General features: G+C 44.0%; 1 protein-coding gene across 1 annotated transcript; it reads left to right on the forward strand.

The window, feature by feature from the left end:
- The first annotated feature begins 18,414 nt into the window (after positions 1-18,414).
- On the forward strand, positions 18,415-57,284 carry S1PR2 (sphingosine-1-phosphate receptor 2). The gene is made up of 2 exons (XM_033923093.1): positions 18,415-18,783; positions 55,761-57,284. The coding sequence occupies exon 2, from the start codon at positions 55,927-55,929 to the stop codon at positions 56,974-56,976; it is 1,050 nt and encodes a 349-aa protein (XP_033778984.1). The 5' UTR covers positions 18,415-18,783; positions 55,761-55,926; the 3' UTR covers positions 56,977-57,284.
- The last annotated feature ends 235 nt before the right edge of the window (positions 57,285-57,519 follow it).

Genomic DNA, 57,519 nt, shown 5'->3' on the forward strand with positions numbered 1-57,519 from the left:
TGGAAGAGAGAAGGAGGCAGAAAGCTCTAGCCCCCATCTCTTGCTTCAGGAGCACTGAAGATTTATCACCCCATATCAGAACAATTTTTGAGGAATTTTCTGGTGTTATTAAAAAAAAAAAAAAAAAAAAGCACACCCTCCCTACTACACATATCCACATTCTCCATCTCTCTCTTTCTCACACACACACACTCCCTACACATGCATTTCTGGCCACTTCAGTACACATATATCCCTTCCATTCCACACAGTCACAGCTCAATCTTCTCACCACACACTTTATCAGTAACTTACCTCCTCCCCCCATACACACATACCACCGCTACACAAACACACAGAATTTTGTGGAAGCTCCTCCATTCCCTCTCTCCTCTCCACTACCTGGCATGGCTCCGGGTACACAAGATGTTGCAAGAGAGCCGGAGGGATGTGGGGGAGAAATGAGTTCGCGCAGAACTCACTAGTCTGTTCTGTCATAATAACCTTTGCAGTTTGTCCAAATTAAATGGCTTCAGCTATTTCACTCTTCCCCTCCCCTTCAAGTTCTCTTTCAGCTGTGTTTGGCCAGGGAGGCACTTTCTCACGCTGATGACAGAAGCTGAGATTGAGTGGCTACCTCCAGGGAAGGTCTGGAGGCCGCTGACTGCACATGGGGTGGCTTGTTCACACTCTGTGCCTAGCCAAGAGGGTGCCTCACCCTCCAGCTTTTGCCCAGATGGAGACCTCTTGTTTCTTGCTCTACAGAGCCTTATATCAAATTCTATAATATAAGCCTGATTCTGGTTGCCATGCTGTTAAAACCTAGCGGCTATGATGTTTCCTCCCTATTTGCTGGTTTCAGATAAGGGGTCTGTGGCTGGAAGTTGTACAAGGCTAGGATTGGGGGAGTGGCCGGCCTCCACTTTTCTGTGTTCCCACTTCCAGCCAGGAAAGTGGGAAAAAAGGAGGGAAAAAGACACTGAAAATAATTTGTATCTCAGCTAACGATCTGGCAGAAGAAAGAAGATGAGGAAATACTTGGGCCTGAGCTCTGGTGTCATGCAGCATATTATTTTTGGAGATATCCAGGGCTTTCTTCCTCCTCTCTGTCTCCTGGGGCAGTATAGCCGATGCCGGACAGACTTTTACAGTCTGTGACCCAAGACAGGTCAGAATGGAATGGAATTAGCTGTAAGAATGGGGCAATGTAGCTGATGCCGGACAGACGTCTACGGTCTGTGTCCATATGCGGCAAGACAGATCAGGAGCATGTATGTGTATTTGATACCACGTTCATATCATCTGAATACAGGGCTTGAAGCACACCACTGGTAACATCCCTTTCCTCAGAGCGATCTCCATTGGCCACTACCCTCTGTCATCTTCCACTCAACCAGTTCCTGACCCAACCCGTCACTTTGGGACCATCCCGAGGGCACTCAGTTTATTTATTAGACGTCTATGTGGTACACTGTCAAAGGCTTTGCTAAAATCTAAATACACCACATCTAGTGCACTCCCTTCAGGGGGAGGGGGGGACATCTTATAGTGGAACTTAGCAAGTAAAATTAATAATTACTAGATTGTTGATTCAATATAACCCTGATAATGAATGTGACTGTTGGGTGGATTGGAGGGACCATGCACAATGGCGTAGCGAGAGGCACCTTGGGCAGTGGCATACCTCCCTGCCCTCTTATCCTCCCCCACCCCCATCCGCTCCTTCCCTGCCTCCTCCTGCTGCATACACACGCCCCTTCCCTTCCCCCATACCTCTAACATTTACAGCACGAGCAGCAACCTCAGCCTGCTGCTTGCGCCAGTGTAGGCTCTTCCTCTGACATCACTTCCTTGGCGCAGGTCCAGGAAGTGACATCAAAGGAAGAGCCGCTGCCACTGTGAACATTAAAGAGGTACAAGGGAAGGGGCAGGGAAGGAGTAGGAGCCAGAGAGGAGGACAAGTGCTGGCACCCCCATGCAGGTCTTTATCTGCTGTCATTTACTATGTTACTATAAGGACAGGGTTAGAAAAATCCCTAGGTTATGTAGAGTTAAAGAAGAATGGTGTGGGATGTCAACTAGAATCATAGAGACAGGGCTGCAAGAGACCTCAAGAAAGCATCTAGAATCATAACAAGATAAGGCTGAAAAGGACCTAAATAAAGCATCTAGAATCACCAAGAGTTAAGGCTGCAAGGGTCCTCAAGGAAGCATCTAGAATCATAACAAGATAAGGCTGAAAAGGATTTAAAGAAAGCATCTAGAATCATCAAGAGATAGGGCTGCAAGGGACCTCAAGGAAGCATCTAGAATCATCAAGAGATAGGGCTGGAAAGGAGCTCAACAAAGCATTTAGAATGATAAAGAGATGAAAAGGACTTAATAAAGCATCTAGAATAACAGAGAGCTAGGACTGTACTGCTCTGTCTTCCCTTGGGACTGGGCATTAGGACCTATACCTTTGGCTGCATTTTTAAGCCCTCAATGTTTGGAATTTCCCATTTGGAAAGTGTAAAAAAATGCACAAGGCGTGTTTGTGGCATCTCATTCACTGAGGTTGTTGCTAGAAGGCACTAGACAGGGCTCCACCCCTCCTACTCCCCAACACTGCTCCTGTGCATTCAACATACATGTGCACAGACGCACATATAGACACATATCCCAATAGATTCCTCTGCCAGTAAGATGGGGAAGTGAGAGACAATGCTGGATCCTTGGCCAGGGGAGTTTCTGCTCCTAACCAGGGGCCAGAAAATTCAGATTGTTTTTTTACCAAACAATACTCATAAGAACAGCAGAACCCTACATTTGGATGTTGTTCTGTTCTGTCCCTGAAGTTGGGCGTTTGAGACAAGCCCAGCTAGGAGTGAGACTGAAGGATGTCACACTAACGTACCACACCGCAGGTTGCTAAGCAAGATGAGTTCTAGAGGATTGGGCGAGACATTGACAAAATGGGTTGGGAACTGGCTTGGAGGTAGGCTTCAAAGGGTAATGGTGAACGGGTGATCAGTGGAGTGCCCCCTAGGCTCGGTCTTGGGCCCGATCCTATTCAATATCTTCATAAGTGACTTGGCAGAAGGGCTCCGAGGTAAAATAACATTATTAGTCGATGATGCCAAGCTAAGCAATATAGTGGGCAAAAGCAAACGGACAAAAACTCAATGCCCGACAACATGATGCACGATCTACTCCTACTGGAGCGCTGGTCTAGGACCTGGCAACTCAGTTTCAATGCCAAAAAATGCATAGTTATGCACCTGGGTAGCCAAAATCCATGCAGGACTTATACCCTTAATGGTGAGATCCTAACAAGAACAGTAGCAGAGCGAGACTTAGGGGTGATTGTCAGTGAGGACATGAAGGCTGCCAATCAAGTGGAGAAAGCTTCATCCAAGGCAAGACAAATCATGGGTTGCATACGCTGGGGTTTCGTCAGCTGTAAACCGGAGGTCATTATGCCATTGTATAGATCCATGGTGATACTATGTGCAATTCTGGAGGCCGCATTATCGCAAGGATGTGCTGAGGATGGAGTCGGTCCAGAGAATGGCCACCCGGATGGTCTCAGGACTCAAGGATCTCCCGTACGAGGAACGGTTAGAAAAATTACAGCTATACTCGTTCGAGGAGTGCAGAGAGAGGGGAGACATGATCGAGACGTTCAAATATCTCACGAGCCGCATCGAGGCAGAGGAAGATGTCTTCTTTTTCAAGGGTCCCTTGGCAACAAGAGGGCATCTGTGGAAAATCAGGGGCGGGAAACTGCGAGGTGACACCAGGAAGTTCTTTTTTACGGAAAGGGTGGTTGATCGCTGGAATAGTCTTCCACTTCAGGTGATTGAGGCCAGCTGCGTGCCTGATTTTAAGGCCAAATGGGATCGACACGTGGGATCTATTCACAAGGTAAAGGTAGGGGAGGGTCATTAGGGTGGGCCGACTGGATGGGCCGTGGCCCTTATCTGCTGTCTATTTCTATGTTTCTATGTAACAGAAATGGCAGCAGAAGGAGTTTGGGGTGCAATTATTTATTAATTGGATTTAATGACTGCCTTTATGAAGATTTACCCGAGGCAGTGTAAAGCAACTACAATTTAATTTAAAACTTACAATTTTGTGTACAGCATAACAGTAGTCAAAAGACCAAATATAAACATCAATACAATGAATGAGGTAAAGTCAAAATCAGTAAATTCAAACTTATTAATAGGACTACTATGAAACAGCTTCAAAAACAGCACTGAAATTCAAATGAGAGAGAGATATTATACTTATGAAGCATCTAATAAGCCCAAATCAGAACCATCAAATAACAGAGATATGACGCTAGTGCTTTTCTATAATACAGCTTTTCCTATAGCTGAGGGGGGACAAGATGGGTGGTACAGAGTGCCTTGGGATAAACTCAAGGCATGTTGTGTATACAGTTAAACAAGGTATAAGGAACAGATTCCCCCCCCCCTTCCTTTTACAAAAACGATGGCCGGCACGCTATATGCTCTGCAGTGCTCCGACGCTCATAGGAACTCTATGACCTTTGAAGCAGCGCAGAGTATTCAGCGCACTGGCCTTCTGCGCTTTTGTAAAGGGGGAGGTTAGATAGTGTGTGTGGCACTGCATTGTTTGGATTTGAAAAGTGTATGTTTGTGGGGTGACTTTGGGGTTCTTTAGGTCTGAAGTGCTGATGTTAGCTGTGGCTCTTCGGCCTCTCCTGATCCATCACTGCATTGTGGGCAGGTGGCATGAGACGACTTTTTCTGTCACCCCTATAGCGCTGAAAGATGTACGCAGCGCTGTATATGTTGACATTTCTAGACGGTCTCTGCTCAGAAGAGCTTACAATCTCACTCGGACAGACATGGGTTGGGGATGCAGAATCCAAGGAGAGAGGAGTTAGGAGTTGAAAGCACTCTCAAAGGCCTTGAACACTGCCTGAGACGGAGCCCGCCGTAGGGATTCGGGTAGCGCAGCAAGGCCGAAGGGACGGAGTCTGGAGTTGGCAGAGAAGATGAAGGGCACAGATAGGAGGGATTTAAAAGCTGAGTGGAGCTCATGGGGGAGGGAAATGAAGCAGACACTGGATGTATTGCTGGTTCTAAAATGTGGAATTGCGACTGTGTGAAAACCGGTTTCAATGTAAGAAACGGTTCAAACCTCAGTTTGTTACTGAGGAAAAGAATCCGCTTAACCATGTTTGCTATTGGATTCTTGCGATTTATCAGTTGACATCTGAAGAGAAGAAATTGTTTAATTATGTCGATTTTGTGATTATGATTTATTTTTAAATGATGAAAACCGTTTTGTTTTTTGGTAAACGGTATAAAAATGGTAGAAGCAGGACCTGCAAATCGCCCCCAGCCTGTCATGAAGAAAGTGTCACCCTATGGGAACCACAAAATGACCCTGTGAGTCTATCATTTGGGGGAAATTTAGCAAGAAAACAGTTCATGACTTCAGCCATACATGGATGCACAAGCAGCACCCCCCCACCCCCCCAGCCTCTACCCCTCACCACTGCATGGCTACGGGTTGGAGCCAAGCAAAAAGCTGAAAGGAGGCTTCTGTCAGCTCAAAAAACCCGTGGAGGGATTTTCAGCCAGGGACTTTTTTGTTCATGTCCCCCCCCCCCCCCCTCTTCTCACAGTCTGTGTGGTTTTCTATCCTGAGACACTTTAGACCTCATTGATAGCAAACGATTTCCCCCACCCACCGCCGCTTCCTTTCCATGACCTTCTGCAGACACTTCCACCTCCTCATTGCCTTCTGACACTTCGCCCATGCCGGGAACAGCTCTGTTTTATTTATTGATTTTCTGTGGAAATATCAACTCCCCCAGAAATACCCGACACGGGGGAAATGTAAGGTGATCACGACTCAGATACTCTTCCTATTTTCAACTTGGTGCGTAAATGTTTCAAGTTTGTGGCAAAACAAAAGCAGGTTAAGTAAATGTGTTCTCAAGGATCACATTAGCAGGCTTTCTTTCTCCCTTCAGCAGTTCCTGTAGCCTTAGTAAGCTCTTCTGAGCAGGTACCGTCTATTGAATGTTAAATGTACAGTGTTGCGTACAGTGCTCCTGCTATTTTCCTCGTGCTTCTTTCTTCCTTCAGCAGTTCTTGTATCTCAGGTTAGTGTCTCTGCTCCTCTGCATTCCCCCTTATACCCCTCTCCTTCTTGCATCTCTGGTTAGTGCCTCTACTTTTCTCCTTCTTGTTCCCCCTCCCTCACCCTACTACTACTACTTATTTCTATGGTGCTACTAGACATACGAGTACACTAGTACACAGCGCTGTACATCAAAACATAGACAGTCCCTGCTCCAACGAGCTTACAATCTAATCTTGTCAAGACAGACAAACTGGCCAAAAATCAATACACAATACTCAGGTGGGGGAACCATATACAGCTGCATTATGATGTCATCAAGAATTCTGGGTATAACCCAGATGCATTGTGATGTCACGGAGCGTTCAGACAGCTTCTACTACTAATCACTTCTATAGCGCTATATGTCAAACACAGAAGAGACAGTCCCTGCTCCAAAGAGTTTACAATCTAGTCAAGGCAGACAAACTGGCCAAGAATCAATACACAATACTCAGATGGGGGAACCATATACAGCTGCATTATGATGTCATCAAGACCCAGATGCACTGTGAAGTCATGGAGTTCAGACAGCTTCTACTACTAATTATTTCTGTAGTGCTACTAGATATACGTCAAAACGCAGAAGAGACAGTCCCTGCTCCAAAGAGCTTGCAATCTAGTCAAGACAGACAAACTGGACAGGAAGGTGCATCTCAGGTGGAGGAATTACAGAGGGAATGATAAGACAGATATTGGTGTTTAGAAGGTGGGCTTTGAGCATGGATTGCATTGGTTACCTGTTAAATCTCAGAACGTATTCAAGGTGTTAGCTCTGACATTACATCTTCCACGTCGATCTTTAAGATCGGAGGTCATAATGCGCTTATGTTTCGATGGGATACAGGAAGTGAAATATGCCAGTACAAGGGCTACGGCTATATCCGTGGCAATCTGGTTGGAAATTTGAGAATGATTACAAATATACAGTTTCAAAACATCTCTTTTTTATAGAGGCTTTCTGAGTAAATGTGAAGTAAGCAATTAATTATTATGTTTTCTAGGATTATGCATTTTCTAATCCGCTTAGGCTTACGCAGGCTATAAGGCTTTTAAATAATATTTATATAAAATATTTATTTATTAAAAAAATTTCTAGCCCGCTTAAACCTAAGGGGGTCAAAATACAACAACAGACAACAAACATTCATCTAAAAACTTTCAAATAATAAATCAATCTTTCAAGAAAACGCCTCTACAAATAAAGTTGTTTTTACATTTCTGGACGCCTGAAAGTAACCTGAGTGGTCCTGTCAGATTGTTCCACAGTAATACCCCTGCCGCTGAAATTTTCAAAGCCCTTATTTTTTTTTTTTTTTTGCAAAGATTGTAAATCCTCTAGGAACAGGAAAATACCTTCTGTGCCTGAATGTAACCTGCCCTGAGCTACTTCTGACATGGTCGACCCTTACTGCCACATAACAGAAAAGGTGAAGGCTAACTCCAAAATCTAGCTAGCTCCCTAAATAATTAGCCTGCTGGATCTTGCTGAAAATCAGCTCCTTGACAACATAAGAATAGCCTTCACGGAAGCCAATCCAGGTCACAAGTACCAGACAGAAACCCAAAGAGTAGCAACATTCCAGAGCTGAGATTGTGATGTCATAATGCTTCATTCCACCAGTGGCTAAGAGCCAACCTCAGCAGTGATGTCACAATGGCTTGACTGTCCTTTCCTTGTTTCACATAAGAATAGCCTTCTGGATTAGACCAATGGTCATCCAGCCCAGCCTCCCGTCTTCACAGAGGCCAATCCAAGTCATAAGTACCTGGCAAAAACCCAAATAGTAGCAGCATTCCATGCCACTTTTCCAAATCTGTTTTAAAATCAGCTACATCGGATATATGAAAGATTTTCTCCCTCCTTGTATGGATGGGACTATTGCTTTGCACTTCTGGCTCTCAGTTCTTCTCAGATTCTTAGCTCATTGCAATCATAAGACTGGGGAGGGGGGCCTAGCTGATAGGTCTCAGATGACCCATCCATATGCAGTGACAAGGGCCTTTTGTGCTGTTTCACACAGACTGGGCATGAAGCTCTGGAGATGTCATTAGAGGCAGTTCCAGACCATTTCCTTCCACCGCTCTCTGCTTTCCACTTAAATATATATTCCTTGCTTCCCACCTCCCCCCTCCACAGCTGCTACGACCATGACATTTTTTTCAGAATGTAGTCCAGAGATGGGCAGGGAGGGGTGGGGGGTAAGGGGAATAGGAGTCTGAGACCGCAGACCCAGCCAGGAAGGGCTTCAGATGCCTGCTGGACTTTGGAAGCCTAAGGACAAATGCTGCTGAGTCTGACCTTGGAAATATGACCCTGAGGGAGCTAACGGTGACAGACAAACCCATGCATGTAGGCCTCTTGAACGCCCCAGCTGTAAAGCTTCAGGTATATATGTCCTTGTTCAGCCTTTTGATCTTGCTCAGAGGTCTCCTTTCTTTTTGTAGAAACAGATAATAGCTGCAGTTAAGACCACACAGCTTATCCAGGCAGTACGCCTTCCTTTCCCTCAGAGATCCCTGTGCCTATCACCCCCCCCCCCCCCAATTCCATAGAAAGGTATTTCCTTAGACTGCTCCTTGCCTTTTTGACCTAATACATCTGGTTCTTATAGTACACATTTTTCTGATGATTGGGGGTCACGTCTGTTTTCTTTGAATGATCCTCTTGCTTCAGCTGTTTTTACATTTTGAACTAGATTCAATAAACGGTGCCCAGCTTTGGGCACGGAAAAAATGTGCATCAAACGCTATTCTATTCCTGATGCTCTGAGCTGGCTACTGTGCCATGGCACAGTGATATACCCTGAAGAGATTCTGGGTGTGCCAAGAGCGAATGACATGCACGTCGCATATGCAAGAATCTGTTAATGTTATGAGAGTCTTTGTGTGTAAAGATACCACCACCCAGCCAAGCATCATTTTTTGACGTGATTGGTCCTTGAAAACTAACAGAGGGATGAGATGATTTCCTGAAGGAAAAGGGGATTGAAGGGTATAGTTAGATGGTTACCATACAGGATATTAAATGGTTAGGGAATAAAATGTTTTAGGTAAAAAGATCACTTACAGGTCATGGACCTGGGGGAGGCCACCGTGGGAGCGGACTGCTGGGCGTGATGGACCCATGGTCTGACTCAGCAGAGGTGACGCTTATGTTTTTAGTTTTATTTTTTATGCAGTAGTTATCCTAACTTGAGCAACAAAGCAATCAAGGTAAATGGACAATACTCGGACTGGAAGAGCATCACCAGTGGGGTGCCGCAGGGCTCGGTGCTTGGACCCGTGCTCTTCAACATCTTTATAAATGATCTGGACATAGGTACAATGAGTGAGGTGATTCAATTTGCAGACGATACGAAGTTATTCAGGGGGGTTGTGAAGATCTGCAATGTGACATAATCAGGTTCGAGGAATGGGCATCGACATGGCAGATGAGGTTCAACGTGGATAAGTGTAAAGTGATGTATATCGGTAACAAAAATCTCCTGCACAAATACAGGATGTCCGGGGCGGAACTTGGAGAGACCTCCCAGGAAAGAGACTTGGGAGTTCTGATCGATAAGTCGATGAAGCCGTCTGTGCAATATGCGGCGACGGCGAAAAGGGCAAACAGAATGCTAGGAATGATAAAGAAGGGGATCACGAACATATCAGAGAAGGTTATCATGCTGCTGTACTGGGCCATGGTGTGCCTTCACCTGGAGTACTACGTCCAGCACTGGTCGCCGTACCTGAAGAAGGACACGGTACTACTCGAAAGGGTCCAGAGAAGAGCAACTAAGATGGTTAAGGGGTTGGAGGAGCTGACGTACAGCAAAAGAATAGAGAAACTGGGCCTCTTCTCCCTCGAACAGAGGAGATTGAGAGGGGGCATGATCAAAACATTCAAGGTACTGAAGGGGATAGACTTAGTAGATAAGGACAGGTTGTTCACCCTCTCCAAGGTAGGGAGAACAAGAGGTCACTCTCTAAAATTGAAAGGGGATAGATTCCATACAAACATAAGGAAGTTTTTCTTCACCCAGAGAGTGGTAGAAAACTGGAACGCTCTTCCGGAATCTGTCATAGGGGAAAACACCCTCCAAGGATTCAAGACAAAGTTAGACAAGTTCCTGCTGAACAAGAACGTGCACAGGTAGGGCTAGTCTCAGTTAAGGCGCTGGTCTTTGACCAGAGGGCCGCCGTGTGAGCTGACTGCTGGGCATGATGGACCACTGGTCTGACCCAGCAGCGACATTTCTTATGTTCTTATAACTATGAATATGGGATGATATGTAGGAAGGAGCATTGCCATAGCAAGCCAATGATGATGAATGAAGAAAGAAGTAATTCACTCTTACCAAGAAACACGAGAAAGTAATCTGATTGCTGTTTTCTGAATGGAATGAAGCCTGTGAAGTAGACATTCAGGCAGTCAGTCCAGAAAAAAAAAATGCTATTACAATCAAGCTTAGACAAAATGAGAGCATACAAACCAGTCTTTTGAGAAGAATGATCTAAAAGAGAACAGGCTGATCTAAATTGTCTCAGACTATAGAACAAAGTCTTTGCAAGAGCTGAAGTGTGAGAATCAAAAATAAGAAGTTGATCTAAAATAACACCAAGATATCTAAAATGAGACAGAGTCTACAAGGAGAGGGCAACAGTTGGTGACGGATGCTTCCCAGATATCCAACAAGCTAAGGATTAAGAAGAGGTTGGTTGTTAGATAACCGATTTGAAACCAGATGAAGAACTGAAGTTAAAGGTGAAATATCTGGGGCTAACGGATTAGACTCATGCAACAGCAAAATATCATCTGCATAGATGAATGCATTAATTCCTTATTCCTGAATAAGAAGTGCCAGTGGACTCAAAAAATATTAAAAAGAATAGGGGCAAGTACTGAACCCTGAGGGACACCATAGGTGATAGGAAAAGTATTGGCTTGTGAGCCTGAAAATTAAACCTTAAAAGAATGATTATTAAGAAAACCAAGAGAGAACTGAGCCAGAGATACCAATATCTTGGAGATGAGAAAGAAGAATAGGATGATCTACCAAATCAAAAGTGCAAGTGAGATCTAATAAAACGAAGACTGTAAAAAAAATCAGAGACACTCACATTGTCTCACAGCTTTGCCCTGGGCAAAATCTGGACTGACGAGGATGGAGAACATTTTTAGACTCAACAAAATCTAAGACTAAAAGTTCAGTAAGATTTTAGAGAAATGGGAGATTTGAAACAGGATGATAATTAGAAGGAGAGTCTGTGACTAGTGAATTTTTTAAAAATTGTGGAGCTAAAGCATGTTTCCAAGATGTTGGTATTGAGCCTATCATTAGACTATTAATCACCATTGATGATGAGCTTCCAAAATCCAAGGGGATGGAATAGGCCCAACAGAGAAGGAAACACAGCTAAAATTCTGAATTAATGGGAAGTGAACAAGATGACCATTTGGAAGAAACATCTATCAGGATCTCAGTGCTAAACTAAACTAGGGTGTATTTTAAGATTGTGAACTCTTATGCTCTAGTCCTGCCCATTTTACTGTGTTGCCCACCCAGCTGCTAATGGTTTCCAGCTGTTTTCCCTCTCCCCTGACTTTCTCATATGAGCCTTTTCTCCAGATGTTCTTGAGACATATCCAAGGGACAAGCGGAAAATTAATAGTCCAAAAGCCAGTGGAAAAAGAATGCTGATCCTCAACCAAGAACAAAAACAGGCTTGTCAAGCAACTTTGGAAGGCATATCTGGTAACGCTTCAGACCTCAACTCACCCTGCTCTCAGCCTAGACTCACCTGCTACTCAGCTCCGAGCCAGACCTATGCCCTCAAGAGGTAACTTTATCAAGGAAAGAGAAGGTGCATCCTAGCTAGCAGGAGAAGGGATGAATCTAATGGCTCATAAATAGCCACCCTCACAGCAGAGGGTTCAGAACCACTGCAAACGGTGAAGGGTCTCTATCCAAGGAGCACATTGACAAGATTGTTAGTGAAGGGGTGTGAGGAAGAGGATGGGGACATTTTTTCCCCCAGCTTCTTTTGCTACACGTCTGAGTTTGCAATTCCATGAAAACATTCTCATTCTGCCAAAGAAAACAAGCCGCCTTAGCTAAAGGGTCTCCCAGAGGAGTCTGTGTCCGAAACATGCACCTAACGTTTCACTTTCAGATTTGTTTCTGCTCTTTGAAAGTTTGGATGTTTCTAGGCCCCTGGGAGTATAACTATGTCTTCATTTTTTTATATTTATATTTTTAATTTGACTTAAAATAGCTTCTCACTCTATCAGGAAAGTACACATTTTTTTGTCCCTTACTGCCTGGTATATGTATGTAGAAACATTTTTTTGGTGCAAAAATCTAGATTATCTGTATGGAAAAGAGGAATTCTAAGTGAGAGAGAGTGGGCATGCAACCCTCCATACCACAGCACCTCTCAAGGATACACTATTCCTGCCCCACCTCTACTCAGCTCTTCCTATTGTGACCCAATTCTCATTCTGTGCCCAGTCAGTCAGACTACTCTGCTTCTCACCCTTCCCCACCATTCTCTCCCTCTTCACTTCAACTCACCTGGAGGAATTAAATCCTGCCCCCTTCATAGGCAGTGGAATGGGGTGGTCCAGAGGGGTTATGTCCCCCACTTGTACTTTGCTCAACCTAGTATCAGCAACTGGAGACTGCAGTTTGATTCTTCGGAACAAAAAGATATCCCACTGCACTTTTAGCCCCCACTGCCCATTCTTGCACCCGTTGAATTCAGCTTTCTCACTCCCACCCTCCAGCATCTCTCTGTTATGAATTACATCCCCATTCTGTGTTAATGAGAACGTTCCTACTCCCCTTACAGACTTGCAACATCCAGCAGCAGGGACATGATCTGACTTTGGGTCAATGAATTTCACTCCCCTCCCCCCCTAAAAAAAAAAAATAAAGTACACCAAGGGCCAGTTGCAAAGAGCCTCAGGGACAAAGCTTCTCTCTCAATAAGAACTGCATTTGGCCCAGCATACCGGCAATGGAGAAAAGACTCCTTTGTTCCCACATCTCCCATCCCTCACACTCACTGATTGAGACCCCTGTTACCCCTAGACCTTGCTCGGATTTTGTCCTTATGCAGTTGTTTTTTTTTCTTTGACAGGCATAGTTCCCTTAGAGGACATGGCAGGTAACAAAGCAACATGGGTCAGAGATTAAAAAAGAAAGAAAGAAAGAAAGAAGTAAACAATTGGATGACAATATGCTGTGATGAGGCAACAGCCTTCTGAAAACCAGAACTGGGAAGCCTTTTGAGTCTCTACTCAGGTTTATTCCTACTACTGTTGCACAGATACCCAGCTGATCTCCATCCTTTTCCTCACAGCTAGGGATCCTGTGAGCTTGTCTTGAGCTTTCTGTCCATTGGTTCCTCTCATGAGTGGCTTGTCCATTCATACTTCTGATGATCTTAATCTGTCCCCTTTGGATCTTCATCCCATGATTTCGAGTTCTGGAGCACTTTTTCCTCTGAATAAATGTTGTGTTTTGTGCACTATTTCTACTGTTGAAGGTCTCTCTAGGGCTTCCATATTGGGTCAATAAATCTTATCTCATAGGATTTTGGGGACAGATTCCTTCTTTCATAGGTACAGCCTCCAGAACTATACCCCAGCTTTCCAGGTCAAATCTAAATAAATTCTACACAGGGGGGCATTAACAACCTCTTCCTTTCAGTGCGCCCCAGTATCTCCTGGCTCTTGCTTGGGTTTAGCTCATACCTTTTTCAGAAGTGTTCAGGTACTTCCCTGACACCAGAGGACTTCTAGGTCTGTTCCTGAGGTAACAAGAGGATTCAGTGACTTGCCTACTGTCACAAGGAGCAGCAATGGGAGTTGAACTGGACTTCTCTTGTAATCATCCCAGTTCTATAACCACTAGGCTACTCTTTGTGCCATTTTGTCATATGGCTTCAGTTCTTTGTGATCCTCAGAACTGATCTGGACTTGTTTGGGGATCGAGCTCTCTCTCTCTCCTGTATGAAATATCTTAGCTCGCAGACCATCACTGACATGTTCATTCCCCAAACAGCCTGTGAGTTACATTTGAGATTTAAGTAACTTGTTGAAAATCACACATGGAGTGATGGATCAAGCAAGGGATCAAACAGGACTCTCTGGGATTCTCCCACTCCATCTGCTGTCTCCGTTGTCCCCACTGAACTATCTTCTTGCATGATATTTTTATGCAGTGCCTTTATGGGATTCCCATGCATCCTAATGGACAAAGAACCCGGCTGTTCAGAAAAGGGTTACACAAGACAATGCCCGAGTAGAGATGAGGTGACATCCTTTTAGCAGACCCTGTGTTTGCCTCACCAGCTCTTGCAGCTTGTTATTATATGTACCTTGTAGAAGGGGTCTCTTAAATCTCTGGACATATTATTCAGGCACTCAAAGCCAGAGACAGCGGAACAGGGTAGCCACCAGGACCATGACACTACCAGTTTTCTGTCCCAAACAGCATCAGCAACCAGGGAGAGGGGGCAAAAAGATGTTCCGCTGGTATTAAACACACAGACCCCAGCCTTCCCCCAGCCTGTAAATCATTAAGGAGAAAAGTTTGCAGAAGGCAGGTGTAATGGGAATCCATTTCCAAAGGTAAAAGTACTAAGGCTTGGTCCATTTCCCTGATCAGTGACACATGATCTTGAGAAGTTTACTGGAGGAGGGGAGGGCTTAAGCAATTTCAAGAGCCTTGGGAAAAGGCTCCACAACTTCTCCAACATGGCCTTGTCTGACTGGCGCCTATTGGTCCTTTGAGCACCCCCAACTCCCGGATAAGAAATACTGGAACTTACGAAACCACCCTCCCCAACACACATAGAAAGCACACACCCACAGACCTAAAATGTAGACCCCCCCCTACTTCTCTTATGAGGGAAGGAGGGGGATGTCAGAAAGAAGGACTGGGCTCAAATTTCACATCAGAAACCAGAGTCACTGGGAAAAGCTCTTAGGGGAAGGAGGGCGGTCCTTCCTTATCCTTTCACTGGGGCCCAGGTTAATCATTCAACACTTTCCTCCTATGACACTTATCAGGTTTTTGAGTAACCCTGCAAATACTGCCAAGCAATATTCTAATAAAATCTGCTAATGTCCTCAACCTGGACAAAAGCGGGGGTGGAAGGGAGAAGAGAGGTTTTAAAAGTCCCCTTCCTGGACTGGATTTTTCAGTTTGAACATACTCCAGGCAGTGAGTCAAGAGAGGGAAGGCTTTGATTAAAAGCAGAACATGGAAGGAGACCCTGGCAGGACACAAATGGAAAGGGGAGAATGTAGTGAGAGATTGTTTTAAAAAACAACAACGTGCAGTCGAACCTAGACTGGAATTACAGCTGCAGACTTCTGCAGGGGAGTCTTTGAATCAGAGGCTTCTAATGCCTGAGAGACAAAGTTGTGGTTTAAAACCAGGAAACAGAAAATACGAGGGACCAGAGGATAATGAGGTCCCTCCAGTTTCCTGCCTCGTGAATGATCATAGAACATGGTTCATCCCTGGGTTTCTTTACATGACATGACATATAGTATTCCCTCAAAGGGTTCCTAGTGGTTTACATCAAGAACATATGAGCATAGGAAAAATGAAGTATGAACATAGGGGCCTGATTCTGGAAACGATGCCTGAAAAATGGATGCCTACTGCATGTCAATCACCGGTAGGCGCTGTTTCCAGAATTGCATCTATTTTCTTCTACAGATGCCTTAAATGTAGGCCAGCATTTCGCAGGCGTACATTTAAGGTATCTGGCTCACGCCTATGAGAAGCATCTAGGAACGCCTACGGAGGGCTAAGGCCACTTCCAGTGTAAACCGCCCATAGGCATGCCTCCTTATGAACATGAACGCCTAAATTGTAGCCATCCTTTGCACCATCGATTTAAAAAAAAAAAAAAAAACATGTGCGTCCCGACTGGTCCATTAATAATTGTATTCTTATATACCGCCAAAGCCGTAGAAGTTCGAGGTGGTTTACAGCAAGAAGCGCTGGACAATCAGCGAAGAGGTTACAATCTTACATAATGAAGGAATATGAAAGCTAGGTTACTGGTTGAGTAAGCAGAGCTGAGTAGATTCTTAGTTAACAAATCGATTGAACAAGCTCGTTTTTACCCGTTTTCTAAAATTGAAGTAGGATGATGAGAGCGCGAAAACGTTACTAAGCCAATCGTTCCATTTGCCTGCCTGGAAGGCAAGAGTTCTATCCAAGAATCTTTTGTAGTGGCAGGTTTTTATTGTCAGATAGGAGAACAGATGTATTCTTTGTGTGGGCCTAAGATAACTTGCCAGATTGAAGTGAGAAACCAGGTAAGTGGGAGCTAGGCCAAATATTGATTTGTAACACAGACAGGAAAACTTTAGACGGTAGTGGGATGCCCTACAATAGGGATGCTGCTTTTAGAATTAGGCCCATAAAGCTAACATAAATATTCAACCTATTCCATTTATAAAGAACAAATTTCCAAAATGAAAAATCTTAGGAACTTGTAATTAATTAAGCGTCTCAAAGTAGCTGGTAAAGAATTCCACCAGCCAGCTGCTTGATAAGCAAACATTAAAGACAAGTTCTGGCCTTCTTTTACTAAGCTGAATTCTACGAGTGTCGAAGCATTTAACCCTTCAGGCCATGGTAGAAACCTCTACCACGGCTTAATAAAAAAAAGGGGGGGGGGGTCTATTAACACGTGGATAGTGAAGTAAGTTATCGTTAGAATGTTTCCCTAGTTTTTTAACTGCTAAATTTATCAGTGATTATTTATTTGCTGCCTTTTTGAAGGAGTTCACTCAAGGCAAGAATAAATCAAACATAAGCAATAGATGACATACTACTACTTATCGTTTCTATAGTGCTACTAAACATATGCAGCGATGCACATCAAGACAAGAAGAGACAGTCCCTGCTCAAAGGAGCTTACAATCTAGCCAAGACAGATTCTCTCAGGCGTTCTGCTTTTGATGTAGCCTTTATCAAAGTTTTGCATCTAACTTACTAGTGCTTATGTTGCTTCTTCTTTTCTTCATTTGGATTCTTTTTCCATTTTTTAAGGATTTTTTGTTGGCTCTAATATTCTCTTTCAACTCACTTTTTAAACATGTTGGTTGATGTTTGCTTTTCTTTCAACCTTTGTTAATAGTTGGAATACATCTGATCTGGGCTTCCAAAATAGTATTTTTAAATAATGTCCATGCCTGATTTAAAGTTCTAACCTTTTTGGCTGATTCTTTTAGCTTCTTTTTAACAATTTTCCCCATTTTATCATAGTCACCCTTTCAAAAATGTATTGTCGCTACAGTAGAGACGTGGCGGGGCCTAATCAAAAACAACATCTAAGTCCCCTTTTGGCCTAAGGCCCTAAGCACACAAAGTAGGCAGCAGAGAAATGTCCATTCTCGGAAAAAACCTCCTAACTCCTCTCACCTTGGGTTCTGCATCCGCAACCCTATATGTCATGTCTGTCTGTCCAAGTTAGATATTAAGCTCTTCTGAGCAGGGACTGTCTATAAATGTCAAAATGTACAACGCTGCATATGTCTTTCAGTGCTATATAACTGATGTCGTAGTAGTAGCCAACGACGACCTACTTGAACGTATAATTATGTCTATGTAATTATGACCAAACTGTATTAATAATTGGACTGATCTACCTGTACTTCCAACTCTATTGAATGCTGTGTCAAACTGTCCATTGTAACTTCCTGGGTAACTGACCCAACCTCTTGTAATGTAACCTGACCTTGAACTGAATAGACTAGAAAACCTGATTAACATAACATGAGTCCCTACCTTAAAGAGCTTACACTCTTGAGTGCCAGAGCCAGTGGGGTACAAAGCAGTTTGCGAATGGCACTGGCAGAGGTAGGAGTGGATCTCAACTCACAGCCCGCGATGTTAACTAGCAAGCTAGTGCCACCCACTTCTGGGGACCGGCAGAACCAGCGACCTTCTGGGGACCGAAGCCAATCTGCACGTGCTCAGAGAGAAAAAAAAAATCTCTCTGAGCTATTGGAGAGCTTATCCGCAAATTGGGAGCTGTTGGGACAACACCCATATGTGGCTGACTCATCCTGCTTGTCCTAGGGGACCGAACGCAATGAACCTCATGCCCAGCTGGTCCCATGCATGTTCTCTTGCCTTGGCCTGTTCTATCTTTGCACATTGAAGTAGCTTCTGGGGCTGCTTCCTCTCAGGTCATCCTTTTGTGTGATTGTGTGGTATATCAAAAGTTGCAAGACTAAAGCGAACGTTGAACTTTGTCACCACAGACGTCAAAGGGCTGGAGAAGTGCTGCTGTTTGGACAGAGACCTTTAGCAAGATGCAAGCTTTATTTGGGGGTGGCAGGAGAGAAGGGGGCTGAGGGGCTCCTAGTGCTCGCAATGTGCCGGGATGGGAGGAGACAGACCTGGCGGGGGTGGAGCAGCTGATCGGGCTCCTTCGGAGCCACCAGCAGCGGCAGCTGTTCGTCCTGGCTGCCTTTGCGGGAGCGGCCACATCTGGATCGCAAAGCAAGGGAGCCGAACCACCTGGAGACCCCTCTCCCCGAGAAGAATGAGGGGGGGACCCTGTGCCCGCGGAAAGCCGAGTGAAGGCGGAGCGGGCTCGCCGACCATTCAAGGCGGCTTCTCTTTCTTCCACCTGGTAAGGCTGACTTTTGGGCTTCTCCCTCCTGATTCGGTCGAAGAGTTCGGCTTTCAAGCCCGAAACGTCCCGGTCTGGGGCTTGTGTGGGCTGCTCTCACTGCAAGGCACAAGGTGAACTTGGCAGAACCACTTGGAGCCAGTTTCGAAGCTATTCTTAGACTGCAAAGTTGGGGTGGGGGGGCCTTAGCCCTCTCATTCATAGACGTCAGACTGGAGGTATTTTGGGAAAGTTGGGTGAGACAGGAAGTCGAAAAGGTCTTTTTTTTTTCCCCCTGCAAGAATAAACCCCTCATTGTCCACTCCAAAAGAATATGTGGAGGGAGAAGAGGTGTTGTTGTTGGGGGGGGGGGGGGGGTTTGAGTTGGATCTCTTTTATTTACTGGCTTGTGGACTCTGTGTCTTCCCCTGGAATACTTATTTTTCATCCCAGTAGGATTTTGAGGGTTTCTAATGCAATCGGATGCTTTCACTTCTAGTATTACTGAGTTAGTCCTTTTCTTCCAGTTCTGTGTATTATTAACATGGCAATCTGGTGTTCCTTGTGGGCCCTTAGCACTAGCCCAGGGGGTGTCAAAGTCCCTCCTCCAGGGCCGCAATCCAGTCGGGGTTTCAGGATTTCCCCAATGAAAGCAAACCGGGGAACTTCGAGGAGGGACTTTGACACCCCTGGTCTATGGGAACCCTCCAAGGAGCTCCTCTCTCATCACTATTTAATCTTTTTTTTTTCATGTTAATTTTTTGTCCGCCTGCCCCCCTCCCCCGATGTGCAGTGCTGTGTACATTTTGGAACAGCTGTCAGCGGCAACAAGGGGGCATCCGTGGAAAATCAGGGGCGGGAAACTGCACGGGGACACCAGGAAATTCTTTTTCACTGAAAGGGTGGTTGATCGCTGGAAAAGTCTTCCACTTCAGGTGATTGAGGCCAGCAGCGTGCCTGATTTTAAGGCCAAATGGGATAGACATGTGGGATCTATTCACAGAGAAAGGTAGGGGAGGGTCATTGGGGTGGGCAGACTAGATGGGCCGTGGCCCTTATCTGCCGTCTATTTCTATGTTACATATATTTTCTAAACTACCTATATTTTGCATGAAAAAAGTAGCTCCAGAAAAAGCAGACCCCGTAACACATATATTCTGATATCCAACATTAATCATCCCACAGCATAGAGGTACTACTGACCCCTAGGCACTTGAGCACCCAAAGTGTTGGATCTGTCTCTCCTCTCAGCCGTTGGGGGTCCTGGAGACGGAAGAGGATCCAGGCTGGCATTTCCATGGAAGAACAGTTCCAGATGTAACGGGTGCAGTCAGGGCTGGCTCAACCTATTGACCAGCTAAAGCCAGGGCGCCAATGATAAAGGGTGCCCAAAATCCACTCCAACCTACCTTCAAACTGTAGAAGGATGGATGCCCTGGGCCAGTACCTCACCTGGTCACCACAGGCCCCTGAATCTCTAGGCTCCACCCAAATTTGACAAATAGTGAGAGCGTGGCTTGGTGACTTCCATACAGTCACAGGATCTCAGATGCATTGCTTCGGGATTGGAATGGAGGCTTGGGTTTGAGATAGGCTTCTTGACTTATGTATTTTGTTCAGTTATTTTGTTTTAAAAACTGATTGTGAACTGCTCCGATGCCCATGTCCATGGATGGCTCCTGTAAACCCACTGTTTATTCCTCCACTGCCTGATTTCAGCTTTTTGGCCCTAACTAGCAGTATATACAGTTTTTAATAAATAAATTAGGGCTGGTGTTGAGGGGGAGTCATCAGGATAATTGCTCTGGGCTCCGCTGGGCAGGCTCTACCTAAAGCCTACTGGAGAATTTTGGAGGGAAGTAGATAAAAGTTGTATCTTCTCGGAACAGAGTACTGTAATTCCACCTTAAATAGTATGCACATCAGCTTTAACTCGGTCTCCACAGCACCTATGCATGCCAGATCCTGCAGATTTAAACAGCTTTGCGATCTGGATCTGTTTGGCATCACATGGCCTGGGCCAATCACACCCCCTCCCCTCTTCTGCTGCTGCCTTAGGTCCAGATCTGTCTCATTCTCATGCTCCGGATCTGTTTGGTATTGCAGCTTTCCAGTCTCTTGTGGCAATTTTTGTGTCTGTGTAAAAGCTGGATCCTCCAAGAGGCTTTTAAGGTGGAAATCATAAGAACAGAAGACTAGCCTTACTGGGTCAGACCAATGGTCCATCAAGCCCAGTAGCCCGTTCTCACGGTGGCCAATCCAGGTCCCTAGTACCTGGCCAAAACCCAAAGAGTAGCAACATTCCAGAATCCCAAAGAGTAAGAAAAGATTCTGGAACCCCGAACAGTAGCAACATTCCATGCAGAATCCCCAAATAGTAACAACATTCCAGAATCACAGAGAAAGAGAGATTCCGGAACCCCAAAAAGTAGCAACATTTCATGTGGAATCCCCAGTAGCAAGATTCCATGCTACCAATCCAGGGCAAGCAGTGGCTTCCCCCATCTTTTTCTCAATAGCAGACTATGGACTTTTCCTCCAGGAACTTGTCCAAACCTTTCTTAAAACCAGCTACGCTATCCACAACCTCTGGCAATGCGTTCCAGAGCTTAACTATTCTCAGAGTGAGGATGCAATTTTTACCTAATCACATTTTGCAATCCCCTCCCAATTTCTACCCTGTGCACCAGCATGTCCCACACTGACCTTATCCCCTTCCAGCCCATCTCCCTGGTGTACGGATGGGGTGGAAGGACACTATAGCCACAACACTGCAAATTCACTTCTAATGCGTTATAAATGTGACATAATGAAATAGTTGTACTGTCACCTTCCTTTGCATACTGAGAGGGTTGTGTGGTAACGGATGTACAGCTGGTTTCAGCCATAAAGACTCTGATCCTATAGAACTCACTGGGGCCTGCCAGCTGCAAGTGCTTAGCCAAAGCTCTGCGTTCATCTTCTCTCTATTGTGTGTGTGCGCGTGCACTGTACATGGGGTGGGGGAGGTACATTTTTCCTCTTTTCTCCTTTGCCATGAGTCCTTTTAGGGTCACAAAATGATCAGGAGCAGCTGGGTGCACCCTTGCCTTGATGGTCCAGTTGGGGAGTTGCACATTTCCAAATGTTGTTGGCGGGGGGGGGGGGGGGGGGGGGGGGGGAGGGGGTTACAACCCGACCTGGATTCTGCTTGAAATCAAATGGTGAAATCCAGACTGGATCAGTCTTGTTGACTTGGCATCATTTTGAAACTCCATTCTCATTGCAAATATTGGAGACAGTTCCAGCCTCAATACTTTCCAGGAAGGAGAGTTCTCAAAAGCTGGATGATAAATGCAAAAAGACCACGCATAAGCTTTTGCTCTGTGTATGAAGAAATCACACATTCATTTTTCATAGGTGATCTTCACAATTTAAAATAACCTACTGCAAAATAATTACCATAGTGGATCAGACCAAAGGTCCAAGCGTGGTCAATCCAGGTCACACGTACCTGGCAGATTCCCAAATAGTCGGAAGATCCCCAGGTCTGCCTTGATAATAGTCTATTGACTTTTCTCCAGCACCCTGCCCAAAGCTTTTACTAAGTCAGCTGTTAACTGCTTCTACCACCTCCTCTGGCAATGAGTTCACATCTTAACTAAGTGATGAGTGACAAAACATTTTATCTGATTTGTTTAAGATGTGTTACTTAAGGTAACTTCATGTTTGTGAAAGAGTAAACAATTTACCTGTCTGATCCACTGCACTTAGGATTTGTCGACTTCTTGTCGTACCTCCCCTCAGCCATCTTTTCCAAGATGAAAAGTCCCAACCATGCAACATATCACCAGTAACTGGAAAAATGACAATAATCTTAGCTATACATTCTGGTGGAATTCATTGTGCCACATTTACAAAATGGAAAGAACAATCGCTATACAGAAAGGGAATTATAATAATTTTAAAAAGATTTGGCGGCCATTGATAAATTATTGTAATGATTAGACATCATTTTCCACTGACAGGATATTTATACATAGGGGGGGAGGGGGGATGGTATAAAGTTCTATTAAAGGTTTAATCAATAGATAAGAATACAATATTTATATGATATTTTTGATTGAAATTTTTGTGGGAAGGGTGGGTGGGGAAGGAATAAATTTATGTATTTACGATGACAACAGAAAGAAATTCAAGTGATGTGTAAAAGTTTTATTTATTTTTGGTATAGAACTTGTTTATTCCTGTATAGTGTTCTTTTTTTTTTAATCTTTATTCATTTCATATCTTAAAATCAAGTACAGTAAATGATGTTTAACAATTTAACATTTAAAAACACTTGAATTCTTACATTTGATCGTATCATTCTAAAATATTGTATAAAATATGTGTAAAAGTTTTAAATGATGTAATATTGTGTACTTGATGTAAGATGAAAAATGAATAAAGAATTTGAAAAAAAAAAGAAAAGTCCCAACCTCTCTTAGCCTTTCCTCAAATGAGAATTATTATTTTGGTCACTCTTCTCTGTAACTTGGAAGGGACATTACTTATTTCTTCTGCTTAAACTAATAGTGCATGGATTCCAATGAAACAGCATAAAGGCATCATTAAACCAAACGATACAAAGCTCACTGGCTTTATCACTTCCTGACACCAGGACTATAAAGTGGGTGGCAACATCAGAATCTGCGTCACCATTTGTGAAATCTCACCTGGAGTGTTGGGTCTGATTCTCCAGGCTGTAGACAGGGTGGAGACTCTTCAGACAAAGTCTCCCAAAACAAGGCACAGTCTGTACCTGAAGCCTTGTGAAATGATAGGAAGCCCCAGAGGAAAGCAGAAATGAGTGGACATTCAGAGATTGCAAGGACATGGACCTTTTATAGGGGAGAGAAAACCCAAATCAGTTGGGTTCACTGGCACTGTCCAGGGATGAACCGCGGGCAGAGATTGGATGGTGCAAACATTCCCCTATTTATTTATTTAAACCTAGGCAGTTTACAATCAACATTCAAAATAATTAAACTGTCCTGCTGCCAACCCACCTGATTATGCCTCTGTCGCTCACATAAACGCATCAAAAGTATCTCTGGTCTTACCTGAGCACAACTGACCTCTCAGTGCATTCTAAAATTTCACCCCTGCTACTGAAAACATCCAATTCCTAATGCATGCCTCACAATCCTCAGTCTCTCCATTGATAGTCTCAGAAGGTCAGATCGCTTTTCCATCAACGTCATTTTTCTGTTTTGGTTCAATCTATTCTATTATCCCAGTTAGATTATTGTAACGCCATTTATCTTGGCATCACTAAGAACTGCCTTCAAAGCCTACAATTGATTCAGAATACCGCCGCAAAGTTGGAAAAGAGCAAATTCGACCATGTGACTCCTTTGCTTTTCTCTCTCCATTGGCTCCCGGTTTATTTTAGAATTCGGTTTAAGTGTTTATGTCTTGGTTTTAAGATTTGACATGGTATCTTTGCTCCTCTTATTCCTCTGCTATGAAATGTTTATAGATTCATCGATTTGAACTTTCTCTTCCTTCTAGGAAAGGAATTCAAGGAGATAAGAATTTTAGCAGCTCTCTGGCATTTAAATTTCCCCAATTATGGAATGAACTTCCCCTATTTTTGAGGTGTCCCAGTTCCTTCCAACTTTTTCCATAAACTTCTAAAAACTTTTGAAAACTATCTCTCTTGTATTTCAGTTGACTTTATTTTTTTTTATTTATTGTTAACCGCGTCGAGCTTCCTTTGGTTGAAGACCCAGTATATAAGGTTAAGTTTAGATCTCAATGCCCTACCTGGGCACAGTGACTCTTCTGGGTATTTCATTGAGTGAGTAGTAATGGTCCAACTGCCTCCCTCAGCTCCTTTTTCTCCTTCCCTTCCATTGCTCATGCTTGCTCTGCCTCATCCCTCACATTTGCTTCCCCTATGCCCTTTTTCTAAAGTGGTTCGCTCCCACTTGGCCCCAAGCCATTGTTGGGACATGCATGGCAGGGAAGAACCCACCTAGGTACATTTGATTTAATAGCTTTATATATCATAAGAACAGAAGAATGGCCGCTGCTGGGTCAGACCAGTGGTCCATCGTGCCCAGCAGTCTGCTCACACGGTGGCCCTCTGGTCAAAGAACAGCGCCCTGAGACTAGCCCTACCTACGTACGTTCTGGTTCAGCAGGAACCTGTCCAACTTTGTCTTGAATCCCTGGAGGGTGTTCTCCCCTATAACAGCCTCCGGAAGAGCGTTCCAGTTTTCCACCACTCTCTGGGTGAAGAAGAACTTCCTTACGTTTGTATGGAATCTATCCCCTTTTAACTTTAGAGAGTGCTCTCTTATTCTCTCCACCTTGGAGAGGGTAAACAACCTGTCTTTATCTACTAAGTACCTTGAATGTTTCGATCATGTCCCCTCTCAATCTCCTCTGTTTGAGGGAGAAGATGCCCAGTTTCTCTTTCGCTGTACGGCAGCTCCTCCAACCCCTTAACCATCTTAGTCGCTCTTCTCTGGACCCTTTCGAGTAATACTGTGTCCTTCTTCATGTATGGCGACCAGTGTCAGACTCAGTACTCCAGGTGAGGGTGCACCATGGCCCGATACAGCGGCATGATAACCTTCTCCGATCTGTTCGTGATCCCCTTCTTTATCATTCCTAGAATTCTGTTTGCCCTTTTTGCTGCTGCCGCGCATTGCACAGACTGCTTCATCGACTTCTCGATCAGAACTCCCACTTAATGCAAACAAATTTTTCAAGCGGTTTACAATAAAAATTACTATTCAGTACAATTAATCATAATAACATAATCACATGAAAATAAATAAGTAGCATTTAGCAGTCTGGGAGTTTTCTTTTGCAACTTTGTCACTGGTCTGGAATCGATGCCACCATGCACAATGGGATTATAAAGAAACACTGAACTGTGCTCACACACATTCACACTGACTGTCACACTGATCTTTGCAAGCACTTACACTCCTACACACATATGAACTTGCACAAAACCAAGAGAGAGACTGGCAGAATGACATCTCCAGTGTGTTCAAAATACGGCTTCTGAAAAACCTCCATGCCCGCGACCTGTCTCCCAGGCTCTAACGTCGGCTCACTGATCTGTCTTCAAGGGCCTGATGCTAGCGTTCAAATCCTTGCATGACATGTCGCCAGCCTACGTGACGACTAAGCTTCCTCCATATGTGTCAAACCGGTCCCTCCGCTCCCAGGATGAAATATGCCTCAAAATGCCCCCTGGTTGTGCCCTTCAACTGTAAACCACAAAGCAATGTATGGTCCTACTCCCACTTCATGCCGAGCCACTGGAATCGACTGTCCCTGCAGATCCAATCCCTTGAAGGACTCCTCAGCTTTAGAAAAGCAATAAAAACCCTACCCTTGACCGATCCAAAGAGATGTATATTGGTACCAGAACCAGTATGTCACATAAGGATAACTTGCATCATACTCGTACACTGTAACTTTCTGTTTGTCAAATTAGGATAGAATTTGTACTGAAAACTTGCACCGTAAGGACAGCTGTAGCAAATTGTAACCAGTTAAAAGCATGATCAAACGATGGGCTCGCATGCCCTCAAACCCACCTGCACCACACTGAACAAATATTAATATTAGACCCTAGTATTCATCAAGTTAAGATAAAAACTGGTACAGAAATTAGAGATGTTAAACCTATAACCCGTTCCGAGCTCCTTAGGGACAACGGGATAGAAATAGAATTAAATAAATAAATGCAACGCTTGTAGAGAGAAGGGATATTTTCAGGACCCTCACCCTGGAGAATTCCAACTTTCTCTACAAATGAAGGCACTGGAGCTGTGTAAGATAGATTTATGCAAGTTTGAGCCATGATTTTAAGGATTTACAATCCCTTTCTCCTCTCTCCCCAACATTGGGAAATGCTGTCAGAGTTCTTGGTTGACGCTTGATTTGATTTGGTTTTAGTTCAAACCTTTTTATTTTATAAAACTTACAAAGGGAACACAAAAGATTGTTAATGTACAATCTAGACAATCAGTATACATGGTTCACAAATGAATTAAAACAATACTTATTAAGAAAATACAGCTGACGCTTGTTGAAGGAAACCAAAATCGAGAGCAGGCCTGTGGGCCAGAACTTGGCTCAAGAAGTGACTTTTCTTGGCCCACAAAAGCTCTGCAGTTTTTAGAGGGAAAGATTCTTGTTGCGGGATTCCTGCGGCTCCACTTCAACTCATCCATCCGCAAGCTTGAGTCGTGTGACGCTGGAAATTCAGGTTGGTCTTACAGTTAAGTCTCACTTTAAGGGCTCCTTTTAAGAAGGTGCGCTAGGGCCTTAAAAAGAAGCTAGATGCTACCGCCTCCTTTTGAGCGTGCGCTAAAAATGCTAGCGCACCTTCGTAAAAGGAGCCCTAAGTGTTTGAGGAAGGAACTGACGGGGACAAGTCATTCTCTTGAGCTGTTCTAGCTTCTATTGGCTTGTCCATAACTAGCCCTACATCCGCTGGATGACCCCTCTTCCCCAGGACAATAATTAAAGAAAGAAGCCAGTGTTAAGATCTTTAGAGGCCCCCGAGTCCTGAGTGTAAAGTGAAACCACCGACCACAGCCCTGCTTTGCCAGATTTAACAAAGGTCTCTTTCAGTGGCCTCCTTCTCTAATCACTGTTAAGAAATAAGAGGAGCTGGCTTTGATCTTAGCAGTAAAATTAAAGATGGCATGGAGAAGAATGATTTGGGGGAGTAATGTGTACATGGGGGGAAGGCTACCACTTCCCTCATGCTTCATTTGGGCTCAGTCAGAACTAGCATCCTTTGAGCTCTTCAGCACCATTGGCCTTCATTCATATCCTTCCCATTTCTTTCCAGTGATCACAATAAGGGCCATAGATGGTGGCTCTCTCCAGAACCCTGAGTTTGGCCTCTAGGTGTCACCGATTGATAGTGGATATTCCTCCTTCTCCGTTCCTTCCAGAGGCTTCCTTGGCCTGCCAGTGGGGCAAAAAGTCTAGATGGGGGACTGCACCCTGTTCACTCCTCATGGCATTGTGTAGCAGCAGCACCAGCGAGTCACTGGATCAGACTGGGAGGAGAGTGTTTTGTGGTTTAAACTAGGCCATGTAGTCAAAGCTACCAAGTTACTCAGTTCCAGGAGGAAGATATTTTGAACTCACACCCCATAACAATATGGGATATATAGCTGCTGAGTCTACTCATTGAACTTAGCATCAAAGTTCAATAATGCATCAGAATGGGGATGTCAGAAATCCAGGAATGGCCTAAAACCCTCCCTCCTGGGTAACTTGGCAGCTCTGGAATCAAATGTTGAAGGTTTGGAAGTTAGAAGGATGGCCCCCAACAAGGGACATGGCTTTATTTGTTCAGGGTTGTGCTGGTTTCATCATGCTTTTAACAAAGCCTCTGAAGTACGCTTTATAAGGGACTTGGCTGAGGGGCTTCGGGGTAAAATAACGTTATTCGCTGATGACGATGTAATATAATAGGTGAGAGCACAACAGACAATATGATACACGACCTACTCCTATTGGAGCAATGGTCTAGGACCTGGCAACTGAATTTCAATGCCAAAAAATGCAAAGTCATGCACCTTGGCAGTCAAAATCCATGCGAGACTTACACCCTAAATGGCGAGATCCTAGCAAGGACTGTTGCGGAACGGGATTTAGGGGTAATCATCAGTGAAGACATGAAGACTGCCAATCAAGTGGAGCGGGCTTCATCTAAGGCTAGGCAGATCATAGGATGTATACGTAGGAGTTTCGTCAGCCGTAAGCCTGAAGTCATTATGCCGTTGTATAGATCCATGGTGAGGCCCCATCTGGAGTACTGCGTACAATTCTGGAGGCCTCATTACCGCAAGGATGTACTGCGGCTTGAGTCAGTCCAGCGAATGGCCACCCGGATTGTCTCGGGACTCAAGGATCTCCCGTACGAGGAACGGCTGGATAAATTATGCCTATACTCACTCGAGGAATGCAGAGAGAGGGGAGACATGATTGAGACGTTCAAATACCTCACGGGCCGTATCGAGGTAGACGAGGATATCTTCTTTTTCAAAGGTCCGACGGCGACAAGAGGACGTCCATGGAAAATCAGGGGCGGTAAATTGCACGGCGACACCAGGAAATACTTTTTCACTGAAAGAGTGGTTGATCGCTGGAATAAACTTCCACTTCAGGTGATCGAAGCAAGCAGCGTGCCTGATTTTAAGAAGAAATGGGATCGTCACGTGGGATCTCTACACAGAGTTAAATAGGGGAGGGTCATTAGGGTGGGCAGACTAGGTGGGCCGTGGCCCTTATCTGCCGTCTTTTTCTATGTTTCTATGCACTCCCCTGCTATTATCAGAATTCTTGAGCATGTCCTTCTATGCCACCCCCTCACTTTTGACTCTTTCCAAAGGAGCACTCACAGACTCTTGGCATTTGCAATGCATCAGCTGGTCTGACACAGGTTTATAATGGAGAAGGAGAGATGAGGAAGGGAGCATACAACAACACATGCATTTTCATCCTATGACAGAATTGTAGACGCTTGTAAGAGGAGGATTTGGGGCAGTCACAAAAGTTAGCATTTGTTGTGGTCTCCCTCTACAAGAAGAGAGCAGTACTAGCATAAGCAGCAGAAGCCACACTGATGTCAGATAAAGCGTAAAGAGCTAATGTTGCTACATTACAGGAGGAAACTGCAGGCCATGGCACAGTAGTGGTGGTGATGGTGGAAAATGAAACAGGGAAGTAGGGAAGCAGAGCTGACGGCGCTTGCATGGTTTCACTAACAGAATAGTTAAGCTCTGGAACACATTGCCATTGTGCTAACAGCAGTTAGCATATCTGGGTTTAAAAAAATGTTTGGTAAAGGGTCAAGGATTTGCTATACTGCTTTTCTGTGGGCACAATTAAAGCGGTTTACATATAATATATGCAGGTACTTTTTTTTCTGACCCTAGTGGGTTCACAATCTGTACCTGGAGCAATGGATGCTGTGGGAAGCAGGATACTGGGCTAGAAGGACCTTTGGTCTGACCCAGAATGGCCATTCTTATGGTCAGCTTGTCCAGCAGTAGTTATGGCTATTACAACTCCAGCTACATTGACTCTAGGCCTGCAGGCAAGTTAATGGATGCCATCGGAAGGGAAAACCAGAGTCCAGCAGGCTGGTGCATTTTTGATAGAACAAAAAAAGTGGTGGTGTACGTGGGTTTTCTCCTATTGTATTTTCCTTCTATGTATTCTTTCTATAAAAATTGTGGTTCTCCCCTCTTTTCCCATTGTTCATGTATGTCTAATAAGTTAAAATATTTATCTTCCAGCTATTTTTAAATATTTTGTACAGCGCTTTGTACTTCTGGATAAGCGTTTAATCAAAAACTTTAATAAAGATAAAAAGATAAAGGTATCCACACAACTGACATCATCAACTGATGGTGCCAGATTGAACCTGCTCCTAGCGCACAACTCTGGAAAGTCTCCTTGGTGCACGTCATAAGTGCCATGAAGGGAGTGGGGGTGGGGGTGGGGGTGGGGGGTTTAAAATTACTAGCAGACCATGCAAATGTGTTTTTTAAAAACTTCCACCTCATGTAATTGGCAGCCCCAGACCTGCCGATATATGGTTTTAACAAAATGTGCCTGAGAAGTGCTTTTAACACAAGCGTATAACAAGATATATATGCTTTTTTTTGGTGCCCTCCAACCCTATAAAAGTATAATTAATGCAATCGGCAGCCCCAGACCTGCCGGTATACGCTTTTAACACAGGCGGTTCAATGCTACTGGCATCTCCAGACCTGGAGTGTTAAAGATTGGTGCCTTATTTTGTGCATTATCCAGCAATGTCTGGGCTCGTACTTCGTGTCCATACTACTCTCGGAGGCTGAGCCATTTTGTGCATCGGAAGCTAGAATGCTTGTACGCTAAACCGGTTAGAACTAGTTTAGTGATGAACGTTAAAGGCTTGCTAAGTTTTGAGCCTCAAAGTCCAAATCAGATGAGAATTTTCAGAAACAAGGCTGAGTGAGCCATGATCACAAGATAAGAAATGCAACATGGAACCTGAAGGTGACTCACTGTCTGCTTTGTCCTACTTGGGTTAAGTGGGACTTAAACAATGATAATTTTCCATTTCTGTATCCATCACATCGGCAAAAACTTCCTTTGCGCAGCCAGTAAAGAGACTCTGAGGGAGGAATTTATACACAAATGTCTTTGTCTGGGAAAGCTTTTAAGTCTCTGTTCTGATGCTGGGCTCCTCCGTATTAGGAAAAGGATTTAGGTGCCATCATGGACAGTATGTTGAAATCTTCTGTTTAGTAACCAAAAAAGGCAAACAAAATGTTTGATATTATTAGGAAAGGAATAGAGAATAAATCAAAGAATATCATAATGCCTCTGTATCGCTGTAAGGCAGGGGTGTCAAAGTCCCTCCTCGAGGGCCGCAATCCAGTCGGGTTTTCAGGATTTCCCCAATGAATATGCATGAGATCTATTTGCATGCAATGCTTTCAATGCATATTCATTGGGGAAATCCTGAAAACCCGACTGGATTGTGGCCCTCGAGGACCGGAGTTGCCCATCCCTGGACTATCTCGTACATGGGTGGCTCTATGGCAGAGATCTCAAAGTCCTTCCTTGAGGGCCGCAATCCAGTCAGGTTTTCAGGATTTCCCCAATAAATATGCATGAGATCTATTTGCATGCAATGCTTTCAATGCATATTCATTGGGGAAATCCTGAAAACCCGACTGGATTGCGGCCCTCGAGGAGGGACTCTGACACCCCTGCTGTAAGGTGAAACTGCACCTTGAATGTTGTGGGCAATTCTGGTCACTGGAAAAGGTGCAGAGAAGTGTGACCAAAATGATTGAGGCGATGGAAGGACTCATAGGAGAAAAGGCTAAAGAAGGTAGGGCTCCGAGAGGTCTTTAAAATACTGAGTGGAGTGAGATAGGTTAACATGAATTGACTGTTTACTCTTTTAAAAAGTATGACTCGGATGGACTTACTTCGATCATTAAAGTCGCAAACTCCTTTTTCAATTCACGCACAACACAACGCTACAAAGTGTCATTCCCCTTTCCCCATCAGAGACGAAGAAAGAAGATATTTGAATCCATCTTTGAGTACCAAGGACCTCACATTTGGAACAAACTGCCGATATACCTAAGACAACCCATCAACTACTTCGAATTCTGAAAGACACTAGAGACTTATGTCTTCTCTTTGAACCCTCCACTCTCCTCATAAACTAATGATCCTGCTGACAATATAACTTAAGAACCTGATCCAAATCTTATTGTAAACTGCATTGATTCCTAGCAGAAACGGTATTGCATTGACATTCCATTTATGTAACTTCATGTGCTTTTATTGAAAACAGACAGAACATATTTTTTCACTCAGTGTGTAGTTAAGGTCTGGGACTCATTGCTGGAGCAAGTGGTAAAAACAGTTAGTGTAACTATGTTTAAAAAAGGTTTGGGCAAGTTCCTGGAGGAACAGCCCATAAACTGTTATTCAGGTAGACCTGGGGAAAGTCACCACTTATCCCTGGGATTGGTAGCATGGAATCTTGCTGTTTTTTTGGGATTCTGCCAGGTACTTGTGACCTGGACTAGCCACTGTTGGAAGCAGGATACTGGGCTAGAAGACCCATGGTCCGATCCACTACAGAAATTCTTATGCGACAGCATCCATCCCTCTTTCAGAACCATTTAGATGTGACTGATCTCACCTTTGCGATCAGCAACATCACCAAGACACTCTGATGGGCACAGTCTAACCACAAGCAAGCCTGAGCAAGGTGATCATGGTGCTGTACAGATACAGAGAAGGGAAAGTCCCTGCTTTGTAGAGTTTATAGTCTAGTCAAAAAGGCATTGAGGACAGGGATTTTTAACTTTAACAATCTGATGGAGAGAAATGATCAATGTCCTCCGAAACATGGTGGAATGAAGAAAACAAATGGGATACAGCACTGCCGGGGTACAAACTCTATCGCCAGGACAGGACAGGTCAGAAAGGAGGAGGAATAGCCCTATACATAAAAGAAAGTATACACTCAACCAGAGTGGATACAGCAGTGACGACCAACAATTTGGAATCGCTATGGGTTAAAATACCGGGAAAGAAAGGGCCCGAGATAAAGATGGGACTGTACTATCAACTACATGGGCAAACCGAAGCTATCGATGAAGAAATGGAAGCCGAGATGAAGCAAGAATGCAAAAGCGGCAACACGATTATTATGGGAGACTTCAACTATCCCGGGATAGACTGGAGTCTTGGAAGCTCAAAATGTGCCAGAGAGACCAGATTCCTGGAGGCCATACAGGATTGCTTCATGGATCAACTTGTTAGAGAACCGACGAGAGGGAATGCTACTCTGGATCTAATCCTAAATGGGCTAAGAGGACCTGCAAAGGAAGTGGAAGTAGTGGGACCGTTAGGAAACAGCGATCACAATATGATCAAGTTCAAAGTTGAAGCAGGAATACCGAAGGGAAAGAGAACCATAGCAACAACTTTTAACTTCAAGAAAGGAAACTACAAAGCGATGAGAGTAATGGTAAGGAAGAAACTTAGGAACAACTCAAAGAAATGGCAGATTGCAGAACAAGCCTGGCCTTTATTCAAGGACACTGTGATCGAGGCGCAAAATCTGCATATCCCAAGATTCAGAAAAGGGTGCAAAAAGAATCGAACAAAAGACCTGACGTGGATAACCAAAGAAGTGAAGAAAGCGATAGGTGATAAGAACTCATTCGAGAAATGGAAAAAGGGCAAAACTGAGGAGAACTGGAAACAGCACAGGAACTATCAAAAAGAATGTCACCATGTGGTTAGAAAAGCCAAAAGAGAATATGAAGAAAAGCTAGCCAAGGAAGCACAAAATTTCAAACCGTTCTTCAGATATGTTAAAGGGAAGCAGCCGGCTAGGGAGGAGGTGGGACCACTGGATGACGGAGACAGGAAGGGAGTGGTGAAGGAGGAGAAAGAAGTGGCGGAAAGACTAAACATTTTCTTTTTGTCTGTATTTACAAAAGAGGAAACATCCAACATACCAGAACCTGAGCAAATCTTCAAAGGAGACCAAACAGATAAACTAACATCCATGGAAGTAAGCCTTGAAGAAGTATGCAGGTAGTTAAAAAATTAAAAACTGACAAATCGCCGGGCCTGGAAGGAATCCACCCAAGGGTTCTGAAAGAACTAAAGGAGGAAATAGCGGAACTACTACAGCAAGTTTGCAATCTATCCCTGAAAACAGGCGTGATCCCAGAGGATTGGAAGATAGCCAATGTTATGCCCATCTTTAAAAAGGGATCGAGAGGTGACCCAGGGAACTACAGACCGGTGAGTCTGACCTCGGTTCCGGGGAAAATGGCAGAAGCGTTGATAAAAGACAGCATCGATGAGCATTTTGAAAGAAATAAACTTCTAACCACAAGCCAACATGGCTTCTGCAAGGGGAGATCATGCCTAACGAACTTACTGCACTTCTTCAAAGGAATTAACAAACGGATGGACAAAGGGGACCCCATAGACATCATATATTTAGATTTCCAGAAAGCCTTTGACAAGGTACCCCATGAACGCCTACTTTGGAAACTGAAGAACCATGGGGGTGGAAGGAGACGTTCACAGATGGATCAGAAATTGGTTGGCGGGGAGGAAGCAGAGGATAGGAGTGCAAGGCCACTATTCAGACTGGAGGAGGGTCACGAGTGGTGTTCCGCAGGGGTCGGTGCTCGGACCACTGCTATTCAATATATTTATAAATGATATAGAAACAGGGACGAAGTGCGAAATAATAAAATTTGCAGACGACACCAAACTATTTAGTGCTGCTCGGACCAAAGAGGACTGCGAAGAATTACAAAGGGACCTGAACAAGCTAGGGGAATGGGTGACGAGATGGCAGATGAAGTTCAATGTAGAGAAATGTAAAGTATTGCATGTGGGAAGCAGAAACCCCGAGGTACAGCTATACGATGGGAGGGATGTTATTGACTGAGAGTACCCAAGAACGAGACTTGGGGGTAATAGTGGACGGGACAATGAAGCCGTTAGCACAATGCGCAGCGGCCGCTAAGAGAGCGAATAGAATGCTGGGCATAATCAAGAAGGGTATTGCAACCAGAACAAAATAAGTTATCCTGCAATGGTATCCTGCAGAAGTATCGGGCAATGGTGCGTCCGCATCTGGAGTACTGCATCCAATACTGGTCGCCGTACCTTAAAAAGGATATGGCGATACTCGAGAGGGTTCAGAGGAGAGCAACACGTTTGATAAAGAGTATGGAAAACCTTTCATACACTGAGAGACTGGAGAAACTGGGGCTCTTTTCCCTGGAGAAGAGGAGAATTAGAGGGGATATGATAGAGACTTACAAGATCATGAAGGGCATAAAGAAAGTAGAGAGGGACAAGTTCTTCAAACTTTCAAAAACTACAAGAACGAGAGGGCATTCGGAAAAGCTGAAAGGGGACAGATTCAAAACCAATGCTAGGAAGTTTTTCTTCACCCAGTGGGTGGTGGACATCTGGTATGAGCTTCCAGAGGGCGTGATAGGACAGAGTACGGTTTTAGGGTTTAAGAAGGAATTGGATAATTTTCTGAAGGAAAAGGGGATAGAGGGGTATAGATAGAAGACTACTACACAGGTCCTGGACCTGTTGGGCCACCGCGCGAATGGACTGCTGGGCACGATGGACCTCTGGTCTGACCCAGCAGAGGCACTTCTTATGTTCTTATGTCCTTAGATGTAAAGAGAATGTGGACATTTGAGAAAAAGAAAAGATGATAAAGGGAAGATGTTATAAACATTTCCTGGGGGAAGGAGGGGGATCCCCCTTTCCAAGAAACCAGGAAGGAGTTGGGGGAGGTATGTTATAGGCCTCATAGTGGCTAGATCAGAGCTGAAATATCAGAAAAGGGCTTTGGGTCGATCTGCATCATTGACCCTGAATTTTTTGTATCTGAAAGATTTATGCAGTTGTGATTGTGTTGATGGCCATAAACTTTCAGGAAATGGATTTTATTACTCTGGGCAGGAGGGGGGGTGATTGGAGGGAATGAACCTTTGGGGCCTAGAGAATTTTATATACATAGAAATCAGAGGTTGAATGGGAATGAAGGCAGACCAAGAAGTGTTTTTTCTTGTAACCTCCCAAATGATAGGAAGCCAAGAGCACAATCCAGATGTGACCTGAGGCATCTGTAGCCCCTGTGGGAAAGGCCTTAACTGCACTCGCATCTGTTCTCCACTATTTCCCTCTCCCCCACAAACATTATTTTTAAATTCAAATATGCCTGAAGAAAGAGAAGCAATTTACAAAGACTTTTCTTCTTTTTAAAGCAGTAGTGGTGGTGGTGGGGGGGCTATTGTTGTTTGTCTCCCACTCCCCAATGAAGGAGGGAGTGCTTTTGGCAGGGGCCACCCTGTACCTGGTCACTGCATGTTGCTGCTGCACAAGTGTTTTGACTTCTCTCCCTGGTACCTCCATAGCATACCTGGCTCCTTGTGACCTTGGGCAAGTCACTAAGCCTCCACTGTTTCAGGTTCAGAAAAATACTCAGTGTATCTGAATGTAACTCACAGTAACAGCAAACACTGATAGACAGAGACCAGTATGGTCCATGGCAAAGTGGCTAAAGTTGAACCTGCTATTGAGAAAGGTGTAAACTAAATAATAATAAAAAATAACAGAGGATAGACAGCTCTCCTAATTTTTATGTTTTGGGGTTGATTGTTGAGAAGCAGAGATCAATGAGGCTGACAAAAGAGAAGAAGTGATCCAGAACAAAATACAAGCTTCAAACTAGTACTGCCTTCTTGTCGTCTTCAACCCATCTTTAGAGGTTTCAGCTGAGCAAGTTCTCAGGTTAAAGGGGTACTTGAAGCCCTCTACTGCCAGAGTACGATGGGTTCTGATGGGATGAAATAGCTGACATAAGAATTGCCGCTGCTGGGTCAGACCAGTGGTCCATCGTGCCCAGCAGTCCGCTCACGCGGCGGCCCCCAGGTCGAAGACCTGTGCCCTAACCAAGACCAGCCCTACCTGCGTTTGTTCCGGTTCAGCAGGAATTTGTCCAACCTTGTCTTGAATCCCTGGAGCGTGTTTTCCCTTATAACATCCTCCGGAAGAGCGTTCCAGTTTACCACCACTCTCTGGGTGAAGAACTTCCTTATGTTTGTACGGAATCTATCCCCTTTTAACTTTAGCGAGTGCCTTCTCATTCTCCCTACCTTGGAGAGGGTGAACAACCTGTCCTTATCTACTAAGTCTATCCCCTTCAGTACCGTGAATGTTTCGATCATGTCCCCTCTCGGTCTCCTCTTTTCAAGGGAGAAGAGGCACAGTTTCTCCAATCTCTCACTGTACGGCAACTCCTCCAACCCCTTAACCATCTTAGTCGCTCTTCTCTGGACCTTTTCAAGTAGTACCGTGTCCTTCTTCATGTACAGTGACCAGTGCTAGACGCAGTATTCCAGGTGAGGGCATACCATAGCCCAGTACAGCGGCATGATAACCTTCTCCCATCTGTTCATGATCCCCTTCTTAATCATTCCTAGCATTCTGTTCGCCCTTTTCGCCACCGCTGCTGAACTAGGAAGTTTATCCTGTCCCTGCATCCCTTCCATTCTTTTTATGGGGGAAAAATCGGTAAAAAAAAATCGGTAAATAAAATCGGTAGACAAACGGCAAAGAAACAATAAACCCCAATGGTTCACTGAGGAGATCTCGCACCTCATTAAGGAGAAGAAAACAGCATTTCTTTCCTACAAACGTACGCAGAGAAGGGAAACTAAAGTAGAATATAAGACCAGGTCTGCAGCGGTCAAAACAGCAGTTAGGGAGGCCAAACTTCGAGTGGAAGAAACTTTGGCAAAAAACATTAAAAAAGGGGACAAATCTTTCTTCAGGTATATTAGTGATAGGAAAAGGAACACAGACGGCATAGTACGCCTTAGAAGACCGGACGGAAACTACGCAGTGGCGGATTCAGAAAAAGCCGAAATACTAAATGAATATTTCTGCTCAGTCTTCACCTGTGAGGCACCGGGACACGGACCACAGTTGAAGGCAAAACAAATTGCGGAAGACCCGTTTCAGAATTTTGAGTTCACACCTGAAGACGTCTACAGCGAGCTGACAAGGCTCAAGGAGAACAAGGCCATGGGACCGGACAATTTACACCCAAGAGTGCTTAGAGAATTGAGAGATGTTCTGGCGGAACCGTTGGCCGTGCTCTTCAATCTCTCACTAAGCACGGGGAAAGTTCCATTAGACTGGAAAACAGCCAACATCATTCCTCTGCATAAAAAGGGTTGCAAGGCTGCGGCTGCGAACTATAGACCGGTGAGTCTCACTTCAATAGCGTGTAAACTCATGGAAACACTAATTAAGCATAAATTAGATACGGTCTTGAATGAGGGGAATCTCCGGGACCCCAGTCAACATGGATTCACCAAGGGTAGGTCCTGCCAGTCCAATCTTATCAGCTTCTTTGACTGGGTAACAAGAAGGCTGGACTCGGGAGAGTCCTTAGATGTCGTATACCTTGACTTCAGCAAGGCTTTTGACAGCGTCCCACACCGCAGACTGCTGAACAAGATGGAATCGATGGGATTAGGAGTAACACTAACTGCATGGGTTAAAGATTGGCTAAGTGGCAGACTTCAGAGGGTGATGGTTAACGGTACCCTCTCCAAAACGTCGGAAGTGACCAGCGGAGTGCCGCAGGGCTCAGTCCTGGGTCCACTCCTCTTCAACATATTCATTAGGGATTTGACTCAAGGGCTTCAAGGTAAGGTAACCTTATTCGCTGATGATGCCAAACTATGCAATATCATAAACGGCTACAATCTGCAGAATACTATGGAACAGGACCTCCGTACGTTAGAAAGTTGGTCCTCTGTCTGGCAGCTGGGCTTCAACGCCAAGAAATGTAAGGTCATACATCTCAGAAATGGAAATCCATGCAGAACTTACACCTTGAATGGAGAAACTTTGACCAAGACTACAGCAGAACAAGACTTGGGAGTGATCATCAGTGCAGACATGAAGACTGCTACTCAAGTGGAGAAGGCTTCATCTAAGGCACGGCAGATGATGGGTTGTATCAAGAGAAGTTTCATCAACAGGAAGCCTGAGGTCATGATGCCATTATATAGAGCCATGGTGAGACCTCATCTAGAATACTGTGTGCAATTTTGGAGGCCACATTACCGTAAAGATGTGCTCAGAATTGAGTCGGTTCAGCGGATGGCCACCAGGATGGTCTCGAGGCTAAAGGGTCTCTCGTACGAAGAGAGACTGAACAAATTGCAGCTCTATACTCTCGAGGAGCGTAGGGAGAGGGGAGACATGATTGAGACATTTAAGTACATCACGGGACGGGTCGAGGTGGAAGATGATATCTTTCTTCTCAAAGGACCCTCGAACACAAGAGGACATCCGCTCAAACTCAGGGGAGGGAAGTTTCGTGGATACGTCAGGAAGTACTTCTTCACGGAACGAGTGATAGAGCATTGGAACAAGCTTCCTGTACAGGTGATCGAGGCCCGCAGTATCCCAGACTTCAAGAATAAATGGGATACCTATGTGGGATCACTGCGAGAGTCATACCAATGAATAGGATCGCTAGGATATAGACTTAATAGAGCAGGTCAGTAGAGTTAAGGGGCCAGTAGACTTAAAAGGGGGTCAATGGTATGGGCAGACTTGATGGGCTGTAGCCCTTATCTGCCGTCATCTTTCTATGTTTCTATGTAAGTTGGAACATTGTGGAGTCTTCCTAACAGAGAGAAAATGCCTATGAAAGCTCAGTTTCCATCCCCTCTGTGGGAAGCTACTGCATACTGGACCATACCTGGCTACAAGGCTGATAGGCTAAATGTATTGTACACCAATAAAATCCTTGATCCCAAATTGGAGGAGAAAGAAAGTCCCTTCTGCAAATGCTAAAACAAAAGAGATGAAAGTTCTATTAGGAAGAGCTCATCAGTTTGAGTCAGGAAACTGTACAGAATCTCCAAGTTTATTAAATAGGCTGATATTTAAATATACAAAGGACCATAATGGGGGAAGGGGGGGAGAGGATGTATTTGTAAACCATATTTTCATGGGTCTCTGGTATCCTATTCAGTAAGGAATAAGCAGAGGGCAGCAGGGCTAAGGATGAAGTGCAGGGAGAGGTTAAGTGACTTGCACAGATGTGAGTGCATGGAAACATCCCTGAATGAGCACTTGAAAGGGCAGTGCTATGAGAGACATATACTGGGTTGGGTGTCAAAAGGAAAGGGGATGCGGAGAAGGGCAGCGGCATTTCACCTTCTCCTTGGCCAGCACTTGGCTACTGAGCAGCATGACAAAGGTGATCCGGAGTTCAAGGAGGAGGAAAAGTAGAACAAAAAGATTTTAGAGAGGTCAAACCCAGCGTTGCCAGCACCCAGAGAGACTAACCGAGAGCAGCTCTAAGGTTCTGCCTGCTTTACCACCCTTTCTGCAGAGAAAATAATATTGCCAGGCAGCTCCTTCTTCAAATAGACCATGCTTAGAGGCATGTAATAAGAGCGTTATCTAATATCAGGGAACCAGGGAGGTAATGGGTATTCAGCACACCAATTACAGGGTTTTCAACCTTATTATTCAGTCTGAGCAGACGTCTAATGAGCAGCTTCTGCTGGGTGAGAGAGGGAGGAGCTGGCTATGCTATATTTAGGTTTACGAGCTGGCCTGTTATTTCTGCCAGGAGGGAGTGATGGGACCCTGGGAAGAAGTGCTGCAAAACCCAAAGGATGGCTATCGGTACAGGGAGTCTAATCTTTTTAATCCGCTTGACCCACTAAAAGGTCTAAAGTGGTAACACAATAGCAATGGAAATGAGAAGTACTGGATACAGTATAATATGAAGAAATAAGGTGATACCTTTTTATTGCACTAACTCAATGCATTTTATGATGAGCTTTTGAAGGTAACTCTTCTTCTTCAGATCAGGTAAAAGCAAATGTAGCCATATCAGTATACAAGATGAAATGACAAGAATAATGTACCATATAAAATAGAGAGCGTTGGATCTGAAATTGTTTAAACAGTTACAAAACAATATGTAAAAGGAATGGTAGGGTCATTCCAAAATGAGACAAAAAGTGAGAATATGGCCCTGTTGACAGCATCAGCTGGTTCCAGTTCTGGTAAGCCTCATAAATGCCAGAAAATTTCTTGCACCCTGTCACCAAAGTATAGATTATAATAATAACTTTATTCTTCTATACTGCCATAGTCAGTTCACATCGAAGAGGGCTGAACAATCAGCGAATTACAGAATGCAAAAAGTGAGGGTACAACTTATTACCCAAGAAATAGACAGAGGGAAACTAAAACTTAGGAAGTTAGCGAGGCTTCTGTCAAACAGTAGGAGTGACATATTCTGTATCCCTTGAGCCCTCCAGTCCTACACTTCAATAGACCTCGGTTAGCTCTATCTCAGTACCAAAATGGGAAAAAAAAGTAGAACGAGTGATAATGTTGTTTGTAAGACATCTAGACAGAGACCCATATGTGCTCTGGCCTTATAGCTTTATTTATTCATTCAGTTCAGAATGGTTTACAGGAATTCAGGTATTCAAGCATTTTTTCCTGTCTGTCCCAGTGGGCTCACAATCTATCTAAAACATCTGAGGCATTGGAGGACCAAGTGACCTGCCTAAGGTCACAAGGAGCAGTGCCCAGAACTTCAGAATGCTGAGGCTGGAGCTCCAGTCCAACCCCTGTGTCACACTCTCAGTCCCACTTCACATGAGGCTGGATTGAAAGATGTAGAAACATGATGGCAGATATGGGCCATCCAGTCTGCCCTTCCCCACCATCTATTCTCTTCTCTTCTCCCCAAGAGATCCCATCTTGAATTCAGATACAATCTTCGTCTCCACCACCTCCACATCTACCACCCTTTCTTGTCCATCTAACTTTCTGAAACGTGTTGTGTTTCCTTGAGAGACGTCATTCTCAAGCACCATTCTGTCCTCGTATGCAACCTTTAAATTTTCCTACTCTTGCTACTCTATCTATCTATATGCTCCATCTGTCTATTAAAATGTTGTGTTGAAATTGTAATATAGCATACTATGCCATACTTGATTGTAATTTGAATATTTTTACTGCTGTTGCTTATGCCTGACTTTTTTTTGCTGTACACCGCCTTGAGTGAATTTCCTAATACATAAATAATTAGGTTTGTATTGACAGGTTTCCATTAAAGATGTTCACCTTTTACATCATGCCTGATAAGGAAAAACCTTCTAACATTTTGCTCTCCTGATCTTTGTCAATTCCTTCTCTTGGTCTTTCTGGATTAACCTCCAGGGTGGATTGCTGTAGTGATTCGAATCAAGCTAAAGGAACATGCAGAACAAATGGAAGCTTGTTGGATACCTTCCTGATAGAAAAGGCAGGACTGGCCCAATTATTAGGCCAGACTAAGCAGTTGCCTGCAGGGGGCGCTAAAAAGAAGCTGCAGTTTCAGTACAATAGACCCTGACAACCAGACAATCTCAAAGAATCAGAACATAAGAATTGCCGCTGCTGGGTCAGACCAGTGGTTTCATCGTACCCAGCATTCCGCTCCCGTGGCGGCCCTTAGGTCAAAGACCAGTGCCCTAACTGAGTCCAGCCCTACCTGCGTATGTTCTACTTTAGGAGGAACTTGCCTAACTTTGTCTTGAATCCCTGTAGGGTGTTTTCCCCTATAACAGCCTCCGGAAGAGCTTTCTAGTTTTCCACCACTCTCTGGGTGAAGAAGAACTTCCTTGCGTTCGTACGGAATCTATCTCCTTTTAACTTTAGAGAGTGCCCTCTCGTTCTCTCCACCTTGGAGAGGGTGAACAATCTGTCTTTATCTACTTTGTCTTGAATCCCTGGAAGGTGTTTTCCCCTATAACAGCCTCCGGAAGAGCATTCTAGTTCTCTACCACTCTTCTGGGTGAAGAAGAACTTCCTTACGTTTGGTATGGAATCTATCTCCTTTCAACTTTAGAGAGTGCCCTCTCGTTCTCTCTACCTTGGAGAGGGTGAACAACCTGTCTTTATCTACTAAGTCTATTCCCTTCATTATCTTGAATGTTTCGATCATGTCCCCTCTCAGTCTCCTCTTTTCAAGGGAGAAGAGGCCCAGTTTCTCTAATCTCTCACTGTACGGCATCTCCTCCAGCCCCTTAACCATTTTAGTCGCTCTTCTCTGGACCCTTTTGAGTAGTACCGTGTCCTTCTTTAAGTACGGCGACCAGTGCTAGACGCAGTATTCCGGCTGAGGTCGCACCATGGCCCGGTACAGCGGCAGAGGGTATGCTTAGCAGCAAGAAGGGGTGGTGTGGTGTGATCATCACCATTAGGGGAGGCTTGCATAAGACACCTAGGCCAGAAGAGTGGAATAGACTCCCGTCCCGTTGCCTGAATCTATACGTCGTGCTCCATCCCTGGCAGTGTTCATATCCAAGCTAAAGGCCCACTTTTTTGAAATTGCCTTCAACCCTAGAATAAAAGAAGTATGCCCGCCGGGATACAAAATAACAGTAACCTGCAGAGAGAAAAAAAGAGGAGGAGGTCTAGCAATAATATTCAAGAACACCATAACTCTAAACATACTCGAGAAAGTATCCACTCCACAATTGGATTTCCTAGCGTGCCAACTCACAAACACAACACTAAAAAACTCTCTAAACTGCCTTCTCTGCTACATAACACCAGGAAACTGGACCACAGTGAAGCCCGAATTTGAAAACTTCATCTATCAAAACTCACTAACAGCTGACTACAACCTCATACTAGGAGACCTAAACCTACACCTAGAAGATCAAACCTCCACACCAGCAAACAACTGTCTATCCTTCCTCAATGCATTATCCTTCAAGATCCTAAACCCACAAACCACTCATGAAAAAGGTCATCAACTGGACATTGCAGCATTCATGACTCACCAACCAACCAATCAAGAAATCCAAACTCCTAACGGAACATGGTCCCCATCACTATGGTCAGACCACTACATCTTTAACTTCAACATCAACTGGACCAAAACCAAACACACACCTCAAACAAAAAAAACCACATATACCTCACGCAAACATATCAACCCAACCATCTTCTGGTCAAAGGTAGACGAAACCATCCAAGACTGCGACCCAAAAAATTTCATCTCCCACTGGAAAAATGTATCCGCCAACATACTTGATAATCTGGCACCCCTACATACCAAAACCAGAATCAGAAGGAAATCAGACCAATGGTTTGATAATGAATTACTCCAACTCAAAAGACAGTGTAGAAGATTAGAAAGAAAATGGAGAAAAAAGAATCAAGAACAAACAAAAACCGACTGGAAAAAAATCAACAAACAATACAAAAATCTACTAAAAGACAAGAGGAAAAGTTACTATACCAAGCTCATAGGCACAGAAACACAAGATTCCAAAAAAATCTTCCAAATACTAAAAGAATTAACAGACACCAAACCATACACTACCACCACCAACACACCTCCACCATCACCCACCATCTTAGCAGAACATTTCAAGAATAAAATCACCAACACCAGAGCCACACTCATACTCAACCCATCCAACCAAAATCCAATCACAATCCACCCCACAGGAAAAGAAGCAATCGCAGCAGACAGAACTTGGTCTCAATTCCCAAACATAAAATGGCCAGAATTTAACAAATTATACAAAAAATACAGCCATGCCTCCTGTGACCTCAACCATTGCCCCCCATATCTCCTTACCACCTCTAGTATAAAGTTCCGCACCATAATTCTACAATGGATCCAATTCACGCTCACAGAGGGCACATTCCCGGACAACCTCAGCGAAATTGTCATCACCCCAATCCAAAAAGACCCAAAGGCACCACAAAACCTCCCTTCCAACTATAGACCTATAGCCTCAATTCCGCTATATGTCAAAATAACAGAAGGCCTAGTAGCCAAACTCCTCACCAATTACATAGAGGACCACAACCTACTACACCCCATGCAATCAGGATTCAGAACAAATTTCAGCACAGAGACATTACTAGGCTCCCTCATGGATACCGTCAGACAACAACTTAGTATAGGGAAAAAAATGCTACTCATACAACTGGACCTATCGGCAGCATTCGACCTAGTAGACCACAACATCCTTCTACAGATACTAGATGCAATAGGCATCTCAGACAAAGTATACTCCTGGTTCAAAGGATTCCTAAAACTCAGAACCTACAGTGTAAAATCAAACAAAGAAAAATCAGAATCCTGGTCAAACCCATGCGGTGTACCACAAGGATCTCCACTGTCCCCCACCCTCTTCAATCTATACACTGCCTCTCTAGGAACCCATCTGGATAATCTAGGCATAACATCCTATAGCTATGCAGATGACATCACCATCCTCATCCCATACGATCATTCCAAACATACCATGACAGAGGAACTTTACCACACACTGGAAGCAGTCACAAACTGGATGGAAAATCACAAACTTAAACTCAACCAAGACAAAACCAAATTCATCCTCCTAGAAAACGACAGGATCCAAACCACAACCATCCTAGACATAAACGCAACCAACTATCCCATCCAAACAACCATAAAACTACTAGGCATGACCATAGACAGATGCTGCACAATGCAGCCACAAATAAACAAAACAACTCAAAAATCATTCGCAATCATGAGAAACCTGAGACAAGTCCGAAAATTCTTTGAAGGCACACAATTCCTACTAATAGTACAATCACTAGTACTAGGAATACTGGACTACTGTAACATTCTCTTCCTCCCATGTCCGGCGACTACGATAAGACAACTCCAAACAATCCAAAATACAGCCTTAAGACTCGTCTATTCATTGAAAAAATACGACCACATCACTGAAGCCTACATCAACTCACACTGGCTCCCAATCCAAGAAAGAATCCAATTTAAATTTTACTGCATATTATTTAAAACACTACACGGAGACAGCCCATCATACCTGAATAATCGCCTCATCCAAGCAACCAGCACCAGACACAGAAAAACGCACTCCCCATTCATACCCCCCCCATCCAAAGAAGTGAAAAGAACAAAACAACATGACGGCCTCCTAGCCACACAAGCTGCAAGACTGGATAACCAAATCTCCAACCTTCTGATGACCACCCCAGACTATAAGACGTTCAGAAAAGAAATAAAAACCACACTTTTCAAGAAATTCATAAAACAGAAATAAAAACACGACCACTAAAAGCCCTCAAGATCTTCATATTACCTCTCTAGCTATGCTCTACAATTCATATAATTCTGTCATTCTGTAACGCTGTAATTCTTTATTCATTGTAATTCTGTCCTTAAACTAACCTTTTGTAATCCGCCTTGAACCGCAAGGTAATGGCGGAATAGAAATCCCTGATGTAATGTAATGTAATGTAATGTAACTCTTAACTACCCCTCACGGCTGTCAGATACCTAGACCCGCTATAACCTCCCCAACCCTGAAATGTCCTGTCTAAATTAGATTGTAAGCTCTTCTGAGTAGGGACTGTCTATTGTATGTTAAAGTGTACAGCGCTGCATATGCCTTTCAGCGCTATAGAAATAATAAACAGTAGTACTAGTCTTACATTAAACCTCAAAAAAATCTGGATGCCTTTAAGAAATGATTGAAAAGACATCTGTTTTGTTGTATGATATACACAGTATGAGATGTTGGTTGTTGAAAACCTTTGTATTAGGTTGCTTGAGATTGTTTTTTGGTATAGGAGAAATGATTGGTGCAGGTATTTTATTTTTATGCTGAATATGATGTATATTTCTATTTTTTTGTAAGATGGCTGAACTGTATGTGAAGTACTATTATGTGTGTTGTACTTTCGCCTCGTTAAAAAGGCGGATTATTAATAAAGAAACCATAAACCCTTGCGCCAGTCCTGAGAAAAGGGGTTCAGTTACCTCTCCAAAACCAGACCTTAGTAGATGGTGCTTTTTAGCAGACGGGGGAAAGAAAATATTGATGCCCAGATCACTACATATCTGCTTCCCAAACAAGAAAGAACAGCAACCTAAACCTTCAGGGAGTTCAATATGAACCTGTGATCAATCTCCTGCAGAAAGGCTAAAATGGATGGCCATAACCCCTGTAAACTTTCAAAAATGTAGCTGATTGATGCTGTATTCTCTATTCTGTAAACTGCTTACATGCATATATTTATGCAATCAGCGATATATGAAGAACTGAATATAATAATGGAAACAGAAAACAGGATGTGGTGTATTAGATTTTAGCAAAGCTTTTGACACTATTCTACACAGGTGTCTAGTAAATAAACTGAGTGCCCTCGGTATGGGCCTTAAAGTAATAGACTGGGTCAGGAACTGGTTGAGTGGAGATCGCTCTGAGAAAAGGAATGTTACAACATTTTTAAAGGAATATTGCTCAAGGTTTGCCAAAATCTGCAGTAGGGTAGACACTCTTGATGGTGTGGCTAACATGAGGAAAGACCTAATAGAACATAAGCAATGCCTCTGCTGGGTCAGACCTGAGGTCCATCATGCCCAGCAGTCCGCTCACGCGGCGGCCCAACAGGTCCAGGACCTGTGCAGTAATCCTCTATTTATACCCCTCTATCCCCTTTTCCAGCAGGAAATTGTCCAATCCTTTCTTAAACCCCAGTACTGTACTCTACCCTATTACTCCCTCTGGAAGCGCATTCCAGGTGTCCACCACTCGTTGGGTAAAGAAGAACTTCCTAGCATTCGTTTTAAATCTGTCCCCTTTCAACTTTTCCAAGTGTCCTCTTGTTCTTTTATTTTTCGAAAGTTTGAAGAATCTGTCCTTCTCTACTCTCTCTATGCCCTTCATGATCTTATAAGTCTCTATCATATCCCCTCTAAGTCTCCTCTTCTCCAGGGAAAAGAGACCCAGTTTCTCCAATCTCTCAGCGTATGAGAGGTTTTCCATCCCTTTTATCAAGCGTGTCGCTCTCCTCTGAACCCTCTCGAGTAACGCCATATCCTTCCTAAGGTACGGAGACCAATATTGGACGCAGTATTCCAGATGCGGGCGCACCATCGCCCGATACAATGGCAGGATAACTTCTTTTGTCCTTGTTGTAATACCCTTCTTGATTATGCCTAGCATTCTATTTGCTTTCTTAGCGGCTGTTGCGCACTGTGCCATCGGCTTCATTGTCATGTCCACCATTACCCCCAAGTCCCTTTCTTGGTTGCTCTCATTCAATAATATCCCTCCCATCGTATAGTTGTACCTCGGGTTTCTGTTTCCAACATGCAATACTTTACATTTCTCAACGTTGAACTTCATCTGCCATCTCCAGAACTTGGCAGCTAAAATGAAATGCAGGGTAATGCATTTGGACTGCAAAAACCCAAGGGAACGGTACAGTTTAGGGGGTGAAGAACTTTTGTGCAAAGAGGAGCGGGGCTTGGGAATGATCTTAAGGCACCAGGGATTCAAGACAAAGTTAGACAAGTTCCTGCTGTTAGGGCTAGTCTCGGTTAGGGTGCTGGTCTTTGACCAGAGGACTGCTGGCCATGATGGACCACTGGTCTGACCCAGCAGCAGCAATTCTTATGTTCCTATAGAAACAGTTAGAAAAGGTGAAGGCAAAAGCTAGAAGGATGGCTGGGTACATAGGGAGAGGAATGGACAGTTGGAAAAAAGGAAATGATGATGGCTCTGTATAAGACTCTGGTGAGACCTCATTTAGAATATTGTGTACAATTCTGGAGACCACACCTTCAAAAAGATATAAAAATGATGGAGTCTGTCCAGAGGAAGGCTACTAAAATGGTGTGTGGTCTTCGTCATAAGGCTTAAAGATCTCAATCTGTATACTTTGGGGAGATATGATAGAGACATTTAAAAACCTATGAGGAGAGTCTCTTTCAACTGAATAAGGGGGCATAGAATGAAGATGAAAGGGGACAAACTCAGAATGCGTGGAGATGAAATCTTGGGAAAGATATTTTGGATCTTTAAGGGAGAGGAAGGGATAGGCAGACTAGATAGGCCATATGGTTTTTATCTGCCTTCATTTTTTCTCTGTTAATTGTCAAGTGATAACTGGAGGTTCCAGCAAAAAGGGAAGTGCAAGTATTTCAAAACTTTTCTTTATATTTTTCAGATGAGGAACTCTAATTTGTACTTCTCTGGTTGTTCATTACTCTTACTGCTATTAGCTGAAGAAAGAGGTGTCTAGAACTCCTAAGCACCTTTCAGATGAATTGCAACAATTATGTTATGAGAATTAGAGCTATGGTCTGTGAGTTAGGAAACTCCTGGACTCGTCTCAGCCTCCAATTCTATGTGTATGTTTTGTAGCTCTATCGCCGACTCTCTGCGGATGATCTCAGTGAGTCAATTTGACCCCCCCCCACCCCCTACATGCCTTTAATTCTGTCAATGATTTTGTCAGCTCTCTCACTGACTCTCTGAGTGTGATTTAATCTCCCTGTGCCTCAGTTCTAATCCTTGACTCTGCTAAATAGTGCTAAGCTGGCTGCTAATATTCAATGAGAAATAGTTTCATATTAGAGAATGACACGGTGACAAAATTCATCACCGTTCCCGTCCCCGGGGATAACCGCGAGAAATAATCCCATGTCATTTTCTAGTGTCTATTTCAACCTCGGTCCTTCTTCAAAGCAAAGCTTTCGGGTCAGTGGTTGTGGCCATTCATACTCTGAATAATGAAGCCATTGTGACATCACTGATGTGATTGGCTCTTAGGCACTGGTGGAATGAGGCATTATGACATCACAATATCTGCTCTGGATACCAGAGACTGTCATTCTGTAGTGTCTGTTTCAACCTCAGTCCTTCTACACCAGCATTCTTCAAAGCAAAGCTTGCGGGTCAGTGGTTGTGGCCATTCATACTCTGATTCTTATGGGAGCCATTGTGACATCATTGATGTGATTGGTTCTTAGGCACTGGTGGAATGAGGCATTATGACATCACAATATCTGCTCTGGATACCAGAGACTGTCATTCTTCAGTGTCTGTTTCAACCTCGGTCCTTCTACACCAGCATTGTTCAAAGCAAAGCTTGCGGGTCAGTGGTTGTGGCCATTCATACTCTGATTCTTATGGGAACCATTGTGACATCATTGATGTGATTGGTTCTTAGGCACTGGTGGAATGAGGCATTATGACATCATAATATCTGCTCTGGATACCAGAGACTGTCATTCTGTAGTGTCTGTTTCAACCTCAGTCCTTCTACACCAGCATTCTTCAAAGCAAAGCTTGCGGGTCAGTGGTTGTGGCCATTCATACTCTGATTCTTCCCTCTCTCCTTAAAGAATGACATGAAGATGGTTTCCCGTGGTTATCCGCAGGGACGGGAACGGTGATGAATTTTGTCACCATGTCATTCTCTATTTCCTATCTCCTGCTGAATATCCCAGTCAGCAACTAGTCTGGTCACTGGCTGTCACACAACATAGCCGGTTAGTGTATCTGCCTGGGTCTCAGTCCAGTCTCTAATGGTGTTGTGGACAATAAGATACGAGGCTCCCTTAAGTAATTCTACTTCGGTATTCACAGGGGATAGGGGCAGAGCTGGACCGCGAAGTGTGAAAAACCGCAAATAACTTCTCGTTCGGCTCAGACCCACCCCTGCCTCCCTCCCGCCTTCCCGGCCTTCCCTGGTGGTCTACGCTCCTGCCCTGTGCAGATCGCCAATAGGGAATGATTGCCGTGAGTTCCTGTAGTCTCTCGAGACTACAACGGGAGCTCACAGCAGCCATTTCCTATTGGCGATCTACACGGGGCAGGAGCGTAGGAAGATTGCTCCTGCCCCGAAAGCCCACTAGACCACTAGGTAAGAAGTAATCTGTGAAATGCTGAATTTTAACTCCTGTAGGGAGGCAGGAACTATGCTTTTTCCCCCCCCCCAAAAAAAAAATTGCGGATAATTGAAACCACGAACCTCAAATAGGGAGGGGGAAGTGTAGTGTTGCTTGATTTGTTTAGGAATTTGTATATCACTTCCCTGGAAACAAGTAATTTACAAACAGTATGAAAAATAACCTACAAGGGTGGTGAATAAAGGTAACCTACATGAGTGGTGAATAAGGGTAACCAAGCCAGCAGACTCCGGGCTTGCATCTCTGTGGTCTAACCACAGTCTTATGCAGGCTTAAGAAAATTCTTTGTAACAGCCATAAACATTGTTCTGAGTAAACACAGAACATGACTATAGAGCTCCTCTAGCCTACACAATTGGACTACATGATTTTCTGCTGAGGTAATTAGCAGATTAAAGTTTTATGAGTTATGATTTCAGTGCCAGCCTTTCTGAACAGGGATGTGCATGATATAGGTATCCAAGGTCATACCAGCAAATTAAGGTGGAGCTGGACCACCTGCTCAGGTGTCCTGTGGTCCAAGCTGCATCTGTTAGGAGGTAAAAGAGGAACAGAGGAACTTCTACTCTCATCCGTGGCAGCACTGGGACATGGTGCTGTTCAGGGCATAATTAGAGCTGGGCAAAAAGGCAGAATGCAAAGCAATTTGGAGGAAGAAAAAAGATTGAAGTGCTGGGTAGGGGATGGCAATGGATGGGCCATTTCTTTGGATAATCATAGTTGCCAGATGCTAGGGTCCACTTTGGGAGGTCAGCGCTCAAGAAAAAAAATCTGGGCGTCATCGTGAACAATATGCTAGAAATTATTAAAAAAGGGATGGTTAACAAGACTAAGAATGTTATAATGCCTCTGTATTGCACCATGGTGCAACCTCATCTGGAGTATTGCATTCAATTCTCATAAAAGATATAGTGGAACTAGAAAAGGTTCAAAGAAGAGCGACCAAGATGATAAAGGGGACGGAACTCCTCTTGTATGAGGAAAGACTAAAAAGGTTAGGGCTCTTCAGCTTGAAAAAGAGGCGGCTGAGGGGAGATAGGATTGAAGTCTACAAAATCCTGAGTGGAGTAGAATGGGTACAAGTGGATCAATTTTTCACTCCGTCAAAAATTACAAAGACTAGGGGATACTCGATGAAGTTACAGGGAAATACTTTTAAAACCAATAGGAGGAAATGTTTTTTCACTCAGAGAATAGTTAGGCTTGGTTAATGTAGCTGGTTTTAAAAAAGGTTTGGACAAGTTCCTGGAGAAAAAGTCTGCTGTTGAGATAGACAAGGGGGAAGCCACTGCTTGCCCTGGATCAGTAGCATGGACTGCAGCTACTATTTGGGTTTTTGGCCTCCGCGAAGACGGGATACAGGGCTATATGGACCACTGGTCTGACCCAGTAAGGCTATTCTTATGTTCTTAAAGGGTCAGACTTTCTGTGTTACAACCAAAGCAGTGTACATTCATTACAGGTACTCTCTCTGTCCCTAGTGGGCTCAAAGTCAAGTTTTTATATCTGGAACAATGACTTGCCAAGGACCACCATGAAACACAGTGGGAATCAAACCCTTCTGCTACTCCTGCTCTAGTTTGGTCTCCAAAACCCATCAAACTCTGCACTCACTAAGACTTTTTTTTAAATTAATCTTCTGAGTGTCTGGGGACATGGGTGGCTCAGGGGACACAGGATAACATCACTGAAGTTGTCCCCCAACCCCTGTGTTGATGACAAATTATTTTCCTTACTATTTCGATGACTGCGTTTTTAAAACGTATTTTGTTCTGCGGTGCTCCTACTTGTTTCTTTGCAGGCACAATATTTCCTGTTAATAGCATCCCTATGCCTTAATGCAAGCCCACTTGCAGAATGGGACAGAGAGAGGTGTGAAATGCGAGAAAATTCCCCAGGAAGGAATGGGCTTGGAAAGAACACCTTCAACTATGCAGTAACTGAATGTAAAAGATACGTACACTTCTCCCTCCGTATTCGCTGTGACAGGGGATTAACAGAACCGCAAATAACTTTTTCATCTGTTATTCGCTGTTTTCTATTAAAAACCTTCGTGAATAACATGGTGGAAGACCTGGCCTGTTCCTGAAGGTGAAGAAAGTGCTGGGAATCTGTGATTTTCTCTGTAAACGCTTGGAATCAGCAATTTTTCTATGCAAGCTGATGTAATTTGTGGGGAGGAGCCAGCAAGCTCAAAACCGCGAATACGGAGGGAGAAGTGTCATTGTATTATAACACCATAAAGTCATTTCTGAGTTGGGGCCTGAATTTCTCAAATCCAGTCTATTTTCTGCATTGAGTTGGGTCGCATATGCTTTTTTGTCTATATTACTATGTTCCCCATTATGATTTCAAGGCAGACAAGAGGCTGATTTATTTGTGGAAGAGTTAGGAGACTCCTCTCCACAGCCCAGAACCACCTGCTTCTCCCCTTTTGTTCTGTGTCCTGGAAATCACGTGGTTCCCCCCCTCCCCTCTTGTGCTCCAGCATGCCTTAATGCATGGACTGTTTTCAAGGTTTGGTTCCTAATTAGAAGGGAGAGTTCTTCAGCTCTTTCCTTTGATAAATGTCCCTTACATGATAAGTAAATTTACTAGCACACGTCTGAATAAAACCTCTTTGATATCAGTGAGAGAGTCCTGTGCATGAACCGTGACTGCTCTGGAACAGAATGTATTTCTTCTGTCACTTGGATCGCCAATGGCTTTGAGATTTGGCCACAGTCCACTGGCCTGATATTCAACTGGTGGGGATCAGTGTTTTGCTGACCACTGCTGGCAATAGACCTAGAATTTCAATGCTGAGCCATGTTTGGGCTCTGGCGTTGGATTTCCAGCCAAATTATAACCGGTTAAGTATGATTTTTGGAACTTATCCATCTATAGAGAACCACATAACCCCCCCCCCCCCTTTTTTTTACAAAGTCGCGTTAAGGCTTTTTAAAAAATCACTGGCCGCAGTATTATCGCAGCTGGAGCTCAAATATAGGACTGCTTTTTCTGTGGTCCTATTTAAGTGCCGAATATTGTATCCTCAGAACCTCCCCAAGTAGCCGGTTTTGGTTTCAGCACTATCCAGTTAAGTGCTACTGAAAATGCCTGGTTAGCCCTGTTCAGGTGATTTAAATGCCAGGGTCCCTTTGAATTTTGTTTGGATTACAGCAGAATTTGGAAGTGTTCTCTCAGCAGCTATTCCCACTGGGTAAGAACCTTTTTTGAGTCTGATGAAAGCTATGGAGCCCCTTCCCCAGAAATATTCACACTATATAATATACTTTATTCATCGGGATTTGATTGTCTCCAACATATATGACATATACAAAGTATTATTCAACTTTAAAGTAAACAATCTAAAAAAAACAAACACTCCTTTTTTATGCAAAAAGTAATAACCACTCATTATAATTATGAAATCCAATCCTCTTGTGCAAATTAAAACAGATCTACTAGGTACTACGTTTTCTACAATCATTACGACATCTACTCTCTCGTTATCCGAGGGAAAAATCAACAGTATTGGGCTGTATAGTGAATAGAAATGTTCATTTTTATCTTACTCTCATGGACCCCAGGTTAAGAACGCCTGGCTTAGATGCTGAAGGAATGTATCCTTCCATTCAGAGTTCACTAACAAAGTTCAAACACTGGGATTAGCACAGCCAAACACAACAGTTGTCTTTAGCTGGGTAGCCATCTACACGTCAGTTGTCATATTGGGTCAGTATCCTGTTTCCATCAGAGGCCAAATTGCAAATACTGAGCGGGATTCAAAAGAGTGGCTAGATTCCATATTGCTTACCCCAAGCCCTCTTTAATGGTTTATGGACTTTTCCTCCAGGAACTTGTCCCAACCTTTCTAAAACCCTTCTATGTTATCTGCACTTAACATGATAAATCTGGCTGCAGAAAATGTTTGTAGTCATTTTTAAGCCTGCCTTTTATACACTAGACTAAACATTGCACAACCTGGCTGGATTATCTTTTCCTCACCTATCTGAATGTGGGCAAAATTTTAGTAAAACAAAGGGAGGATTTTGAAGGTAAGAGATGAATATTTTGAAATCAGCTTCCGTAGTAGATTCAGGACTCAGGTGCTATTCTATAAACAATGCCCCATATTGGGTGCCATTTATGGAATAGCATCTAGCGCCCAACTTTAGACATGAAAATTTATTCCAACTGAACCTCGGCATAAATCGCCTTGCCTTACACATGAGTTCCCTGAATTCCTAGAAATGTCCCTGCCCCGCCCCTGCCATGGCCACGCCCTCTTCTCAGATCTGCAGCTATAAAGATGTGTGCGTAAAATTCAGTTATTGCTGAACGGCACCAATAATTGTTAGTGCCAAATTATCAGCAGTAACTGTCATCATTAAGTAATTAAATTCCACACACGCCCCAAACTGCCATATAGAGCATTCAGGGGGATACTGTGTGTAGGGCAGTCAGCCTTGTTTATGTAATTGTAGTCTTAGCTTGCTCAAGGCCTTTCTGCAGCTGCTCCTCAGCTTGTCTAACATTCAAGTGCCACAATGCTACCACCTGTTCTTCCCAACGTCTTGCCACCCTTTGTGATCACCTGAAGACCCCATTATGTCACAGGTGGCAATTAGCAGTATCAGTGCATTATGTGGTTCTAGGGATTTAATTCAAGTTTGAAATTTCAGCTGCAAATCTTTTACAAGCTCAGAACTCAAGGGAGAGAACGCAAATCCACACAGGAGTTCAGGAGGCGGCCATGGAAGCTAGTAAGGGGAAGACGTGACTGGGCTCATCTTCACAGATACCCTGGTGGGAGGCAAGCAGGATCAGCAGTTGTTATGTAGCCTCAGGCTTACATCCTTGAATACAGGAGAAGAATTGGGTTCCAGCTGTGCTTGGTTTCCTTCTGCTGCTAAACTCCGGAACAGGCAAGGAGCCAGATCCAGCTGCAGCCCAAACTCAGGATCCATAAACAGCTAGAGACGTTGATTTGAAGTACTTCTCTAATCCTACTTTTGAAAAGTTAAAACGCAACTCTGTTTTCAAGTTGTCCTCGGTGCTCTTTTTAATACACTTCTCCCTTTTTATTTTGTAGTTGTGCTGTTTCGTATTCTTCATCTTTGGATAACAACAAATTGAGGATGGACCTCACTGACTCTGATCTCTTCGCGGTTGAGTGCTGAACTTCTTTCAGTGTGTGTGTGTTGGTACAGGGTGAGGCTGTTTGGCTGTTCCCTTTACCTATACCGCATACTATAGCAATGTGGACTATATATACGGATTATCTGAACACCCAGAAGATCTGTGAACATTACAACTATACCAAAGAATTGTCCAAGAAAGAAGACTCTTCCCGTCAGGTCATCTCCACCATTTTCATCATCATATGTTGCCTCATTATCTTAGAAAACTTGTTGGTACTGGCCTCGGTGTGGAGAAACACAAAATTCCACTCAGCTATGTTCTTCTTCATTGGGAATCTAGCCTTCTCAGACTTGCTCACTGGAGCAGCATACATTGCCAATATCTTGCTCTCCGGTGAGATGACTTTTAGGTTGACTCCAGTCCAGTGGTTTATCAGGGAGGGCACTGCATTCACTACCTTGTCAGCATCAGTCTTCAGCCTGTTGGCCATTGCCATTGAGCGCCACGTAGCGATTACCAAAGTGAAGGTCTATAGTAGTAACAAGAACTGCCGGATGATCTTGTTGATTGGGGCTTGTTGGGTCATCTCCATGATAATTGGTGGCCTGCCCATACTGGGCTGGAACTGCATTGAGAAACTGGACCAGTGCTCCACTGTTTTTCCTCTTTACACCAAGAAGTACATCCTCTTTGTTGTCACCATCTTCAGTGTCATCCTCCTGTCCATCGTCATCCTTTATGTACACATATACTTCATTGTCAAGTCCAGCCAGGCTGAAATTGCTGCCCCGCATACGCTGGCACTGCTGAAGACCGTCACCATTGTCCTGGGGGTCTTCATTGTCTGCTGGCTGCCTGCTTTCTCCATCCTGCTGATGGACGTCTCCTGTGCAGTAAAGACCTGCCCCATCCTGTACAAGGCAGACTACTTTTTTGGCACGGCAACCTTGAACTCGGCCATGAACCCTATCATTTACACACTGAGGAGCAAGGACATGAGGAAAGAGTTTAAGCGGGTTCTCTACTGCTGGGGTGCCCTGCGGAAGAGCAAAGCCTCCGACCGCTGTATGGTGCCTCTCCGCAGCTCCAGCTCTCTAGAGCGCTGCATGCATAAGCATGAACTTCCTAGCTCCCCTATAACGCGGGAGTGTGCAACATTTGTGTGAATATTTTTTTTGTGGGGGGGGGGGGGGGAGGTGGAAAATAGCAGTGTTTTAATATACTTACAGAACAATAAGTAGTACAGAAATAATAATCCTGCTATGGAAAAGTCATTTCAGTCATTCTGGTCATCTGTATTTCCAAAGCTGCTTTAGCACACAGAGAATAGCTAATGCGTCTGCAAAATAACATTTGCTGGCATGTGCCCTCTTTACAGCTGTGCTCTGGCAGCAGTGGAATTTTCCACTATGCCAAAGGAATGCTGTTTTTCTAATTTTTTTTAATTAAATGCAGTTCCAGTAACTCAATCGGTCATGAAGGATGTGTTCTTATCAAATAAGAGTTATCCTCCCAATTCCTAAACTGGGTAAGCAGAAGCAAGTCAGCTTTGTTTAAATGGTCCCTTCTTCCAATGGATGCAATGTTTCAGATACCATAAGAGGCATTGCTCACAGCACCCAACAACCGCTGCACAAGTTGAAGATTTGCAGGGTTCCAGGCCATCAGTCTGGACAAGGACCTGGAGATGTGAGTCTCTAGAGCTGGGT

Source organism: Geotrypetes seraphini, chromosome 16 (assembly GCF_902459505.1).
Source record: "Geotrypetes seraphini chromosome 16, aGeoSer1.1, whole genome shotgun sequence".
NCBI lineage: Eukaryota > Metazoa > Chordata > Amphibia > Gymnophiona > Dermophiidae > Geotrypetes > Geotrypetes seraphini.

Bases quoted from the DNA above. Each gene is read 5' to 3' on its own strand.
- S1PR2 (XM_033923093.1), top strand. From the start codon at position 55,927: ATGTGGACTATATATACGGATTATCTGAACACCCAGAAGATCTGTGAA.